Below are 60,948 nucleotides of genomic sequence, written 5' to 3'. Positions count from 1 at the left end.
TCCCAGGAGGCAACGCAAGGAGGAGAAGAGAGAAGACCCCTGCTGAAGAGGAAGTGACAGATTAGGACAATCTGCCTAGCAACAGCCATTTCTGGTAAGTATAATTTTTTTCATAATTTTTTGTAGCCTTTTTGGCATTTTTTTTAGGGTGGTCCTCCGCTGTAAAGGGAGCTTCCAGATTTGGATAAGCCCCCTGCCTGCAGACCCCGACAACCAATGTCTAGTGTTGTCGGAAAGAGGATCTTGTCCACAAGGCGCTTTGGGGATGACTCCAAAGTACCCTCCCCATGTTAAGGGCAAGTGGCCTGGTATGGTTCAGGAGGGGGCGAGCATGCTCGCTCGCTCACTCGCTCATTCCCCCCCTTCCTGTCCTGCCAGGTTGCTCGCTCGGATTAGGTTTTGGTCCCCAAAGCACCCTGCCCATGTTGAGAGCATGTGGCCTGGTATGGCTCAGGAGGGGGGCGCTCGCTTGCCCCCCCCCCCATCCTGTCCTCCAGGCTACATGCTCGGATAAGGGTCTGGTATGGATTTTGGGGGGAACCCATGGCAATTTAAAAAAAAAGAATTGGTGTGGAGTTCCCCTTAAAATCTATACCAGACCCAAAGGGTCTGGTATGGACTGGTGGGAGGAACCCATGCCATTTTTTCCATGATGTTTCATCTATAATGCCAGGACCCGGCAATACATTACAGCTACGAGTAAGTTTAACATTTTTTCCTTTAGAAATTTTGTTTTGTTGGGGCACTGTTGTACACATTACACAAATGTACCACTTTGCAGGCAGACTAAAGGGACCCCCCAGGCGTGATATTTAAAGGAATATTTCATTTTTATTGTTTCACTGTAGGCATTATTAAAATCACTGCTCCTGAAAAAAACTGTCGTATTAAAAACTTTTTTTTTTTGCATTCATACATGTCCCCTAGGACAGTATCTGGGTCCCCATACACATTTTATGACAATACTGTATATTGCATAAATGAGCACTTTTGATTTTTCATGTTTGTGTCCCATAGACTTTAATAGGGTTTGCAAGTTCGCTCAAATGTTTTGTCTGTTCGCATGTTCTGGTGCGAACCGAACCGGGGGGTGTTCGGCCCATCCCTACTGTTGCACTCTAATACCAAAAGTGTTGGGACGCCTGCCTTTACACGCACATGAACTTTAATGATATCCCAGTCTTAGTCTGTAGGGTTCAATATTGAGTTGGCCCACCCTTTGCAGCTATAACAGCTTCAACTCTTCTGGGAAGGCTGTCCACAAGGTTTAGGAGTGTGTCTATGGGAATGTTTGACCATTCTTCTAGAAACGCATTTGTGTGGTCAGGCACTGATCTTGGAGAGAAGGCTTGGCAGTCTGCGCTCTAATTCATCTTAAAGGGGATGTGCCATGAAAAAAAATATTAAAAGCCAGCAGCTACAAATACTGCAGCTGCTGACTTTTAATATTAGGACACTTACCTGTCCTGGAGTCCAGTGCCGTCCGCAGCAGAGGACGAGCGATCGCTCGTCACTCTGCTGCTCCCCCCGCCATCCTCAGTGAGGAAACCAGGAAGTGAAGCGCTCCGGCTTCACTACCCAGTTTCCTACGGCGCATGTGCGAGTTGCGCTGCGCCGCCGATTGGCTCCCGCTGTGCTCTGGGAGCCGAGTGTTCCCAGAGCACAACGGGGGGAGGACAGCAGGTGACGTCATGCCCACAGTTTTCCCGAAACTGTGGCCGGAAGTGGGTGCAAATACCTGTCTTTAGACTGGTATCTGCACCCCCCTGAAAGGTGTCAAATGTGACACCGGAGGGGGGGAGGGTTCCGATCAGCGTGAGTTCCACTTTAGGGTGGAGCTCCGCTTTAAAGGTGGTCTACCAGGTTGAGGTGCAGGCCAGTAAACTTCCCCCACCCCAAACTTGCTCATTCATGTCTTGATGGACCTTGCTTTGTGAACTGGTCCAAATCATTTGGTGGAGAATGGATTATGGTATGGGATTGTTTTTCAGTTGTTGGGCATGGCTCCTAAGTTCCAGTGAAGGGACCCTTAAGGTGTCAGCATACCAAGACATTTTGGGCAATTCCATGCTCCCAACTGTGTTGGAATAGTTTGGGGTCGGCTCAACATGACTGTGCACCAGTGCACAAAGCAAGGTCCCTTTTTTTTGGGGGGGGGGGGGGGTTACTGGCACTATAAGTAGCAACTAGCAAGTATAATGTAAAAATCACATGCAAATTTACTTTCAAATGAATGTCATATTTTAATAATAACTAAAATGTGCACCTACAAAAATACACAATGTTTCTGTTTCTTTTTTTTTTTCTTTTGTTTATGTGTACTATTTGTATTTATTTTTTTTATCTGCAAATAGCTTGTTATTGTGATTGAATCAGAAGATGAGTATTTATTTTTATTTTTATATAAAACTTCAGTGCTGTAAAGGTTTAGTAAAGCGCATTGTTTTGTAAGAGGTGACCTAGGAGATCTCTGCTTCTCTTCCAAGCTGTGGGGGGTAGGAGATCTCTGCTTCTCTTCCAAGCTGTGGGGGGTAGTTAATGTTTCAATATTCCAGTGGGAATAGAAGGTGGGATGCATAGTAAACATACATTTTATGATGCACTTTGGAGGACTCCTGTGAAAGAGCTGTGTTTATTTTAACCACAGTATGATACGTGAACTGACTGTGTTTAAGGTACTGTATATTTATATCTGTTTTATTTGGAGGAAGAGATTTAAATGTAGGATGCATTATACAATGTTTTTTTTTTTTTAATCTAATCTTAACAATACATGCAGGTAAATAGTAGATATTAGTTATGTTAGATAGCTGTATTATGTGTTTATTGCCAGATAAATGTCAGGCGTGGTATCAACTTTGTAAGAATAAGGAAACCAGTCCTAAAACAAAAATATTTTTCGAGGACGGCTATCACTTGTCAACATCTCAATATGCTACTTGCCTGGCAACCACTGATCTTAGAACTTTGAGTCACTCGTCTGGAACAGGTCAATGATTCAAATGATCATGTTAGCATGATGACAGCCAGGCAAATAGCATTTGTAGAAAGAGAGGTCAGATGTATTTCTTCAGTACAAGCTTTTCTTTTTAATCTACTTTTCAACTGGCAATTTTTCGTACACATGGTACAATCGGATTTTTTTTTATAGAAATTACTTTAAACCCCCAAATAATTACACTTTTTTTCTGAAAGCATAGACCCCAGGCTTTTGGTAAAATGTAAAAGATTAGGCATGTGCAATTTTTTAAGTTACGAATACGTTTTCCGTAAATTTTTGTTATTTTAGTTGATTCGTTAACATACGAATGAACGAACAGTTTAGCGCAATTAATAACGAATAACGATATTTTCAAAATAACGAATATGAAAAACAACGAAGATACGAAAGAAGAAAGAAACAAAAACATAGAAACAACGAAAATACCGAACCCAAAAAAAATAATAATTACGAAAAACAAAATGAACGAAAATGCAAACTTACTAATATTCGAAGACCGAAAAGAAAACAACCAAAATGTCGAACAAAGAATAAAAAACGAAAATCAAAACTAACGAAAAATAAATTACGAATCTACGGAAAACAGAAATGAAAACAACGAAAATACGAAATAATGTAAATTAGCTTTCGTTAGTACTGAAATATTTCTGGACATTGACCAATAGCCACTGAGCGCTGTCCCTTTCCTCTGAAGAGGTTTGTTCCTTCCCCCAATGAGCTTCTTTCTCATTACCTCCTGGCTCCTTGTGTCTTTTTCTGTGTTAGACTGCAGTGCATCTAATTTCTAGATTTGTTTTTGTAATATCTGACATATTTTAGTTTTCTTCTACGTCAGACTTCATTCTAGACAGGGTGTGTGTACTTACTAAGACAGTCATGTCAATCACAGTAAAGTACGAATTACAAAATTACGACGAGTAGTGTGTCGAATAAACGTAAAATGTATTCTAACAGAATTACGAATGCAATAAAATCTACAAAAGTACGTTTTTACAATCAAAGGAAATTAGACACGAAAATACGAATGATCATAAAGCAACGAAAATATATTTCTTACGAAAATACGAACGCAGCATGATGGAAAATATAATGTAAATACAAATAGCAAAACAACGAAAATTAAACTAACGTAAAAACGAAGGAACGAATAAAATCATTTTTAAAATACGAACACGGCAGAATACAAAATATAACGAAAATACTAATCTCGATTCAACGAAAAATAAACTAACAGAAAAAAACGGAAACGGAAAAAAAGAGTGTTACGAAAATACTAAAGAGTACGAATCCGATAACTAACGTCTTACGAAATTACGACTCGTTATGAATCACGATAAACGATCAGAAACGAAACAGAAAAAAATAAATTTTTTTGCTGTGCACATGTCTATAAAAGATATAACTGCATTGCTAAGTAGATACCAAATATATCAAGCCTTGAAATTGCATGCGCCCATAAACTAGCAAAAAAAAAATCTCCTAAGAAGATGCTGTAAATGCTTTTACAGGTTATTAGTTTAGAGTTAACCACAAATTATGGCCCCAGAATTATCATGTTTATAGTTCACATGCGTGGTGTAATATATTTTTACATAAGTGTGCTTACCCTATGCTCTGTGTTGGCATTGGGGTATGTATGGGATTGATAGGGGTGCTTTTAATTATTTTTATTTATTTTATTATAATTTACACTCACCAGCCGCTTTATTAGGTACACTTTGCTAGTACCTGATTGGACCAACCTTTCCCTTCAGAACTGCCTTAATTATTCATGGCATAGATTCAACAAGATGTTGGAAACTTTCCTCAGAGATTTTAGTCCATAGTGACATGATAGCAATACGCACACATCCACACCACATCCCAAAGGTTCTCTATTGGATTGAGATCTGGTGACTGTGGAGACCATTGGAGTACAGGGAACTAATTTCCATTGCCAGTGGTGAGATGATTTGAGCTTTGTGACATGGTACAATATCCTCCTGGAAGTAGCCATCAGAAGATGGGTACCCTGTAGTCATAAAGGAATGTACATGGTTAGCAACAATACTTAGGTAGGCCGTGGCATTTAACCGATGCTCATTTGGTACTAGGGGGCCCAAAGTGTACCAAGAAAATATCCCCCACACCATTACACCAACACCAGCCTGAACCACTGATACAAGGCAGGATGGATCCATGCTCTGTTTGTTTTCCCCCAAATTTTAACCCTACCATCTGAATGTTGCAGCTGAAATGGAGACTCATCAGACCAGGCAACGTTTTTCTAATCTTCTATTTTCCACTTTTGAGCCTGTGTGAATTGTAGCCTCAGTTTCCTGTTCTTGGCTAGCAGGAGTGGCACCCGGTGTGGTCTTCTGCTGCTGTAGCCGATCTGCTTCAAGGTTTGATGTGTTGTGCGTTTAGAGATTGTATTCTGCATACCTTGGTTCCAATGAGTGATTATTTGAGTTACTTGCCTTTCTATTGTCTGGAACCATTCTCCTCTGACCTCTGACATTAACAAGGCATTTTTCGTCCACACAACAGCTGGTCACTGAATATTTTTTTCTCTTTTTCGGACCATTCCATTTAAATCCTAGAGATGACCATGCGTGACAATCCCAGTAGATCAGCAGTTTTTTTAAATACTCAGACCAGCCCACCTGGCACCAACAACTATGCCACGTTCAAAGTCACATAAATCCCCTTTCATCCCCATTCTGATGCTAGGTTTGAACTTTAGCAAGTCGTCTTCACCACATCTAGATACCTACGTGAGTTTAGTTTCTGCCATGCTCATTAGCAATTTGTGTTACCAAGCAATTGAACGGGTTTACATAATAAATTAGCCGGTGAATGTATTTTTAAAATACTTTTTATTTTTTATTTGTTGCTATCACCTGGGAACTAAAAGCCTCCTGTGTGAAAACATAAACAGGTAACATGTCCTCTTTATGGAGACACCAGGGTCTTTTAGATCGCCTATGTCTCCCCTGCCCTATTACTAATGAAGCACAGACGTGTGTGCACAGGGTGTGAGCTTGCTTTGACCCCTTGAATACCTGGACATTTATAAACTATTAACTATAAACTTTTTTAAATGAACCCTTGTCAGAAAACTCATATTGTACTGTGAATTCCATGTCACAGGCACACCAAATAGACACTCCCAGACCAGGCCTTGTCTGGCACTTTTTGTTTGCAAAAAAATTACTTAGAACCCCCCAAACATTATATATATTTTTAAAGCACAGACCCTACAAAATAAAATGACAGTTACAATTTTTTATGCCACACAGTATTTGCGCAATGGCGTCCCTGGCTGGGGCAAAGGGGGCCCTCACCCCCCCAACATTATGCTATGCCCTACCATGTGCCCCCCCCATAATTGTTTTTATTTTTTTGCATTTTTTTGTATTTTGCTTGGGCCGCCGCTGGAGTAACACAGTCTCTCCTGAGAGGGAGAGCATCCCCAGTCAGCTCCTGCGGGGGATTTCTTCCCCCTCCCTGACACTGCATAATGCGAGCGCTCACACAACCACAGCCGCCTGATCTGCTCCTTCCCCTGCATCCTCATTGGCACGAAGAAGAGCGAGTTGCAGGAAGGACTTCGCGATCACTGTGGGGGAGGGGGGCCCAAGCCTTCATCTCAGTTACTGAAAAAACAGACAGATTTCTCCCATCCTTAGGACAGGAGAACCAGCCTGTAAATTTCGAGAGTGTTGACTGCAAGCTGAGCCGAGTGTCAGTCTATGACACTCTTTCACAGCCCAGCGAGTCCAGTCCCCCCTCACTCTCCTCACATACAAGCAGGGAGGAATACAGCTCCTCCTCTTCCTTCCAGTCCCGCCCCCACACTATCCCGGCGTGCTGTATCTGAAGAAAGAGGATGTGTGGGCGGGAAATATGAAAATCAGCAGCATTTCTGGCTGTGTGTGAATGATGCCTGAGATTCTAGCCTGGACCGTGGGTAAGTGTGTGCACTGCAGACTGCAGTACACTGTAATCACTGAACTGCATTATCTCCATCCCTTCTCTCCCCCATCTGTCTCCCCCCCTCTCCTGTTCTTTCAAGACATTCACAATTTACTTTCACTTTCAGTTAGGCAGGTAATATACGGTGCAAATTTCTTCCCTGCATCCACAGCAGTGGAGCCTTCTCTGACATGCTAATCGTGATGCAATCCAGGTGATGCTCCTAGTCAAATCCTAGTGTTAAATATCAGTGATTTTATTGATTAAAGCCCACACTTTACAGGCATAGAGCCCACATGGCTGCTGAACATACGGTTGATTATATATATGTGGTTGTACTCTTTATGCTAATAAATACTGTGTTTATTAGATCTGACTGGGAGCATCACCTGGATCACATCTCGATCAGCATGTCAACAGAGAAGGTTATACAGCATTACTGCTGCTAGGTGACCAGCTGGGGGCTCGGTTCTCTATAACCAAGTGCCAGCCTTCCCCTGCATACACCCATAATGTCACCAGCACTAGGTCCCAATAGACTGCCGCCGCTGCCAAGGAGACAGATGCCAGACCAGCGATGTCAATAGCAGGGACAGGACAGCTGGGGAACCCCACAGTGGCAGAACACCAGGGCCCGGTGGCAAGACAACCTTTGGCAACCCTGATAGTTCTCCCACTGCTTTGGACCCTTATATTTTGTTGGTGTGCTGGTGACATATATCTCTTGTTTTCTGCCACCCTGGGGGGCCCCAGTATAGTAGGAAGGGAGCTCACTGCAGAACATGTGAAAGGGCCCATTGTGGGATCGCAGTAAAAAGCCCCAGGATATATATATATATATATATATATATATATATATATATATATATAAAATTGCATTTTATAGTTGGCCCCCCTACTTTTGTCCCTGTCCCCCTATGTGCCCCCCCTAAATATGAAAGCTGGAGACGCCACTGTTTGCGCACCAGTTTTTCAAACACAATTTTTGTTGGGGAAAAAAACCTTTTGAGGCAAAAGAAAACCCACAACGAGTAAATAGATACCAAACATGGATGTCTCTAAACAATCTTATTTACACAATACATAAGCCAGCTTGCATCTTTTGGAAGGAACAGATCTGCAGATGTTGTGTTTACATTTGTAGCACTGCAGATGAACCTGACTACAGAATTCCAGGATTATGTTCACTTTAAATTGTTAATTTGGAAGTTAACAAATTATTTCCATGCCAGAATGGTCTGGCTGCTGGAGCTTTTATCATTGAATAAGGATTCTTCTGATTGGCCGAGCTTGAGATTGCGATGTCATGCTTCTGCCTCTCCACCTTTTCACATTTTTGTGAAGAGAAAAAAGGCAGTTTAAAGTGTTACTAAACTCAGAACCTGCATTCACGATATTTGGTCTCCCACAGTACACAGAACATGGAAATGCAATTATTTTAATAAATATAAACGGCTAAATACTTTTTCTCATCAGCAGTTTGAGTAGTCTTGTGACTTCTAGCAGTGTCCAGCCAAGCACTCGTTAAAGCTTGTAGGAGTAGTATTCTGACTGACCTATGAGACTGCAAGACTCCTGACTCTTTGTCTGGACAGTGCTGATTGGCCCTGTGCTGATCACATGCACTCTCCCAATAAATAAAAACCCTTTAGCAATACACACCAAACTGAGCATGTGCAGCCTGACTCCAAAGACTCTGTGTTATCAGGAAATGATCAGGTCAGTGGAAGGAGAGGGGGATCTGTGCATACAGGATTAAACAGCCTTTTTACACAATGCTGAGGATTAACCCCTTAGGTTCCAAAGTGAGTATAACAAGCATGCTTTACTGCATATACCATGGGTGCTCAACCTGTGGCTCTCCAGCTGTTGCAAAACTACAATTCACATAATGCCTCAGCCTTTGGGAGACATGCTTGTACCTGTCAGCGGCTTGCAATGCCTCATGGGAATTGTAGTTCCGCAACAGCTGGAGAGCCACAGGTTGAGCACCCATGGCATATACAGACTGATTTTTACTGTTGTGGATTTAGTAACACTTAAACAATCATGTTTGAATGTTTCTCTTTTCTTTTTAATGTGTTCAATTTCATCACATATCGAAACTTTTATTTTAGAAACTGGCTGCCAGTAATACTGCATAATGGCACTATCGGATCTTCATCTACCTGCAATCAATAAGACTGGAAACAGCACAGACAAAACTATGACCCTCCCAGGTCTTGTTGATTTTTTCAACGTAAAGAATAGTAACATTCACAAGAACAAAATGCAAGGCCACAATATACAAAACAGCCAATTTAGAAATCTGCCAACAACATCAAGGTACTGTACAACCTCATAGCATGTGATTAAGAAATAACAATCCTAGGTCATCTTTCACTTAAATGTATGTTTTATGCTGTTGGGAATTTAGCAGGGTGAGAAATATTTCCGAATACTGTAAGTGACTTGGATGAGCCATCTACAGCATTACAGAACATGTCCAGTTAACTGTGATTAACTACTACTAGTATTTCTAAAGACATATAAAAAAAATGGGTATCCCAAATCAGTATACACTAAGGAATGGCTTCTCTATAATACTGGACATAGAGTAATAACTATGTTGCAGTATTCTTTTATAGAAAAAAAAAATCATGTTATGCTGCTTCTTACCTGAGTTATATAGTATAGCAGGACACTAATAACATACAATACCGATTGCTTAGTTAATCATTTTGCCAGAATATTGGGTACTGGGGCTCTCAGGTGCCAATAGGGATTTTCATTTTATTTCAGATTGAAAAAAATAAGCAAAAAATCTAAACGAATCTACCACATCCAAAGCTAATATTTTGGAACAAATACCTGTTAAGGTGTGTATATGAAAAAAAAATTCTCACTTAAATATTCCCACTGTGAAATTGTGCGAATGGGGCGAATATCAAATATTATTAGTAGACTTGTGCATAGCGGTAAATTTCGTACTGTTTTGTTTTCATTTGTAAAATACATAATTTAGTTCTGTTTCGTTACTTTTTTTTTTTTTTGTAAAAGTTTTTATTAAAGGAAAACAGTTACAGAAATAAGAACATGCACACATGGAATAGTGCAGACGCAGCCGCCAACAAGATAGTAACAATATGCCAATCGTATTATACTGAAAAGTTGGAAAGAGGACAAAAAAATATTAGGCGGGATGAAGGAGGAGGAAGAGAAGGAGGAGGAGGAGGATAAAAAGTGTTCCTTTCATTTTTTTTTTCTTTTGAGCAGTGTATATGAAATTGAAATGTGTGTAATAACTAGTCATTAAGTGGCATATTCCCTGATAGGAGTAATTTATTTTGGACTCCTAAATTGCATATGTAACGGAACGTCCCACACTCCGCTTGAGTGCTTCCGTCATATACTGCTTCCTATCAGTCTGGATATAGATATCAGATATTCCTGCTGCTCTCAACACACAACGAGACAAGACTTGTTTGTGTGCTAAACATGGAGGGCCAGATTCATAAAGACTTACGACGGGCGTGTCAGTAGATATGCCGTCGTAAGTCCGAATCCGCGCCGTCGCAACTTTAAGCGTATGCTCAAACTGAGATATGCTTAAATGTGGCTAAGAACGGCCGGCGTAAGTCTCCTACGCTGTCTTATCTTAACTGCATATTTATGCTGGCCGCTAGGGGCGTGTACGCTGATTTACGCCTAGAATATGTAAATCAGCTAGATACGCCTATTCACGAACCTACGCCCGGCTGTCGCAGTAAAGATACGCCGTTTACTTAAGGCGTTTTCAGGCGTAAAGATAAACCACCAAAAACATGGCGCAGCCAATGTTAAGTATGGACGTCGGAACCGCGTCAAATTTTTCACGTTTTACGTCGTTTGCGTAAGTCGTCCGTGAATGGGGCTGGTCGTAAGTTACGTTCACGTCGAAACCAATGAGTCTTTGCGGCGTAATTTGGAGCATGCGCACTGATATACGTCCACGGATGGCGCATGCGCCGTTCGTTAGAAACGTCAAATACGTGGGGTCAATAGTATTTTGCATAGAACACGCCCCCAACCAGCCTTTTTTGAATTAGGCAGGCTTACGCCGGCCCAGTTACACTACGCCGTAAGTTAGAGCGCAACTTCTTTGTGAATACAGGACCTGCTGCTCTAACTTACGGCGGCGTAGTGTATCTGAGATACGCTACGCCCGCCGAAATCTATGTGAATCTAGCCCGGAGTGTTTAATAGAACCAAGAATGCAACCTTCTATACAGTTTAAAGAGGAGGTAACCAGAACATAAATTAACATGAGCCAATTAACTAATCATTTATCCAGACTAGGCGACTCCGAGATATGACCTCTCAAGGTAGACGTCCCGTCTCTTCGCTCACCTGCTATACAATACACATTATCATAAGTGTAAACACAGGACATCTTCACACAATAGCATGGTCAATTAGCACAGAGAACAGACAGATGGCTAGAGTATATTTATATACAGTATCTCACGAAAGTGAGTTCACCCCTCACATTTTTGTAAATATTTTATTTTATCTTTTCATGTGACAACACTAAAGAAATTACATTTTGCTACAATGTAAAGTAGTGAGTGTACAGGTTGTATAACAGTGTACATTTTCTGTTCCCTCAAAATAACTCAACACACAGCCATTAATGTCTAAACCGTTGGCAACAAAAGTGAGTACACCCCTAAGTGAAATTGGGTAAAAAGTGTCAATATTTTGTGTGGCCATCATTATTTTCCAGCACTGCCTTAACCCTCTTGGGCATAGAGTTCACCAGAGCATCACAGGTTGCCACTGGAGTCCTCTTCCACTCCTCCATGACGACATCACAAAGCTGTCGAGGATGCCCCACAGATGCTCAATAGGGTTTAGGTCTGGAGACATGCTTGGTCAGTTCATCACCTTTAGCCCAGGTTCACACTGGGCTGTGGGAATGAAGCCATGCGAGTTCAGCTGAACTTGCACAATTTCACTCCTGCTTGCCAGTCCCGATTTCACCCGTGATTACAGAGACATCTGCACAGATGTCAATGTAAATCGCAGGTCGAAATCACAAAAAAGTAGTACAGAAACTACTTTTTGAAATCGATGCAGCGCCGCAGATGCAGCGTCACATCAGTGCGGTGTCAAAATGCACTTGTGTGAACCAGGGCTCACATATTGGCATTCATGGTTCCCTCAATGAACTGTAGCTCCCCAGTGTCGGCAGCACTCATGCAGCCCCAGACCATGACACTCCCAGACTATATATATATTTTTTTGCCTTCCTCTGGTCAACTGTTGGTAGAGGATTGTGTATATGAAGGTCTCTCTCTCATAAAGTGTTGGGTTAAAGAAGCCCATTATTTTTTCCAGTGCAGCACACCAAAACATACAGTAGTGCATTTACCTGTGTTGTGTACTGTGATTCATGTGTGTCACAGGTAGGTTTCCGCAGTGCATTAGGGTGCCGTTGAAAATAATGGCACTGCAATGCGCTATTGAATGCATGATGTTTTGCGGTACTGCACATTTCTACAACACTTATGTGTAAATGGGTTCTAAAAAAAATAATCTGAAAATAAACCCTAGACACAAGTCCTTTTGCTACAAAATGTTAATGAAATCCAACAAGAGGTGAGCATCATCTCAGGTTCAGGCAGCACCAGGGGCGGACTGACAACTCATGGGGCCCCCGGGCAATAGAAGATAATGGGGCCCCTGGGCTTACAGATGGCCACCATGCCAGGAGGCAGTGCAGAGGCGGGGCAGCTAAAATCTCGGGATTTTCATATCAAAAGCATGTCGGTTTCGGACATATCAGGGACAGATGTAAAAAAAACACATATTTTTACATACTGTCCCTGGTTTTACTGAGCCTGGCAACCCTGATGGGGCCCCCTAGTGGCATGGGGCCCTTGGGCAGTGCACGAGTGACTCATTGGTCAGTCCGCCCCTGGGCAGCACATACAGTGATGGTCACAAGTAAAAACAAAGCAAAACGTGTATGTGTGAAATCGAGCTATGGCTAATATAATAAAGACAAATATGGAAATAATATAAAATGCCCAAGGAGCAAACATTGAAAAGGCTCTTGCATACAGATTCTATTATGCAACTATGTCAGTTCCATATGTAAAATACTTTACAGTAGCTAAAAAAAAACCTTTTGTTTTCCCTTTAGGAGAACAAATGTAAGTTATGGTGCAACAGAAGACAAGTGTCCCAAATATACAGAAGTTTCACAGTGCTGCCCAAGAACATGGAGAGAGCAACAAACTGTTTTCCTGCCTCCAACAACAGCGAGAGCATTGGTAAATAAAGTTCAAACTGTGATTTTGTCTTCCATGTATTATGTTAGTATTAACAGTACATCAAAATCGACCTGTATAATTGTCAAATACAAAGGCAACTTCTATCAGAGAAAATATTTCTCTTTAAAATCAGATTTAGGACAGAATTAGCATTTTCTTCTATGATATCTTTAGCAGCAGCGACACCTTTTTCTGTGTTTATTGTATTGGGAAAAGCTCTGTTTAATGGACCAATACAAATATTTTATGAAAGACCCCAATGAACCTTATTTAATGCATGTCTGAAAGAGGAAATATTTGTGTAGCCAACTGCACCCAAAAAGAGTATGCCTTTGATATTCCTGCCGAAGGCTATACAGTGAAAACAAGAAGTCTACATACTGTAGTTGCTAAGTGCAACACAGACAATCCTTCATTCTGCCGCATTCTTACGTGGGTCTAATAACTTTTGTGTTTCAGTTTCCAACTACCCATGTTAAGGAAAAGAGATTTGATGAACAAAGTTATAAAAGCTTACATAGTGCTCGTAGCTCAAGAAGTGTCCTGGAATCTGAATTCCACAAGAAATGGGTCAAAGGATTCAAAGAACAATGTAATAAACGGTCACTTTATTATTCTTCTGAGAAGAACAGGTAATTGTTTTCAATAACAAAAAGGAATATATAAACAAATATTTCTCCCTATTGCTACAGTAATCAGTATAGTAGTACTTATAAAATATATATTTTTTAGAAAGAATCAACATTGATTGATTTAATATTAAAGGTGTTCTATGGTAACACGTTCCTTGTATAACATCAGACTTGTAATAACAATACAACTAATCACTATTTTTGGCAATCCAGTATAAGCTTACTTGAAAAAATCTCTTTTCATGTTGCAAGTTTTGACTGCCTGCTGGCCATTTCTTCAACTTCCTGGACTCCCTGCAAGCTTTGCAACATTATCTATGCTGTTTACTTTCCATTTCTAAGGACTACATATCCCATGGTACCTTGCTGCCTGCAAGAAGTTATTCATGTACTGACTCCACCTCCTGAAACTCCTACTCTTAGCACCTCTGTACTTTAGAAGGCAGGTGATGTGAAATGTGTGCCACAGCAGTGCTTGTTCACAAGGCATAGTGACACAGCACTTCACCGATCGTGGTAAAGAGCTGATGATGTAGGCTTTTTACCATGTGATCAGTTGTGCCCATTAGTGCTGCATATCAGTGCCCATTAGTGCTGCATATCAGTGCCCATTAGTGCTGCCTTGTCAGTGCAGCCTCATTAGTGCAGCCATATCAGTGCCCATCATAACAGCCTATCAGTGCCCAGCAGTGCAGCCTATCAGTGTTCATCAGTGCAGTCTATCAGTGGCAGTGCCCATCAGTACAGCCTCATTAGCGCACATTAGTGGAGAAGAAAAAATAATTATTTGCATAATTTTACAACAGAAACAAAGAAAACATTTAACAAAAAAAAATCAGTCTTTTATAGTTTGTTTGGAAAAAAAAAACATTAGTGATTACCTGCTGACCTGCACCTGCTGCTCTGCATCTGCTGACCTGCATCCACTGCCTTGCATCTGCAGCATACCTGCATCTGCTGACCTGCAGAATATGCTCCAGCTGTCTTATATTCATAATATTTCCATTGGCTTTCATAGCCCAGCTGGGAAAACTCATCGAATTCTTAACCACTTAAGGACCGCTGCACGACTATTTACGTTGGCAGAATGGCACGGCTGGGCACATAGACGTACAGGTACATCCCCTTTAAGATGCCCATGCCTTGTCCTCTGTGACCGCGCCCGCGGGAACCACAGACCTGATCGCCACCGGTCGGGTCACAGAGAGGAAGAACGGGGAGAGGTGAGTGTAAACGAACCTTCCCCGTTCTTCCTAGTGTGGCTGTCAGTGATCGCCTGTTCCCTGTGTTAGGGAACGATGATCAGTGACGTCACACGCACAGCCACGCCCCCCCCACAGTAAGAACACTCCCTTAGAACACACTTAACCCCTACAGCTCCCCCTCCTGGTTAACCCCTTCACTGCCAGTGTCATTTTCACAGTAATCAGTGCATTTTTCCAGCACTTTTCGCTGTGAAAAAGACAATGGTCCCAAAAATGTGTCAAAAGTGTCCGATGTGTCCACCATAATGTCGCAGTCACTAAAAAAATCGCTGATCGCCGCCATTAGTAGTAAAAATGTTTTTAATAAAAATGCCATAAAACTATCCCCTATTTTGTAAACGCTATACATTTTTCACAAACCAATCAATAAACGCTTATTGCGATTTCTTTTACCAAAAATATGTAGAAGAATACGTATCGGCCTAAACTGAGGGAAAAAAATTATATATTTTTTGGGGATATTTATTATAGCAAAAAGTAAAAAAAAAAATATATATATTTTTTTAAATTGATGCTCTATTTTTATTTATAGCGCAAAAAATAAAAACCGCAGAGGTAATCAAGTACCACCAAAAGAAAGCACTATTTGTGGGAAAAAAGGACGCCAATTTTGTTTGGGAGCCACGTCGCGTGACTGCGTAATTGTCAGTTGAAGCGACGCAGTGCTGAATCGCAAAAAGGGGCCAGGTCCTTTACCTGCATATTGCTCCGGGTCTTAAGTGGTTAAAGGAGCCATGTACCCAATATAACAAACATTATACCTGCAACATACACTACAGCAGCTTTAGAGATGGCCGAAGTCCCATGAAGTGTTGTGTGCCCCCCTTTAAAATTAAGTTTAAAAAAATGGGGGATGATTCAAGGATTCAGTGTGTCGAAGATTGAAATGGTATAAAATTATACCATGGATGTACCTACATACAATGCAGATGAGTCGCAATGTTAATACTTGGTAAAACTACCTATAGACAAAAAAAATGAAAAATACAAATTAATTTTATGGAAACGACCTTCTGTATATGTACAGTATATTGTCATAATAACCAATCTGCACAATGGCAATTTTCTGGCTATTTCTTTCTTAGAGAATCTATTTTGCTGCATTTCTGTTTAATGTTTATGTTAATGTTAACGAGGAAACATATAAGGTTTTTCTTTCTTTCTTTCTTTTTTTTTTAAACACGCTGGTGTGTTACCAGTGATACTTATTCTACAATCGAACTTGAAAGTTACAGCTGCATTACTGTAGATATCTTTCATGTGTGGAAGCTTCATTCGTGCCATGGCAACCTTATATTTTATCCTTTACAGGAACACCACAATTGATTTGAGAATAACTGGCATTTGCTGCCCCACATCATGGACAGTTCCACAGCAGATACATGGAAAAAAAAGAAACAGAGAGAGGCTGAATTTTCAACTTCATACAGGTATTAAAACAGGGTTTCTAGAAAAAATAAGAAATATTTTTAAAATAAATTTAAACCCCTTGAAGCTTTTTCTGCTATGAAGCCAGTGAAGCTGTCATCGGCTTTTAGTGGGCTGTACAAAGAATTGTATAGAACATGCACTTTATATAGAGGATGTAAGAAGTTTATTTCTTAGCAATGTCCTGGGTTTGCCACATTTTATTCAAAAATGAAAAAATAAATAAAGCTTCAGCTGAAGTTGGGCTTAAAGCAGAACTTTATTCAAAACAGCATCATAACAAAAGGTGGGTGAAGGGACAGTGCTTTCCAGTGCTACAGCCTTCAGCAAAGTCCTTTAATGCTTCGTACACATTAATGTTTCGTTTGGGAAAACTGCCACGACAGCTTTTGACCGGGAAAACTGGCCGTGTGTATGCTCCATGACAGTTTTCCCGACAGGAAAATCGCTGGGAATCCCCGCGGGAAAAATTAGAACATGTTTTCTTTTTTCCTGCCGGGATTCCTGGCGTTCTTTTTCCCGGCAGTTTTCTTATAGGAAACACTGTGGCGGAGCATACTCATGGCCGGGATTCCTGGCCAAAGCTCTCATGGCAGTTTTCCTGCCAGGAAAACCGGCCGTGTGTAGGGGGAAAAAGCTGCCGAGCAGGTTCTCGGCTTTCCCCTCGATTTTCCCGACGGACTTTTTACCGGTGGGAAAACCGAACGTGTGTACAGGGCATCACACTTTCCAGAGAGTGGAAAGCCTGCAGCCTCTGAGGTGTGGTTCCTTCTCTGATCATTAACAGGACACAGCAATGATATAGGGACTAGTGGGAGAGACCACAGCAGCAGGGGTGATAGAATTTGACACTTCCAAAAGTGTCAAATGTTGAAGACATGCATGTTGTTTATATTACTTTTAACATGGTTTCTGAAAGATCAATGTATGTTTTTTGTAAACAATTGAGAAAAGCGATTTTTTTCAAGACACAAACTCCCGTAATGTTATAGTTATTGTCTTATTTCACTGGCTGCCATGGTGTGGTGGAAGTAACCTTGTGTTAAGAGGGTTTTTTAATGTCAATAAGGTTAACACATATTTTTTTCCGGGTAGGAAGGGAAGAAGAAGAAGCAGCATTAAGGTAAAAAGGCTGCTGAATGTAGGGTTATACTGCTTGAAGTTGCAAGTTACCTTGAGACGTTCTGGTTTAGAGCAGACATGAGAACATATCCCAATGTTCATATCACTTCAATTGATACTTTAAGAGAATCCGATTTATTTGGAGACTTTTATATACAATAGGTGGACAAAATAATGAAAACATAAAAAGGAGTTTAACTTTGAAGTAACTAAATTACAATTACAAGCAGGGACGCTTCAGCTACAGATGATATGTGTCAATTAGAACTCTTATATTTGATCCTTCAAAGCAGCATGAGGCACATAATAGAACATTAAAGAGGCAAAATAGTCCAAATTGCAGGTACATCATTAAAAATAATAATTTATATAATGTACAATATTAAGTGAAACAGTCAATAATAATGCCATGGCAGACATAGAGAATTTGTTTCAGCAAAAAGAAACAATAGTTGCAAGTCAAAGCTTACTGATATGAACAGACTGATTTTTACCTGATTAGTTGTTAAATGAAGAAAAAAATCCAACATCCAAGGTTACTGCGGTACTAAATCAAAACGTGTGACTTTGATTTTATGGTGGAGCTTCCATTTGGAAAGTGCTTTTATGCAAGACCAAAGGCACAAAATCTGGTGTAAGTGACACAAAACGTGCTTCTGAGCAATGTAATTAAGTAGTATGATCTGATACATTATCTTTTACCCTATTTAATACATCTGAATGAATTTTAATATGGAGAAAAGGATGCCTTCAAGCTCCAACTTTGTTCCCAGCTAACAGACAGTCAACTCATATAAGCCAAGAAATATGTTTTTTTTTCTGAACAACATAACTCAAATTGTTTAAACACTGTGATGTTAACTCATGATTTATGATGAATCCATATTTAAGGAGGAAAATGGCCTCATCTAAATTGTTAAAAACAATTTAGAATGGTCTCATGAACCCCAGGATGAAGTAAAACTTTCAAAAAATTTTTCTTTTTAATTCTCTTTATTGATTTTGAATACATTTACAAAAACATCATGAACCATCATGAACCGCAATGATTTCAACCTCAAATTCACAATGAATTATAGTAGCTCTAGAATTGCCTTTCTTGATGTTACCTTGATGAAAGGTCCTGATGGGACCATGTCAACGGGGCTTCACAGAAAACCCACAGCGGGTAACACCATTTTACACGCCACCAGTGCCCACCCTTCTCCATTAATAAAATCAATACCTTATAGCCAATACCTGCGCCTTAAGCGAAATTGTTCGACGCAAGAAGATTTCCTTCTAGAGGCGGCAGGATTAAGAGATAGGCTATTACTCAGAGGTTATTCTAAGAAAAACTTAAAAAGATCTTTTCAACGTGCCAATGGGCATCTACGGCCACTCCTTTTGACTAACAAAGAAAAGAAGTCCTCTGATAACAACGAGGGTGTTAGGATAATTACCAAATACCACACCCAACATGAAGTAACTAGAAATATTTTGAAACGGTTTTGGCATTTGCTTTTGATCGATCCCCAATTGGGACCGTTCGTATCAAAGGAACCGTCGATTACGTATCGCCGAGCCCAATCACTTAGGGACCATCTCGTAACAAGCGAGTATAAAGGTACCTTTAGATGTGATCCATGTAAGAGGAAAGGCACCTTCACTTGTGGAGGGTGCTCTATTTGCCGTTATATCAATTCCGATCGGCAAATTGTTTTACCTAATGGTCAGCACCATAAACCCAGACACTATGCCAATTGTAAAACCCTTGGTGTAGTGTATTTGCTAACTTGCCATTGCAAGAGGTTTTATGTGGGCAAGACCAAACTACCCTTCCACAAACGGGCATCCCGTCATCTGCATGCCATGCGTACGGCCAATCCTGATCTACCCCTCGGGCGTCATATTTTGACTGAACACGATGGACACTTTCTTGGGGTCAAATTTTTGATCCTTGACAGAGTCCATCCTAACCCCAGAGGGGGTGATTGGAACAAAATTCTGTTACAACTCGAAACCCGTTGGATTGCGGAGCTAGAGGCCAACCACCCTCCGGGTCTAAATGAACAGATTAGCTTTAGACCCTTCTTGGAGGGCTTTTCATCTGGGGGGTGTGAGAAAGATTGATATGAGATTAAATTGTTTGGTGTTTTTGCTTCTTTGTATTTTGTATTTTGCATTCCATGTTTCTCGTTTTTTTTGCTTTCATCTTTGTGCTCATATTGATGATTTATATAATTACTATCATGTCCTTGTATCCCCTGCGCATTCCCATTTTTGGGGATTTCACTCAGGCCCAGAATTGATGTCCGAGCGGTGTTTGTCTCGCTATATATAGCTGGGCGCACGTAAGCCGTCCCCCTTTTATGGGACGGCTTTCTCAGACCTGGTCCCCCCGCACCTTTCAGGTGTCGTTTGACCAAGGGTCTATACCTGCGCCCATAACAGGGACTTGGAAATTACAGGGGTTATTATCTATTCCCCCTTGAGTTTCCTATATGTCCCTGGATCTCTCTCCCCTTTGTCCTTGTCCACATACTTACTAACTAAATATATTTAATTATTTGCTGTGTGTCTTTGGCCTATTGCATTTAGAACTATGCCGTTTGTACATTCAAATGGTTTTTTTCTAAAGTTTCATTTTCTATCATATACTCTGTGCTTGGTATAATTTCTTTCCCCAGCAGTTTTTGTAACCCACAATTACTTTCTAGTAAAACGTTTTCTGCAGACATTTTTTTGTAATCTTCATTTTTGTACTGCCCTCTTTCTTTTTTTGCAATAGCTTATTCCCATCCAGCAATTGTTCTGTTTTTATTTTTGTGTCGGGTTGTCACTTGGCAGTTTTCTCCTGCCTTCCCTCGATACTGCGACGTATCACACGCCGTGACTCCGCCCCTCTGGGCGGCGCTGTTATGGTTTTGTTCCTATGATCGGCGTCTCCTTGCCCCGCTCAGCCACGCCCCCTTCTTTTCCTCGATGCTGCGACGTATTATGTGTCGTGACTCCGCCCTTTTGGGCGGCGCTGTGTTGCCAGTGTCTCTTCGTCCCGCCTGGCCACGCCCCTTTGTCATGACGCAATTGCGTCTGTCTATCACCATCCCCTCATTATAGCTGGCCTATCATGTCCCGCCTGATCCCTCGGACCACGCCCACTATACTAACGTCCGCCTTGCTGCTTCCCTATAAAAACGTTCAGCCGCCCAGTAATGTCAGACACTGCTGGACGGCAGTGGTACGAGCGGCACGTCCTTGGGCTATATTGAGTGTCCATCTCATGTAAGCAATCCTTTACTCTAGACCTCTCCATTCATTTTTGCCTTTAATCCTCACTTGTGTTTTGGTTTCCTATTTTAATGCCTGTTCCTATCTGCCATCCATTGTATTTACAGGCTGGAGCTTTGCTTAGCTCTCTACTGACACCTTTGGCCAAATATAATATTGACACACTTCTGCAAACCTCAGGTATGCAGTTATTTATATATATTTTAGATATTTCTTTTTGTAAATGGTTTAGTATTTAACTATATTCATACTCATCCTGTCCCTTATTTATAGACAGGTTTTGTATATTATTACATGTCACTTTGAGACTATAAGGGCTTGAGATCTTGCTATATGCGATTCTGCACCGCCGGCTTCCTTCCTCCTATTTTCCATCCAGAGGAATCTTCTGCGTCCTAACAGTGGTGTCCTTTTCTGGGATGCGCAGGGTTGATTAAACGCTGTGAGTGGTATGTGTTTTTATCTGCACCTTTTGATGTATTTATTGCCATTTTTCATTTTTGTAATATTTGTAACATATGTATTTTTTCTGTTTTTTAGAAAAGTGGTTCCTATATATGTTGACTACACACATTTCGGCCCCTGATGAAGGGTAATCCGAAACGCGTAGGGCCGTGTACGTCTTCATGGATGTTACTTTTCAATGACACCCATCCATGTACTGTTTTTAAACAATTTATATGTATAATTTTCATTTTGTATAATTTCTATTTTGTATATTAAAATACTTCATTTTTTGACTACTATGACTACTACATATTTTTGTTGCCTTTAAAGCCCCATTTAGGGGGTCTCTCCACATTTTCCTGTTTACCAGGGGTGTTGGCAACTTCTGGAAATCACACTGAGATGTTCCATTTATGCTTTTGTATATAGGGTAGCAAATACCCATGAAGGTGGCTTACTCCCATCTTCTATCCCCCGTCTCTTACATCTCTGCTTGATTTCCATCTATTTTGTTTTTTACTCCTTTGGAATAATATTGTAATTTCTTTGTTTTTTGGAATACAATAACTTTGTTGTCATTTTCGTTATATAATTTATTACTAATTTTTGCTTTTGGTATCTGGCGATTTTGATACTAGGTGCAGCTTTTGACCCATAGTACTCATCATGTTTCAGGGCAGTGAGTGGGAAGAACTTATGAAAGGTTACTCCACTAACCATCACAAGGGAGAAGCCATACAGTCTGAGCTCTCCTCTTTGTGTAACCAACTTGGTAGATTAGTGGAGAAAAAGGCGGCTCTTTTTTGGCACGTTGATAGCTTTGAGAAGTATCTGCGAGAGGACATTAACCCTTACGGGCTCCGTATCCAGATCTTCCCACTGTTAGACAACGTGGACTCTGACTTTCGCAAAAAATGGGAACATAACCTTCAGACATGTTCTGCAAATATGATGAAATTACTTATAGATGAATATAAGATTAGACTTGGGAAGGTTGAAAGAGACATTGATGATATTTATACCAAGCTCCAACCATTTTTGGCTCTCCCCGCTTTTAAAGATCATGAAACCAAAATTAAGGGACGTCTAGATGTAATTACTGCCGAAACCCTATATAAGAAAGATAACAAATTTTGGAGGGACAAACGATCCTTCCAAGAGGGTAAAGCCTATAAATGGCAAACAGGCTATTCTATTCAGCAAAACTCCTCTAGGGGAAGTTCTACTTTCATCCCCAAAAAGGGTCAAAAAACTTCATCCAATGCCTCCAACAATGTCCCTCCAGCAAATTCTTCAAGAAACAGGAGCACGAAACCCAAACGAGCTCTATCTGACAAGGATGATAATACCACTAAAAAACGGCTAGTCCAAGAGTCAGGACCCACAAAAGCTCCTATTATTAGTGAGAAATCCAACAAACAAAGTAATTGTCAAGCCCAGACCACCGGCTTGTTTCCGGTGTTCTCGGCTTCACAACAATTGAATACACAATTAACTCTTGAAGGACTAAGACCAACAATTACTGAAACCACTGATATGGGTTTTTTTTCCCCAAGTCCTTCCAACATCACAAGGCACGTAGAATCACCATGCGATCCTTCCGATCACCCTGTGTCTAACACAGGCATGGATATTATCAATCTTTCAAACTACCACCTTTCCAATGATGAGAGGACCTTATTGATGAGAGGTCTAACTTTTTGCCCTCAGGCACCCTTAGATACCTTTGAGCTTACAAAGGATATTCATCTGTTTGCTAGAAAATTGCTTCTAAAGAGCCTATACTCCAAACCAAAAAAAGAAATCTCCTATGCTAGCATTCAACAACATAAAGATGATCTTGATCTACTCTTATCGCTATGTGATGAGGTGGACCTGGTAGATTCAAGTGGCCTATCGGACCTCGAAGATCTGATGTCCGAATTTACTTCAACTATATCCTCTGAACCACCACGTAACATATTAAAAAACAAATCTGATAAGTTCCCCCCCCTACAAATGAATTCCAATCTAGCTGCCTTTGTGACCCTTACTACGGCTGAGATTAAGAAACTACATAAGTTTCGGAATGCTGGACTTATGACTTACCAACCTAATGAGGCACTTGAGAAACTAAAAGAATGTCACCAGCTTACTATTAAGCCTGCTGACAAAGGAGGGAACATTGTGATTCAAACCAATGATCAGTACAAGAGTATGTGTCTAAAGATCCTTTCCAACAAGGACTGGTACACTCCCATCCCAAAATCTACTATCATCAAATACGAAACCGAGTTTTATGCTCTGGTGGATGGGGCGTTCTCCCAAGGCGCAATTAACCAAGACACGTGGGAATTTATACGCATTAAATACCCTAAAATACCTACTTTTTACTGTCTACCTAAGGTCCATAAGGACATTGTCAACCCACCAGGGCGACCCATTGTATCTGGCAATGGTGCGCTAACTGAGAATCTCAGTATGTGGGTTGACTCCCACCTCAAACCTTTTGTACTGCACCTCCCATCTTATATAAAGGATACCATCCACCTCTTACAAAAAATCCAGCATTTCAAAGTATCTCCAGGAGCACTACTGGTAGCGATCGATGTGGAGGCTCTTTATAGCTCAATCCCACATTCTTTGGGATTATCTGCTATGAAGAACATTCTCCTCCCCATTTTTCGGGGAGATCGTAGGCTTGGGGAATTTCTCATTATGTCACTTGAATTTATACTTTATCACGGCGTTTTTTCTTTTGATGGCTCCCACTTCCTCCAGGTGCAGGGGGTTGCGATGGGGACTTCTTGTGCCCCATCGTATGCCAACCTGTACCTGGGGGAGTGGGAGAAGCTATTTTTGACCAGCACCCCTGTACAACCCTTCATTCATCTTGTATCGGGATGGTACCGATACATAGATGATGTTCTTATGATCTGGGAGGGTTCCATTCCAGAGCTTGAGCTGTTCATGACCATCATGAACCGCAATGATTTCAACCTCAAATTCACAATGAATTATAGTAGCTCTAGAATTGCCTTTCTTGATGTTACCTTGATGAAAGGTCCTGATGGGACCATGTCAACGGGGCTTCACAGAAAACCCACAGCGGGTAACACCATTTTACACGCCACCAGTGCCCACCCTTCTCCATTAATAAAATCAATACCTTATAGCCAATACCTGCGCCTTAAGCGAAATTGTTCGACGCAAGAAGATTTCCTTCTAGAGGCGGCAGGATTAAGAGATAGGCTATTACTCAGAGGTTATTCTAAGACAAACTTAAAAAGATCTTTTCAACGTGCCAATGGGCATCTACGGCCACTCCTTTTGACTAACAAAGAAAAGAAGTCCTCTGATAACAACGAGGGTGTTAGGATAATTACCAAATACCACACCCAACATGAAGTAACTAGAAATATTTTGAAACGGTTTTGGCATTTGCTTTTGATCGATCCCCAATTGGGACCGTTCGTATCAAAGGAACCGTCGATTACGTATCGCCGAGCCCAATCACTTAGGGACCATCTCGTAACAAGCGAGTATAAAGGTACCTTTAGATGTGATCCATGTAAGAGGAAAGGCACCTTCACTTGTGGAGGGTGCTCTATTTGCCGTTATATCAATTCCGATCGGCAAATTGTTTTACCTAATGGTCAGCACCATAAACCCAGACACTATGCCAATTGTAAAACCCTTGGTGTAGTGTATTTGCTAACTTGCCATTGCAAGAGGTTTTATGTGGGCAAGACCAAACTACCCTTCCACAAACGGGCATCCCGTCATCTGCATGCCATGCGTACGGCCAATCCTGATCTACCCCTCGGGCGTCATATTTTGACTGAACACGATGGACACTTTCTTGGGGTCAAATTTTTGATCCTTGACAGAGTCCATCCTAACCCCAGAGGGGGTGATTGGAACAAAATTCTGTTACAACTCGAAACCCGTTGGATTGCGGAGCTAGAGGCCAACCACCCTCCGGGTCTAAATGAACAGATTAGCTTTAGACCCTTCTTGGAGGGCTTTTCATCTGGGGGGTGTGAGAAAGATTGATATGAGATTAAATTGTTTGGTGTTTTTGCTTCTTTGTATTTTGTATTTTGCATTCCATGTTTCTCGTTTTTTTTGCTTTCATCTTTGTGCTCATATTGATGATTTATATAATTACTATCATGTCCTTGTATCCCCTGCGCATTCCCATTTTTGGGGATTTCACTCAGGCCCAGAATTGATGTCCGAGCGGTGTTTGTCTCGCTATATATAGCTGGGCGCACGTAAGCCGTCCCCCTTTTATGGGACGGCTTTCTCAGACCTGGTCCCCCCGCACCTTTCAGGTGTCGTTTGACCAAGGGTCTATACCTGCGCCCATAACAGGGACTTGGAAATTACAGGGGTTATTATCTATTCCCCCTTGAGTTTCCTATATGTCCCTGGATCTCTCTCCCCTTTGTCCTTGTCCACATACTTACTAACTAAATATATTTAATTATTTGCTGTGTGTCTTTGGCCTATTGCATTTAGAACTATGCCGTTTGTACATTCAAATGGTTTTTTTCTAAAGTTTCATTTTCTATCATATACTCTGTGCTTGGTATAATTTCTTTCCCCAGCAGTTTTTGTAACCCACAATTACTTTCTAGTAAAACGTTTTCTGCAGACATTTTTTTGTAATCTTCATTTTTGTACTGCCCTCTTTCTTTTTTTGCAATAGCTTATTCCCATCCAGCAATTGTTCTGTTTTTATTTTTGTGTCGGGTTGTCACTTGGCAGTTTTCTCCTGCCTTCCCTCGATACTGCGACGTATCACACGCCGTGACTCCGCCCCTCTGGGCGGCGCTGTTATGGTTTTGTTCCTATGATCGGCGTCTCCTTGCCCCGCTCGGCCACGCCCCCTTCTTTTCCTCGATGCTGCGACGTATTATGTGTCGTGACTCCGCCCTTTTGGGCGGCGCTGTGTTGCCAGTGTCTCTTCGTCCCGCCTGGCCACGCCCCTTTGTCATGACGCAATTGCGTCTGTCTATCACCATCCCCTCATTATAGCTGGCCTATCATGTCCCGCCTGATCCCTCGGACCACGCCCACTATACTAACGTCCGCCTTGCTGCTTCCCTATAAAAACGTTCAGCCGCCCAGTAATGTCAGACACTGCTGGACGGCAGTGGTACGAGCGGCACGTCCTTGGGCTATATTGAGTGTCCATCTCATGTAAGCAATCCTTTACTCTAGACCTCTCCATTCATTTTTGCCTTTAATCCTCACTTGTGTTTTGGTTTCCTATTTTAATGCCTGTTCCTATCTGCCATCCATTGTATTTACAGGCTGGAGCTTTGCTTAGCTCTCTACTGACACCTTTGGCCAAATATAATATTGACACACTTCTGCAAACCTCAGGTATGCAGTTATTTATATATATTTTAGATATTTCTTTTTGTAAATGGTTTAGTATTTAACTATATTCATACTCATCCTGTCCCTTATTTATAGACAGGTTTTGTATATTATTACATGTCACTTTGAGACTATAAGGGCTTGAGATCTTGCTATATGCGATTCTGCACCGCCGGCTTCCTTCCTCCTATTTTCCATCCAGAGGAATCTTCTGCGTCCTAACAGTGGTGTCCTTTTCTGGGATGCGCAGGGTTGATTAAACGCTGTGAGTGGTATGTGTTTTTATCTGCACCTTTTGATGTATTTATTGCCATTTTTCATTTTTGTAATATTTGTAACATATGTATTTTTTCTGTTTTTTAGAAAAGTGGTTCCTATATATGTTGACTACACACATTTCGGCCCCTGATGAAGGGTAATCCGAAACGCGTAGGGCCGTGTACGTCTTCATGGATGTTACTTTTCAATGACACCCATCCATGTACTGTTTTTAAACAATTTATATGTATAATTTTCATTTTGTATAATTTCTATTTTGTATATTAAAATACTTCATTTTTTGACTACTATGACTACTACATATTTTTGTTGCCTTTAAAGCCCCATTTAGGGGGTCTCTCCACATTTTCCTGTTTACCAGGGGTGTTGGCAACTTCTGGAAATCACACTGAGATGTTCCATTTATGCTTTTGTATATAGGGTAGCAAATACCCATGAAGGTGGCTTACTCCCATCTTCTATCCCCCGTCTCTTACATCTCTGCTTGATTTCCATCTATTTTGTTTTTTACTCCTTTGGAATAATATTGTAATTTCTTTGTTTTTTGGAATACAATAACTTTGTTGTCATTTTCGTTATATAATTTATTACTAATTTTTGCTTTTGGTATCTGGCGATTTTGATACTAGGTGCAGCTTTTGACCCATAGTACTCATCATGTTTCAGGGCAGTGAGTGGGAAGAACTTATGAAAGGTTACTCCACTAACCATCACAAGGGAGAAGCCATACAGTCTGAGCTCTCCTCTTTGTGTAACCAACTTGGTAGATTAGTGGAGAAAAAGGCGGCTCTTTTTTGGCACGTTGATAGCTTTGAGAAGTATCTGCGAGAGGACATTAACCCTTACGGGCTCCGTATCCAGATCTTCCCACTGTTAGACAACGTGGACTCTGACTTTCGCAAAAAATGGGAACATAACCTTCAGACATGTTCTGCAAATATGATGAAATTACTTATAGATGAATATAAGATTAGACTTGGGAAGGTTGAAAGAGACATTGATGATATTTATACCAAGCTCCAACCATTTTTGGCTCTCCCCGCTTTTAAAGATCATGAAACCAAAATTAAGGGACGTCTAGATGTAATTACTGCCGAAACCCTATATAAGAAAGATAACAAATTTTGGAGGGACAAACGATCCTTCCAAGAGGGTAAAGCCTATAAATGGCAAACAGGCTATTCTATTCAGCAAAACTCCTCTAGGGGAAGTTCTACTTTCATCCCCAAAAAGGGTCAAAAAACTTCATCCAATGCCTCCAACAATGTCCCTCCAGCAAATTCTTCAAGAAACAGGAGCACGAAACCCAAACGAGCTCTATCTGACAAGGATGATAATACCACTAAAAAACGGCTAGTCCAAGAGTCAGGACCCACAAAAGCTCCTATTATTAGTGAGAAATCCAACAAACAAAGTAATTGTCAAGCCCAGACCACCGGCTTGTTTCCGGTGTTCTCGGCTTCACAACAATTGAATACACAATTAACTCTTGAAGGACTAAGACCAACAATTACTGAAACCACTGATATGGGTTTTTTTCCCCAAGTCCTTCCAACATCACAAGGCACGTAGAATCACCATGCGATCCTTCCGATCACCCTGTGTCTAACACAGGCATGGATATTATCAATCTTTCAAACTACCACCTTTCCAATGATGAGAGGACCTTATTGATGAGAGGTCTAACTTTTTGCCCTCAGGCACCCTTAGATACCTTTGAGCTTACAAAGGATATTCATCTGTTTGCTAGAAAATTGCTTCTAAAGAGCCTATACTCCAAACCAAAAAAAGAAATCTCCTATGCTAGCATTCAACAACATAAAGATGATCTTGATCTACTCTTATCGCTATGTGATGAGGTGGACCTGGTAGATTCAAGTGGCCTATCGGACCTCGAAGATCTGATGTCCGAATTTACTTCAACTATATCCTCTGAACCACCACGTAACATATTAAAAAACAAATCTGATAAGTTCCCCCCCCTACAAATGAATTCCAATCTAGCTGCCTTTGTGACCCTTACTACGGCTGAGATTAAGAAACTACATAAGTTTCGGAATGCTGGACTTATGACTTACCAACCTAATGAGGCACTTGAGAAACTAAAAGAATGTCACCAGCTTACTATTAAGCCTGCTGACAAAGGAGGGAACATTGTGATTCAAACCAATGATCAGTACAAGAGTATGTGTCTAAAGATCCTTTCCAACAAGGACTGGTACACTCCCATCCCAAAATCTACTATCATCAAATACGAAACCGAGTTTTATGCTCTGGTGGATGGGGCGTTCTCCCAAGGCGCAATTAACCAAGACACGTGGGAATTTATACGCATTAAATACCCTAAAATACCTACTTTTTACTGTCTACCTAAGGTCCATAAGGACATTGTCAACCCACCAGGGCGACCCATTGTATCTGGCAATGGTGCGCTAACTGAGAATCTCAGTATGTGGGTTGACTCCCACCTCAAACCTTTTGTACTGCACCTCCCATCTTATATAAAGGATACCATCCACCTCTTACAAAAAATCCAGCATTTCAAAGTATCTCCAGGAGCACTACTGGTAGCGATCGATGTGGAGGCTCTTTATAGCTCAATCCCACATTCTTTGGGATTATCTGCTATGAAGAACATTCTCCTCCCCATTTTTCGGGGAGATCGTAGGCTTGGGGAATTTCTCATTATGTCACTTGAATTTATACTTTATCACGGCGTTTTTTCTTTTGATGGCTCCCACTTCCTCCAGGTGCAGGGGGTTGCGATGGGGACTTCTTGTGCCCCATCGTATGCCAACCTGTACCTGGGGGAGTGGGAGAAGCTATTTTTGACCAGCACCCCTGTACAACCCTTCATTCATCTTGTATCGGGATGGTACCGATACATAGATGATGTTCTTATGATCTGGGAGGGTTCCATTCCAGAGCTTGAGCTGTTCATGACCATCATGAACCGCAATGATTTCAACCTCAAATTCACAATGAATTATAGTAGCTCTAGAATTGCCTTTCTTGATGTTACCTTGATGAAAGGTCCTGATGGGACCATGTCAACGGGGCTTCACAGAAAACCCACAGCGGGTAACACCATTTTACACGCCACCAGTGCCCACCCTTCTCCATTAATAAAATCAATACCTTATAGCCAATACCTGCGCCTTAAGCGAAATTGTTCGACGCAAGAAGATTTCCTTCTAGAGGCGGCAGGATTAAGAGATAGGCTATTACTCAGAGGTTATTCTAAGAAAAACTTAAAAAGATCTTTTCAACGTGCCAATGGGCATCTACGGCCACTCCTTTTGACTAACAAAGAAAAGAAGTCCTCTGATAACAACGAGGGTGTTAGGATAATTACCAAATACCACACCCAACATGAAGTAACTAGAAATATTTTGAAACGGTTTTGGCATTTGCTTTTGATCGATCCCCAATTGGGACCGTTCGTATCAAAGGAACCGTCGATTACGTATCGCCGAGCCCAATCACTTAGGGACCATCTCGTAACAAGCGAGTATAAAGGTACCTTTAGATGTGATCCATGTAAGAGGAAAGGCACCTTCACTTGTGGAGGGTGCTCTATTTGCCGTTATATCAATTCCGATCGGCAAATTGTTTTACCTAATGGTCAGCACCATAAACCCAGACACTATGCCAATTGTAAAACCCTTGGTGTAGTGTATTTGCTAACTTGCCATTGCAAGAGGTTTTATGTGGGCAAGACCAAACTACCCTTCCACAAACGGGCATCCCGTCATCTGCATGCCATGCGTACGGCCAATCCTGATCTACCCCTCGGGCGTCATATTTTGACTGAACACGATGGACACTTTCTTGGGGTCAAATTTTTGATCCTTGACAGAGTCCATCCTAACCCCAGAGGGGATGATTGGAACAAAATTCTGTTACAACTCGAAACCCGTTGGATTGCGGAGCTAGAGGCCAACCACCCTCCGGGTCTAAATGAACAGATTAGCTTTAGACCCTTCTTGGAGGGCTTTTCATCTGGGGGGTGTGAGAAAGATTGATATGAGATTAAATTGTTTGGTGTTTTTGCTTCTTTGTATTTTGTATTTTGCATTCCATGTTTCTCGTTTTTTTTGCTTTCATCTTTGTGCTCATATTGATGATTTATATAATTACTATCATGTCCTTGTATCCCCTGCGCATTCCCATTTTTGGGGATTTCACTCAGGCCCAGAATTGATGTCCGAGCGGTGTTTGTCTCGCTATATATAGCTGGGCGCACGTAAGCCGTCCCCCTTTTATGGGACGGCTTTCTCAGACCTGGTCCCCCCGCACCTTTCAGGTGTCGTTTGACCAAGGGTCTATACCTGCGCCCATAACAGGGACTTGGAAATTACAGGGGTTATTATCTATTCCCCCTTGAGTTTCCTATATGTCCCTGGATCTCTCTCCCCTTTGTCCTTGTCCACATACTTACTAACTAAATATATTTAATTATTTGCTGTGTGTCTTTGGCCTATTGCATTTAGAACTATGCCGTTTGTACATTCAAATGGTTTTTTTTCTAAAGTTTCATTTTCTATCATATACTCTGTGCTTGGTATAATTTCTTTCCCCAGCAGTTTTTGTAACCCACAATTACTTTCTAGTAAAACGTTTTCTGCAGACATTTTTTTGTAATCTTCATTTTTGTACTGCCCTCTTTCTTTTTTTGCAATAGCTTATTCCCATCCAGCAATTGTTCTGTTTTTATTTTTGTGTCGGGTTGTCACTTGGCAGTTTTCTCCTGCCTTCCCTCGATACTGCGACGTATCACACGCCGTGACTCCGCCCCTCTGGGCGGCGCTGTTATGGTTTTGTTCCTATGATCGGCGTCTCCTTGCCCCGCTCGGCCACGCCCCCTTCTTTTCCTCGATGCTGCGACGTATTATGTGTCGTGACTCCGCCCTTTTGGGCGGCGCTGTGTTGCCAGTGTCTCTTCGTCCCGCCTGGCCACGCCCCTTTGTCATGACGCAATTGCGTCTGTCTATCACCATCCCCTCATTATAGCTGGCCTATCATGTCCCGCCTGATCCCTCGGACCACGCCCACTATACTAACGTCCGCCTTGCTGCTTCCCTATAAAAACGTTCAGCCGCCCAGTAATGTCAGACACTGCTGGACGGCAGTGGTACGAGCGGCACGTCCTTGGGCTATATTGAGTGTCCATCTCATGTAAGCAATCCTTTACTCTAGACCTCTCCATTCATTTTTGCCTTTAATCCTCACTTGTGTTTTGGTTTCCTATTTTAATGCCTGTTCCTATCTGCCATCCATTGTATTTACAGGCTGGAGCTTTGCTTAGCTCTCTACTGACACCTTTGGCCAAATATAATATTGACACACTTCTGCAAACCTCAGGTATGCAGTTATTTATATATATTTTAGATATTTCTTTTTGTAAATGGTTTAGTATTTAACTATATTCATACTCATCCTGTCCCTTATTTATAGACAGGTTTTGTATATTATTACATGTCACTTTGAGACTATAAGGGCTTGAGATCTTGCTATATGCGATTCTGCACCGCCGGCTTCCTTCCTCCTATTTTCCATCCAGAGGAATCTTCTGCGTCCTAACAGTGGTGTCCTTTTCTGGGATGCGCAGGGTTGATTAAACGCTGTGAGTGGTATGTGTTTTTATCTGCACCTTTTGATGTATTTATTGCCATTTTTCATTTTTGTAATATTTGTAACATATGTATTTTTTCTGTTTTTTAGAAAAGTGGTTCCTATATATGTTGACTACACACATTTCGGCCCCTGATGAAGGGTAATCCGAAACGCGTAGGGCCGTGTACGTCTTCATGGATGTTACTTTTCAATGACACCCATCCATGTACTGTTTTTAAACAATTTATATGTATAATTTTCATTTTGTATAATTTCTATTTTGTATATTAAAATACTTCATTTTTTGACTACTATGACTACTACATATTTTTGTTGCCTTTAAAGCCCCATTTAGGGGGTCTCTCCACATTTTCCTGTTTACCAGGGGTGTTGGCAACTTCTGGAAATCACACTGAGATGTTCCATTTATGCATTTACAAAAACAGAACCTTGGGGCATTCCCCGACTCAAAAAAGTACCAAGTAAATCGGTACCTAACAGTTTATCTGCATAAACAGTGCTGTAAGCAACAATAAAACAAACCTAAAAACAAAGATCAAAAACAAGGTTTAAACAATAAAACATCACTGCTCAGCCAATCCATTCGGAGAAATTATGAAAGGAGAATGTGCTACTCGTCTTCGATAGAGATGAGGTTTTCCAATAGGGAGCTCCGGCACTAGGCCTAGAATACTAAGGGTCAATTATTCGAGCATCAGGAGGGTCTTAGCAGGTGTTAGCACGGAAGGAGTAGTTAACGTGTATCAGATAAACCGTCTATTCTTGAGCAGCATTAGTGGAGGCAAAGTCAAGCCATAGTTTCCATACTTTGAAACTTTCACTTATTTGACTGCATTCTCTGTGCCACAAGTAGGTATGAGAGTCTAAGGAATGGGTTAAATTTTCGTCAGAGAATCCTCTAGAAAGTATATCACTGTGTGACATTCCTGGGTTATAGGGCTTGGATTCAGCTAATATATAATAAGCAACAAAGTGTCTTTATTTCAGTACTTTCCCTCACTGCTTGCTTTGATGATGTCTCAAAATTTTTGTATTTCGCCCTCACCTTCTCTCGCTTTCAGTGGTCACTAGAACAAATGGAGTGGTGAATCTCCCCAGTGTGGATACAGACAGCAATAAAGTAATTGAACGTCTAATCCTTTCCTACTCCCTCCAAAACTAAAAAAAAAAACCCTTACATACACTATAATACTCTTGTTATATTGTCCAACCCCTGTAGTTGTTCACAGTCCGAATAATAGACATGCATCGTGACTGGATCTTTGATTTTTTTTCTTAACTGTTCAGAGAATAATAGAAAGCATGCATACTGTGTTAAATCTCTTATATATTTGTATTACTTGATGCATGGTAGCAGATAATTAGTTTATAGATTTTTAGATAATGAGTTTCATGAGGCTCTTTTCAACACTCTAAGAATTAAGTTTGCTAAATGAAGCACTGCAGTAAAATATTTGTTCACCCATTCTGATTATTGTGAGAAGTGACTTTGTTTAAACACTTGGGTTGTTTTCCTGACTGATTAATGGTTTGCTGTATTTGTTGATAAAAATATCTACAGCTCTTAGACCCCCTAACGATACCCAATTATCACAATGAGGCATTAATTGTGTAATTCAATATTTATTTTCCATGTGAGAATTAAAACAGTTATGATAAATGGAATCACTGCAAAATGTATCTATAGACCGTTTGTGTCTCATTAAGATGTCTCCCCCCTACTGTATAAAAGTTTACCAAACAGAGGCTTCCTGAATTGTCAGATATGGATAATGCAACTTTCCATAATAACCTCTATTGTAAATTAAATGTGATTTAATGTGCCATGTGTATTACTGTCGTCAAATGTTTTACAACTAATACTATAATAAAGTCTCTGAACCCCAAAACAAAGGAATTAAATGGGGGTAGATACAATAGAATAATACAGTCCCAAGTATTGATTAAGGGATCAAGGCGGACCCCACGAGCAGGATAAACAAACACCACCGTGAGAATGACTTCTTGTGAGGAAACCACCACCTAATGAAAAGCCGCTTACCACAACCAAGAGGTTAATATGCCTATAGAAAACTCCATCCACGGGCTGGGGCACCGAGCCAAGAGGGATTCCAGGGACAAATATGCAGGGTGTGATCACTTTCTCATAGATAAACAGGTCATCAATTCGTGGATGAGAAAGAAAACAGACCAATAGTGTAAGTCTGTATACAATTTATTTAAAAATAAGGACGAAAACGTACTTACAACAAGTAACGTGGTTAAAACATATATAAGTTGCCGGCCGGCACTGTAGGAGCCCTTCTTCCAAACGTTCAACGCTGTGACGTCAGTGTGCGCCGTTCCAGACGCGTTTCGTCATCAAACAGACGTTATCAATGGGGATGGGCGATACACTGATTCACCGCAATATAACAGACCCTCATTCTGACGTGCAATGAAGTGGCTAACTGAAAACGCCATTTTTATTATGGGAAACAACAGCGTGTCAGAATATGAGAAATGCCAGAACTACTCGCATCCAGATACAAACATAAACAACAAGGATTTGAAACCTAATTGGATGCAAAAAAAATAATATAAACAAAGAAAACCCCTTAACAAGGCATATTTATCAGCCCAGGGTATTTTAATTGAAAAAGTGCATGAGAAAAATGTGATATACGACCAAAAATAAATAAATATGAATTCCGAAGCTGAAAAAACTCAGCCCAGTAACTCAAATTGACAACCCACGACCTCTAGTGGAGATAAGTGATAATTAAGTAATTATATATGCGGGGGCCAGATTCAGATACAAGATACGACGGCGTATCTCCTGATACGCCGTCGTATCTCTGAGTACGGGAGGTCGTATCTATGCGCCTGATTCAGAGAATCAGTTACGCATAGATATCCCTAAGATCCGACAGGTGTAAGTGTCTTACACCATCGTATCTTAGGCTGCATTTTCTGGCTGGCCGCTAGGTGGCGCTTCCGTATGTTTACGCAAGGAATATGCAAATCAGTATTTACACCGATTCAGAAACGAACGACCGCCCGGCGCTTTTTTTTTACGTCGTTTGCGTTAGGCTTGTTCCGGCGTAAAGTTACCCCTGCTATATGAGGGGTATGTGCGTATCCTATGTTAAGTATGGCCGTCGTTCCCGCGTCTAATTTTGAAAAATATACGTTGTTTGCGTAAGTCGTTCGTGAATAGGGCTGGACGTCATTTACGTTCACGTCGATTCCAATACGTCCTTGCGGCGTACTTTGGCGCAATGCACACTGGGATATTTTACGGACGGCGCATGCGCCGTTCAAATTTTTTTTTAAAAACGCGGGGTCAAGTCAAATTTAAATACAACATGCCCCCAACATCCCCATTTGAATTACGCGGCCTTACACCGCAACACATACGTTACGCCGCCGTAAATAGGGGCGCAAGTTCTTTCTGAATACAGAACTTGCGCCCAAAGTTACAGCGGAGTAACGTATCGGAGATACGTTACGCAGGAAGAAATATACGCTCAGGTATCTGAATCCGGCCCACTGAAGTGTTTAGTACACAAATGGTAAGAACCAAAGACGGTGAAGGGGTTTTAAACAAGCAAAAACCCCTACTGCTAATGTCCAAACATTATCAGTCCAAAACAATTACGTGAAAAAAATATATTTATATAAATTACCGTAATTGATTGGATTGTGAACCGAATATATAATAATCAATCAATGTTATAAATTTCAAATGGCTATATTTCAAGAACTTGCGTGATAAGAAAGTAAGCCAATATAAAGCCAACTCTCTACTGTGCATACATTAACATGCTGACAAAATAGCAAACTCTCTGAATATTCAGTGAATATGTGATAAAAAACTTTATAGACAAAATAATTATATCTATCCAAAACAGTTTTATAAAGATATGAAAAAAGAATACATATAAAAAATAAATAAAAATAAAAATAAAAATAAAAATAGAAATAGAAATATCTTTTTGAAGATAAAAATATTCTCTACATTTGATCAAAAAGAGAAAAAAGCCCAAATGAAAAAACCCATCCTTGCATGACACAACCAGTATACAAAGGAAACAAATATACAGAAAATTCAAGCATTATTAATAAATTCATTTACATCGTTGTCAATGTTGAGGCCATATGGGGTATAAGTCTTGAGACGGTGTATCCACGCCATCTCAAGCTTAGAAATCTCCCTAACCAGAGAGCTCCCCCTCCAATGGGGCCTAAACTTATCTATTCCAAGAAACAAAGTATTGGACGGATCCCGGTTGTGCACTGTAAGATAATGTTTGGATACTGAGTGGTTTTTAAACCCTGTGATGATGTTCGTGATGTGCTAATTTAAACAAACTTGAAGGGGGCGTTTAGTACGGCCCACATTTGCAGGCCACAAGGGCACTGCAGCATATAGACCACCCCCTCCGTGGCACAAGTGATAAAGGGTTTATTACAGTGCTCATTCTGAGTGACTGTAGATCTAAGCAACGTGGTTCTTCTACCAGTGCAAGAATTGAGGGAACAAACCCTACAGCGTCCGCACTGGTAGTAACCAGTCAATTGGTCAAAAAATCCCCTAGTGGTCACCGGAGGGTTTAGAACATTGGGTGCTATGCGATCCCGTAGGGATGTTACCCCCTTGAATATAACCCTTGGCCTTTCGGGTAGGATGTTTTTCAAAACTATATCGTTTGCTGCGATATGCCAATGCTTATTGATCAATTGTTTAATACCCTTATGTTGAATTGAATAGGGTGTAATGAATGGAACACCTAAGGGGAATTGATTACGATCCTCCAAACTCCTTTCAGCCAGAAGATCCTTTCTCGCAGTAACCCTAACGGACTCCAAAGTTTCCCTTAGAAACCCACTTTCCTAACCCCTTTCCTTAAATCGGTTTGTCAGTACTTCAGATTGCTCCAAAAATTCACGAGGGTCGGAACAATTCCTCCGAAGCCTCAAATATTGACTTTTAGGAACCACTTTAAAGAGCTATGATGACAACTGCTCACTGGGATAAACGAGTTCCTATTCGTAGTCTTAAAAAAGGTGGAGGTAGAGAAGTGGCCCTCTTTAATTTGAATTTTAAGATCCAAATAATGGATCTCAGACTGACTGGCTTCAAATTTTAGTTGTATACCTCTCTGGTTGGTATTTAAATTAATAATAAATTCCTCCAGATCAACCAAGTAGCCATCCCATAGGAGGAGGATGTCATCTATATACCTTGCCCAAAGGGCTACTTCCGGTATATTTTTTGAATAGATGACATCCTCCTCCCACTTAGCCATAAACAGGTTGGCTAAGCTAGGGGCATACTTAGCCCCCATAGCCACACCCGTTTCCTGTTTATAAAAGCGACCCTCAAACCAAAAATAATTTAAGGCTGCTGCAAAACCCAAGCAAAATCATAATGAATTCAACCTGTTTGGCGTGGAGACCTGAAACTTGTGCCAAGTAATGTTGAACGGCCTCAAGACCAAGGGAGTGGGGGATGATAAGGATGTGAAATCAATTGTCACCATCCAAATACCCTCTTTAGGGGAAATCTCTGACAGCAAATTGATGATATGTCTAGAATCCTTGACAAAGGATGACATCTTGCGTACAAGAGGTTGCAGAAATTTTTTTACATATCTGCCCACCCGGGACGTGATTGAATCAATCCCACTCACAATGGGACGTCCCGGAGGCAGACAGGATCCTTGTGCAATTTTGGCAAATAATAAATAGTGGGCGTACGAGGAGCTCTTGGTATCAAGTATAGTCTCTCTTTGGGGGTAAGGATCCCCTCATAGAAACCCCTGCCCACAAGGGCCTCAAGTTGTCTGGTAATTTTAGCTTTGGGATCAGATGGTAATATTGTGTAGGTGCTAGTATCCCCCACAATCTTATGCATGTCTTTAAGGTAGTCAGCCCTATCCAAAACCATGATACCCCCCCCCCACACTTGTCAGCTGGTCTGATTACCAGCTCCTTATTGGTACAAAGGGAATCTAAACCCTCTTGTAGACTTTTATTCAAACAAGCCTTTTTTACCTCCATTTGATCTAAATCCCTCAACAACACATCTCGGAACACCCTAAGAGAGGGTGCCAAAGTACCAAGAGGATTGAAGAGGGAGGCGTTAGATAATCCAGAATGAGTGAACTCACTAACATTAGCTTGATTGGTGGGAAAAATCCCAGCCATATATCTTTTGATGTTTAGTTTCCTAATAAACTTATGGATATCCATGTATGTATTTATGGAATTTATCCAAACATTTAGGGGGCGCAAATTTAAGGCCTTGGACCAGTAACTGCTGTTCAGATTTGCTAAAAACGTGAGAACTTAAATAAAAAATACCTTGTCCAACTACTATATTTTTGGTTGCTTTAACTGCTCTGGCCCTCCTCCCCCCTCGGGTTCCTCTTCTCTTTCTCCCTGTCTTTTTTGGTCTTGCGTGGGCTTGTGAAAACCGCAACTCGAATGTGCATTGGATACAGAGGGAAACTGGTTATTGGATGGTCTATCATAACTAGATTGTGAATAATAGGCACCAGCACCACCCTGTGGGGGAGGCTGAGAATATTGAAAGTCCTCCAAATCAGTCTCTACCTCTCAGGGGAAAAAAGAAATTCTGTGTCGGGATTGGGCCATTGTTATCTTGGAAGGTAAACCTTCTTCCCATTGACAACTGTCTGGCAGAGGGCAGCAGATTTTGGTTGGTTTTGCGCAAAATTTATAGCATCTACCAAAAAGGGGATAGTTTTATTGCATTTTTATTAATATATTTTTTTCTAGTAATGGCGGCGATCAGCAATTTTTATTGTGACTGTGACATTATGGTGGACACATCGGACACTTTTGACACTATTTTGGGACCATTGTCATTTATACAGTGATCAGTGCTATAAAAATCCACTGGTTACTGTAAAAATGACACTGGCAGTGAATGGGTTAACCAGGAGGGTGCACTGTAGGGGTTAAGTGTTCTCAAAGGGAGCGATTTCTACTGTGGGGGGCGTGGCTGGGCATGTGACATCACTGATCGTCGTTCCCTATGAACCCATTTGAGTACAATTGCACATGATGACTTAAAAGTTTTAAGTCATCATCATGTGCGATTGTGCGTGTGTGCCAGGCATCAAATATATTGCTCAATATGGATTAAATAAATTATAAATATGCATAGCCATAGATATCATTAATAAAGTGTTTATGAAGTGATTTGTGCAACAGCTTTACTTTGCTTAAACGTTACTTTATTACAGTTTATTTATGATATGGCTATGCATATTTATTTATTCCACTGAGCATTATATTTTGCTACTTGCTTCTGGTTGGCAGTTGGCACACATGAACATGATCACGAGGATCAATAAGTAGTACCTGGCTGCTATCCTTGGTGCTGCTGTTAGAGGTTCCCCATCGGGCCACCATACATTCCTTCTCCCGTTCTCTCTTCTCCTCCTCACCTCACATCACGTTTCCCCTCTAGGGAAAAGATGATGCTGCGCAGAGGAGTATAGGCATACGCCACTGCTTGGGAATACATCATGGGCCACAGAGCTTCCCACCCCTCTTCAGAGTTAAACGTGGAACACTTATTGCTTTGCTACAAAACTGAGGTACTCTCCATATGGGAGGGGTTATATAGGGGAGGAACTCAATTTTAATTGGGTTTGCTAGTGTCCAATCTCTTGTGGTGACTACATAACGCATTAAGTAATTAAGACTCTGTGTCCCGTGATGTATTCCCAAGAAAAGGATTTTACAGGTAAGCTGTAATCCTATTTTTTTTAAAGGTGGTCAACATGTGCAACCTATATTATCTGCGTTTAACCAGTTTAGTCCAACCCCCCCCCCCCCCCCAAAAACAAGGCTGAATGGAAGTCTATTGAGGGTGCAGCACAGCAACAGAAAGATACAGTAGCATATCAACCTATCCAATTTCGTAACAGTATCATAAAAAATAATAGACATGTAGCACTCACCCCCGAAGGAGCCGCTGGTTGATTTTGGAATCGGCCTACTAAGTTACCCTGGCGGTGTCTAGGGGTGCAGTTGTGAGAACAGCGGCAGTGAGCCAATGTCCAGACATCCAATAAAGAGTTTTCAATGCTTTATTGTCCAGGCCAAACACAGCCAACATCAACATAATTCGGAAAGGTCAAGGTTGATGAAGGAAAGAAAGAGAACCTTGCTGTATCAGGCCTGGATATTGGATGGAGCAGTCAGTACTGCTCTGTGTAGTACCAATTTCTGTAACTCGTCACCACTCTGCTTGGAGTGGGTAAAGGGCCCCCGTACAGACCCCTATGATAGGCCTGGCAGCCGAAGTGTCACTCTGAATTAGCTGGGAGGAACAGGCCCGACTCTAGGGCCTCTGCCACAGGCCAATTTCAATAAAGGACTTAGGTGTATAAAGAGAGCAAATCCTCCCAGTGGACTTTCCTATATAGGGCCCCGGATGACAGCAATCATACCTTTAAGTGGTCCGGACACCCTATTTTTCTCAACAGGTCCTGGAACCCAGTGAAGCACTGGGGTCCCCTTTTTCCTCAGGATGAGGTTCGGTGAGGTCTGCAGCTTTGGCCAGGTGGGCCGCGCCGGCGGGGTCCATGGATGCGCGTACCCTGAAGGTGGGCACCGCACCTGGAACAGGGACCCCGCGAAGATTTTTTAACATATGACCCCTGTCACAGATATACTCTCCCCCAGCATGCCCCGCGAGGGAAAAACTCCTCCAATTGGCTGCTGGGCAAAACTCGCTCTGCCAGAACCCCTCTAGCGCCAACTGCCGGCCAGGGGTGGTAACACACCCCTGGACCACAGACTGACCCAGTGGACGTTTCTGGAATGACAGAAGTCACTAAATTTGGACAAACACCGAATGGGAGCAAAGTAACTCTCCCATTCCCACTAACTTTAGCGTAGTGCCCATGCTGAAAGCAAGGGGACGCTACAGACAATTACTGAGGCTTTTTCTACATAGAGAGGTCCAGGTTGTATATGAGGTTAAAATGACAACCAAGTTACAAATGATGAAAATGTAGCACAATACCATAACCAGGGGTGGACTGACCATTGAGTCACTCGGGCACTTCCTGAGGGTCCCATGCCACTAGGGGGCCCCATCAGGGTTGCCAGGCTCAGTAAAACCAGGGACAGTATGTAAAAAATGTTTTTTTTTAGATCTGTCCCTGATATGTCCAAAACCGACATGCTTTTGATGTGAAAATTCCGAGATTTTAGCTGCCCCGCCTCTGCACTGCCTCCTGGCGTGGTGGCCATCTGTAAGCCCAGGGGCCCCATAATCTTCTATTGCCCGGGGGCCCCATTAGTTGTCAGTCCGCCCCTGACCATAACTATATTACTTAAATGTAATAACCCTATTTTGTATATTTTAACCTAACAGGTAAGAAGATTTGAGAAAGAACGAAAGAGAAGAAAGTGAAGAAAAAGACTGAATAAAATGATTCAGCTGGATTTCCTCAGCCTCATAATGAAATCAAGGAAAATACATATATGTAACGCATAATGCCCAAACTGTCTTCGGTAGATTGCTGTTATTGTACCTTAGAGAATATTTTGGATAGCAAGAGGAGTAAAATGTAGCAGAGAGGTCCTATGTGTTGATGATAAATGAATGCAATTGCAAGTGTTGCTGAAATAAATCAAGTGTTAATAAACAATTTAGAGTTTGATGGAGTTAACTGCCTTCAAAGACTGCCCCAGTGGTAAAAAGATTAATATTTTCTAATGGGGAATAACTAGATGGGCTACACTTAGCTGGTGCCTAAGGAAATATTTCTAGAGTCTGGAATCATAGATAACAGTGTTATACTAAAGTGTATTTCCACATTTGCAGCCGAATTGGGATAAAACCTACTTGGTATTTCTCATTCACATAGCAGAAATTCAAAACATATACCGTATTTAAAAAATGCTGCTTACAACTTATTTGCTCTTTTCAGAGGTTCAGAACATCTATTTTCATCATCTTCTCAAAGACTGTTCATTATAATTTTGGACTTATATCATTATTTGCACAAGTCTGTGCTTCTGGATATATCCAGGTGCATAGAGGTTTCACTTTTGCACCATTTAGAGGCTCACCCTTTTGGTATATATATAAAGTCGGGTATCACTTTCATATACCCCAGTTCAGTCACTCATTGTGTTTGTGCACATACGTTTGGTATTACACCTTTGTTGTGATTTTAGTCACATATTTGAAGCGCTTATCATTCTTTTTTTTTTACTTTACCTTTTGTGTTATGTGAACACTTTTAGATATAGCTGCCTCAGATACACTTTATTTACTTTATTACCATAACTGTATACTCACAGTAGCCCATCGGAATTTTTTTACACATTATTCACTGTTTACAACTTATTTGCTCTTTTCAAAAAAACTCCAAACAAAACTTTTGCTATGCAATGTTAAAGAGAGGGCATGGGAGTTATGTTTACTATAATTTACCCAGTGTGTACTTTGCTGGCAAATTGCAGTATCAGTTGAACACCAAGCCCAACAAGGTGAAATGCATTCGAGGTAAAGGTACATAAGGCAGAAACTCATATATAGTATGGTGAAATAATCTTTGGAGAAAATTATGTTGATGGTGTGTGGCCGTTGTTTAACTCATGGTGCTTGCGAGGGTTGATAACAGACTTCATAGACCATCATCCGATGTGTTCACAGGGGGGGGGGGGGGGGGTAGAGCTTAAAAGAAGTGAGATTCTTCAGGGCTCCTAATAGATTTAAAAAATGTCTCTCCTAACAAAGGCTCAAGAAGCTTGTTTTCTGCATTGTATGTTAATCAGGTGGAACTCAGTGTGTCCCCAGTGTTTTTCTGGGGACAGACACGCTTTGATATTGTTCAGAGTAATTTTGTTTGGGTACAACGTTGCATGACCATGCAATTGTCAGCAAAAGCGATGCAATGTCGTATCGCACAAAAAAACCTGGTCATTAAGGGGGTAAATCCTTCCGGTCGTTAAGTGACTTTGAATGTGGCATGGTTGTTGTTGCCAGGTGGGCTGGTCTGAGTATTTCAAAAACAGCTGATCTACTGGGATTTTTCATGCACAACCATCTCTAGGGTTTACAGAGAATGGTCCAAAAAAGAGAAAATATCCAGTGAGCGGAAGAAAATACCTTGTTGATGTCAGAAGTCAGAGGAGAATGGGCAGACTGGTTTGAGATGATAGAAAGGCAACAGATACTCAAATAACCAATCGTTATGTTAAGCAGAATACCATCTCTGAACGCACAATAATCAAACCTTGAAGCAGATGGGCTACAGCAGCTGAAAACCACACTGGGTGCCACTCCTGTCAGCTAAGAACAGGAAACTGAGGCTACAATTTGCACAGGCTCACCAAAATTGTACAATAGAAGATAGGAAAAACTTTGCCTGGTCCGAGTCTCGTTTTTAGCTGCGAGATTCAGATGGTAGGGTCAGAATTTGGCATATACAACATGAAAGCATAGATCCATCCTGCCATGCATTATTGTTTCAGGCTGGTGGTGTAATGGTGTGGGGGATATTTTCTTGGCACACTTTGGTACCAATTGAGCACCGTTTAAATGCCACGGTCTACCTCAGTATTGTTACTGACCATGTCCATCCCTTTATGACTACAATGTGCCCATCTTCTGATGGCTCCTTCCAGCAGGATAATGCACCATGTCACAAAGCTCAAATCATCTCAAACTGGTTTCTTGAACATGACAATGAGTTTACTGCACTCAATGACCTCCACAGTCACGAGATCCCAATCCAATAGAGAACCTTTGGGATGTGATTGAATGGGAGATTTGCATCATGGACGTGCAGCTAAAATATCTGCAGCAACCGCATGATGCCATCATGTCAATATGGACCAAAATCTCTAAGGAATGTTTCCAACACTTTGCTGAATCTATGCCAATAAGAATTAAGGCAGTTCTGAACAGTGCCGACCCTTGCCTTCCTGGGGCCCTAAGCAAAATTCTGCTAAGGGGCCCTCTACCTGACTCGTGAATAATGGGCGTAGTTTAAACATAATATTGGGCGTGGCTTAAAGGGGCGTGACTCGAATGGGTGTGGTTAGAGTCTGAAATGAACAAGGGATGGAGGGAGAAATAAAGGAAGAAAGAGGGAGAGGAAGTAAAAAAAGAGGGATGGAGGGACAGCAGGCCCAGATCCTACACCGCAATAGAAATGTGTGTATTCCAGAAAGTTTAACAATCAGCAGATAAAGATACTCCAAACACCTGGTGTTGGCGCCTCAATCATTCAGGCACCATGGTTGTTATGGTGTCAGGATGACTGAAGTGCGTTATTTCTATTATTACATTGTAATATAAAATGGAATTATTCAACTCACCATAATGCAGAATCAGTGGGAGCTCTGATGTCAATTTCCCCAGCCAGTGGAGTGCTTCCTTACATCTCAGGAGTCCCCAGCGAAGTGCCTCCTTACATCTCAGGTGTCCCCAGACAGCGGAGTGCCTCCTTACATCTCAGGAGTCTCCAGCGGAGTGCCTCCTTACATCTCAGGTGTCCCCAGCCAGCGGAGTGCCTCCTTACATCTCAAGTGTCCCCAGCTAGCGGAGTGCCTCCTTACATCTCAGGACTCCCCAGCGGAGTGCTTCCTTACATCTCAGGTCTCCCCAGCCAGCAAAGTGCCTCCTTACATCTCAGAAGTCCCCAGCGGAGTGCTTCCTTACATCTCAGGTGTCCCCAGCTAGCTGAGTGCTTCCTTAAATCTCAGGTGTCCCCAGCCAGCGGAGTGCTTCCTTACATCTCAGGTGTCCCCAGCCAGTGGAGTGCTTCCTTACATCTCAGGAGTCCCCAGCGGAGTGCTTCCTTACATCTCAGGTGTCCCCAGTGGAGTGCTTCCTTACATCTCAGGTGTCCCCAGCGGAGTGCTTCCTTACATCTCAGGTTTCACTGTCCCCAGCCAGCGGAGTACTTCCTTATATCTCAGGTGTCACTGTCCCCAGCCAGCGGAGTGCTTCCTTACATCTCAGGTGTCCCCAGCCAGCGGAGTGCTTCCTTACATCTCAGGTGTCCCCAGCCAGTGGAGTGCTTCCTTACATCTCAGGTGTCCCCAGCCAGCGGAGTGCTTCCTTAAGTCTCAGGAGTCCCCAGCAGAGTGCATCCTTAGATCTCAGGTGTCCCCAGCGGAGTGCTTCCTTACATCTCAGGTGTCCCCAGCCAGCGGAGTGCTTCCTTACATCTCAGGTGTCCCCAGCGGAGTGCTTCCTTACATCTCAGGTGTCACTGTCCCCAGCCAGCGGAGTGCTTCCTTACATCTCAGGTGTCCCCAGCGGAGTGCTTCCTTACATCTCAGGTGTCACTGTCCCCAGCCAGCGGAGTGCTTCCTTACATCTCAGGTGTCCCCAGCGCAGTGCTTCCTTACATCTCATGTGTCCCCAGCCAGCGGAGTGCTTCCTTAAATCTCAGGAGTCCCCAGCAGAGTGCTTCCTTACATCTCAGGAGTCCCCAGCGGAGTGCTTCCTTACATCTCAGGAGTCCCCAGCGGAGTGCTTCCTTACATCTCAGGTGTCCCCAGCGGAGTGCTTCCTTACATCTCAGGTGTCACCAGACAGTGGAGTGCCTCTTTACATCTCAGTCCCCTCCTTGGGGCCCTTCTATAGCTCAGCAGCGGTGTCATAACTGAAGCAGCGCCACCAAAACTGAAGGCCGAGGCGGGAGGCGAGGGGGAACAAATTAGAGGCGGAGCAGGCCAGCTACAATATAGAAATTGAGCTGCGGCACCGCCCACCCACCACCCCTTTCCACAACAGGTCACAGATGACAGACAGACCAGGGGGCAGGGCTGGGCGGTGCCGCAGCTCTATTTTGGCAGGGCCCCCTTCTCGTTCTGGTCTTCAGGAAAATGGCGGCCGGCAGAGACATTATATCTGCCGATGGTATCAAGACTAAAGGTAGCTTGCATAAACTTGCTGCATATGCGGATGATCTAATCTTCTTTTTATTAAGTCTCTGTATTTCTTCTGTCTCTCTTCACAGAACTTAATAAATATAGCCAGCTGTCCAACTACAACATAAATTACAGCAAGTCTGAGGCAATGGGAATAAAATTACCAGCCCAAACTCAAAAGTCGAGCATTCAACTTTAGGTGGACAGACTTCCATATCTGCTATTTGGGAACAAAAACTCCTTGCAAACTCTATAGGGTTATTAGAATAAAGTAGATCTCCAACGTTGGGATAGGGAAACTTTTACTTGGTTTGGTCGCTCGAATATTCTAAAAATGAATGCAATGCAGAGACTAATATATCTCTTTTAGACACTGCCAATTAGGCTCCCGTGGAACTTTTTGACAGAGTTACGGGCGAGGTTTACCAGGTTCAAGTGGGCGGGCAGACAACCGAGACTTCATAGAGCTATTCTGTCCCTTCCAAAAGTTTGGGTGGGGGGTATGGTTTTTCCAGATGTGATAAGATACTATGAGGCCTATCACCTGACAAAAATAATGGAGTGGAGTGTAACGACTGAACCTAAATTGTGGGTTGACCTCGAACAAGCAGCCGTGGAATCAGTGTTAGCAGGTGTACCCTGGTCCCCCATGCAAACTTGTCCTGTGACGATCACTCTGCACAATTGGATTGATGCTACAGGTAGTTAAACGTTTATTTAACTGAAATGTACAGAAACCTGGTGGCCAACTACAAGAAAGATCTGACCTCTGTGATTGCCAACGAGAGTTTTGCCACCAAGTACTAATTCATGTTTTTTGAAGGGGCCAAATAATTATTTCACTCATTAAAATGCAAATCAATTTATAACTTTTTTGAAATGCATTTTTCTGGATTATTTTGTTGTTATTCTGTCTCTGACTGTTAAAATAAACCTACCATTAAAATTACAGACTGATCATTTCTTTGTCAGTACAAAATCAACAGGGGATCAAATATTTTTTTCCCTCACTGTAGGTTGAATACAGGCGGTCCTCGAATTTCTTACAAATGACTCCTACTTACAATCGGAGGGAGACAACAGGAAGAGAGAAGAAATCTACCCCCAGGAAGGGAATCTCATTCCTGTAATGACGCGTACACACGACTGTTTTTCAGGTTCTAAAAAATTAAATTTTTAAGGGTCTAGAAAAAAACTACGTTTTTTTCAACCCGACCATTAAAACGGCCCTGCCTACACACGATCGTAAAAAAAAAATGCTCTAGCAATTCGCGGTGATGTACAACACGTACGACGGCACTATAAAGGGATAAGTTCCACTCGGATGGCGCCACCCTTTGGGCTATTTTAGCTGATTTTGTGTTAGTAAAAGACGATTCACGCTTTTCTGTCTGTTACAGCGTGATGAATGTGCTTACTCCATTACAAACGGTAGTTTTACCAGGACGAACAGGACGAGCGCTCCCGTCTCATAACTTGCTTCTGAGCATGCACATTTTTTTCACGTCGTTAAAGCCCACACACAACCATTTTTTACAACCTTAAAAACCACAACGTTAAAAACGTCGTGAAAAAATAGAGCATGTTCGAAAAAAAAATTGCCCCTTTTTTAGAAAAATGCTCTGAAGCCCACATACGATCGTTTTTAATGACATAAAAAAACACGTAATTTTTTAGAACCCGAAAAACGGTTGTGTGTACGCGGCATAAGATTTATCATGGGAAAAGGGTGTCTCCACTGAAGCTTTATCACCAATCCTTGCTTCCACAACAATTCAAAATGTTCAAAATCTGTGAAGAGGGGTGAGATCTGGGAAGAGTCAGGTGGTTTACAGATGAAGGGGTGGGGGGCGCCTGATTTTAGTCTTGCCTAGGGCAGCACAAAATCAAAATACACCACTGTATACTGTGGGCCAGATCCACGTAGCACGGCGATTCTTTAAGCCCGGCGTAGTGTATCTCAGATACACTACGCCGCCGTAACTTACAGCGTATTTCCTGTATCCACAAAGAATTTGCACCGTAAGTTACGGCGGCGTAGTGTATCTGTATCGGCGTAAGGGCGCGCAATTCAAATGGATGAGATGGGGGCGTGTTTTATGTCAATACGTCTTGACCCGACGTAAATGACGTTTTTTCTGTCCGTGGGGGTATCCCAGTGCGCATGCTCCAAACTAACCCCCAGCAAGCCAATGCTTTCGATGTGAACGTCATTCTACGCAAAGCCCTATTCGCGAACATTTTACGCAAACGACGTACACAACGGAAAATTCAGCGCTGGCCCGACGTCCATACTTAACATTGGCTATGCTTAATATAGCAGGGGTAACGTTACGCCGAAAAAAGCCTTACGGAAACAACGTAAAAAAATGCGCTGGCCGGACGTTTGTGGATTCGCGTATCTAGCTAATTTGCATACTCGACGCGGAAACTTACAGCGTATTTCCTGTATCCACAAAGAATTTGCGCCGTAAGTTACGGCGGCGTAGTGTATCTGTATCGGCGTAAGGGCGCGCAATTCAAATGGATGAGATGGGGGCGTGTTTTATGTTAATACGTCTTGACCCAACGTAAATGACGTTTTTTCTGAACGGCGCATGCGCCGTCCGTGGGGGTATCCCAGTGCGCATGCTCCAAACTAACCCCCAGCAAGCCAATGCTTTCGATGTGAACGTCATTCTACGCAAAGCCCTATTCGCGAACATTTTACGCAAACGACGTACACAACGGAAAATTCAACGCTGTCCCGACGTCCATACTTAACATTGGCTATGCTTAATATAGCAGGGGTAACGTTACGCCGAAAAAAGCCTTACGGAAACAATGTAAAAAAATGCGCTGGCCGGACGTTTGTGGATTTGCGTATCTAGCTAATTTGCATACTCTACGCGGAAATCGATGGAAGCGCCACCTAGCGGCCAGTGTAAATATACACCTTAGATCCGACGGCGTACTAAGACGTACACCAGTCGGATCTAGCCCAGCTTCAGGCGTATCTTGTTTTGTGGATACAAAACAAAGATACGCCGGAGCAAACTAGAAGTTACGAGGCGTATCAATAGATACACCAGCGTAACTGCTTTGTGGATCTGGCCCTGTATGTCTATCACAGTACTAACACTATCATTCCCTGTGCATACACTGAGCCTCACAGTGTGTACCCTAGAACTATCCTGTCCCTTTATCATGTACACACCAACTATCTTCAACATTCTGGTCACAATAGCTAATCCTTTTTATTGAGAAAGATAGAACACATGGCAACATTTATTCCATATATATTCCGATTTATTTTTCAAGCTACCAACTTCTGTTTTACACCCTGCTTCCATTTTCTAATACACACATAGTGCTTTTGCTATAAAATAGCCATCATAAATCCTTACACTTAAAAGCTCTCTAACATTTAGGATTATACAGTAATAAGGATCTACCTCAAGGATGAATGATAGTGCCAACTTAAAGCAAATGATTGCCTTGGAGAGCACTTTCTGCTGTCAGGTGACTGATGATAAAGTACCAATTCATACCGGTAAAGAGCTCTTATAGGTCACTCAATTCTCATTACAGTACTAGTCTTGACGTGTGGTGTAAAAGAGCAGAAAATACCATCCAATAACAGTGTATAAAAGAGGAAGACATTATACAGATATGTTAATTTGCAAAATGAAGATGCTAATTACATTTTGCACACATTCCCATGTAGGCTCTGCATATAAATGGAATGTTCTATATTTGGTTTTTCTTTTAATCCACTTTATTTTTATCTTTTCTAATTTCATACATAAATATGCCTATTCGGCATCCATTACAGTTTTTTTTTTTATATTCCTATGAAATTCCAGTGTACGTCACTATATTTCTATATCCCCCCCCCCCCCCCTTTCCACCCTGTCCTCTGCACTCTACATAGATAATCTATCCAGCACCAGTTTTGGTGGTGCGACCCTCACGTCTCTCAACCAGGAATACCAAATCTCCTCAAATTTGCCCTCTGCTTTCCTACGTTTGTAGGCCAGATGTTCTCTACCCAACAGGGAGTTGACATATGCAATCCATTGTTTCCCTGTGGGGACCCCAGGGGCCATCCAATAACGTGCTATGAGTTTTCTTGCCAAATACAGCAGTCTTGTTATCATATAATATTTTCCTTTTGTGTACTCTCCCGGGTCAATGGCCCCTAGCAGATATACTAGGGGATCCAATGGAACTGGTACCTGTGCCACTCTAGTAATACATTGTGATACTTCCTCCCAGTACCTATAAAGCTTTGGGCATCTCCAAATCAAATGTATGAAGTCCCCCTGCTGGGCCTTACATTTTGGGCACATAGGAGTATCCCTTCTTCCCCATCTATGTAGTTGTGGTACAGTTCTATAAGCCCTGTGTAGTATAAAAGACGGATACCACCGGGACAGATTCAAGCGCCCTCTCCCACTGGTCTTCGTCTAACTAACCGATGTTTTCCCCCCATCTCCTGCGGCTTCCAAGGGAGGCATGATTCTGAATTGTTGCTAATAATCCCTCATATATTTTTGTTATCAGTCCTCCCCGAGCTTCTGCTTGCAGAACCACCGTCATCAAAGGTGATGGTGATGTTACCACCAGTGATCGTGTTTGTTGTTGTTTCTGTAAGGCATGTCGAAGCTGGAGATACTGATAAAAGCCCCGTGGGGCTAATTGGTATTCCCTGCACAGCTGCTCATACGTTTTCAGTACTTCACCCTCATATAGCTGTGAAAAGAACCAGATTCCCCTCTTTTTCCAAGAATTAAAGCCTTCCAAATCCTGTAGCTCTACATATCTAGGATTGTTCCATATTGGAGTAAATGGTAACACCCCCTCTGTCCCCAAGATCTTCCGTAGCTCCCCCCATACCTTTCTGATGAGAGTTCCTGTGGGTGTTGATTGTGGCATACTGGGCAAGCCCATCTCAAGATGGGAGGCTGCCTTTAATGTGGGGTCAATACCGGTCACCATATTTCTATTGGGGTCTTCTCCTTCTTCCCATTCCCATCCCGCCAGCTGTTGTATCTGTTGTATCTGAGAGGCTAAGAAGTACGTTTTGGGGTGAGGTACCGCCAAACCCCCCCTATCCTTTCCATATTGTAAAGTAGTTAAACTAATCCTTGCTACCTTTTTTTTCCATATAAGCTCCCGCATCTGGGTATCAATTCTTTTAAACCATTTGTTCGATATCCACATCGGTGAGTTATGGAAGATATGTAGGAATTGTGGACCCCATACCATTTTAATTAGATTGGCTCTCCCTACCACTGATAGGGGGAGTTTGCACCAGCTGTCACATTTTTCTCTTTGTTTTGCCAGAAGTGGACCCAAGTTCAGCTGAAGATATTCAGCCGCGTTCGGGGACACCACCACCCCCAGATAACAAAACCTACTTGATATAGTAATCTGCTCTGCTCCTACTGGTAGCTGCTCCCTCAATGGATCTATAGGCATTAATATTGATTTAGACCAGTATATTGAACCCAGAAAAGCTTCCAAATTCTCCTATTATCCCCATTGCTGTTCGCAGCGACGCTGCCGTATCGCCTAAATATATAAGTATATCGTCTGCATATAAGGAGATTTTTTCTTCCCTCTGGCCTCTGCAAAACCCAACCACCTCCGATTTAGTTCTCAGCAATATCGCCATCGGCTCGACTGCCAGGGCGGACAACAGTGGGGACAACGGGCATCCCTGTCGGGTGCCTCTGTGTAGCTCAAATGGGAGGGAGAGGTTATTATTAACTCGGAGTCTTGCTCTTGGTTTTGAGTAAAGCACCTTTACCCATGTTATGAACCTGTCTCCTAATCCAAACCTAGTTAATATTTCAAAGAGGTAGGGCCACTCCACACTATCGAACGCTTTATTAGCATCCAGTGACAGAATAGCCCTACCCCCCATGTTATCCACCGGCACCTGTAAGTTCATATATAGTCTTCTTATATTATTGGCAGTTGACCGGTTAGGTATAAAACCAGACTGATCTTGATGTACCAGCCTGTCTATGACCTGCGATAACCTTTTGGCCAGGATTTTAGCTAGAAGTTTGATATCCGTGTTTAGTAAAGAGATTGGGTTGTATGAATCTGGGGACAACTTATCTTTTCCTGGTTTAGGGAGTAGTATTATTATAGCCTCCTGCATACTGTCTGGTAGAGTTCCCTTTTCCACTGCCTCAGATAATGCTTCCAGCAAGGGCTGCAATATAACCTCTCCATATTGAGAGTATACCTCCGCTGGTAGTCCATCTGGACCTGGAGATTTATGTTGTGCAGCTCCTTCCAGAGCTTCTTTCAGTTCTGCCAGAGTGATAGGGAGATTTAACATCTCCCTATCCTCCTCAGCCAGTTGGGGGATGGGGCAGCCCTGAAGAAAAGAGAGCATCTCCGAGCCTACCGTCTTAGTTCTGGAGGAATATAGCTCCCTATAAAATTCATAGAAATCATCTAAGATGTCAGAACTAAGAGTGTGCGTCTCCCCGGACTCCACTCTTATAGCCAAAATGTTCGAGGAAACCCTTTGCTCCCTGGCTACCAGTGCTAGAATGTGTCCCGTGTTTTCCCCTTCCTCAAAATGACTCTGTTGGTGAAAATATCTCCTCTTCTCAGCTGCCGTCAACAGTACCGAGTTGTACAAAGATTGCGCCTCTACCCAGGAATCCTGATTACTCTGAGAGGGGTCTACTACCAGCGCTTGTTCTCTGATTTTCATTTCATCCCGGACTTTATCCTCCCATTCCCTGGAGCGGGTCTTGATGCCCGATATTTCCCTAATCAGGCACCCCCTCAAAAATGCTTTTAATGTATCCCATACCACCCCTGCACTGGCCGTACCCCTGTTAAGTTGCCAATACTCCTGTAGCAGGCCTACCGTCCCATCTGGGGATGGGAGTAAGGTCAGCCAAAACGGGTTCACTTTCCACAGTGGGCGACCTGTTGCAACCGTGGCATCCAGTCTAACCCAGAATGGAGAGTGATCCGACAATAATCTTGGCTCATAGGCCGAATCCCTTACCCTTTGCATTAATGTTTCATTTCCCAGACCCAGATCTATTCGAGAGAGTCCACCATGCGAGGCCGAGTGACACGAATAACATCTCTCCTCACCATGTCTCTCTCTCCACACATCACGGAAGTCCTACTTCTGAAAGCAACAGAGCAAACGTAGTTTTTCCAACCATCTGTCCTGTCGCCTTAGGTATCAAAGACATTCTGTCCAATCCTCGATCCAGAATATTATTGAAATCCCCCAGCGCCAGCACAGGGGTATCTGGGTATAAAGCCATGAATTGTGCCAACCTTCTTAGGGGTACCGCAGAAAATGGGGGGGGGGGAATATAGATTGCAGCAATAATACATGTTAACTTATTCAATTTGCATAGCAGGAAAACATATCTGCCTTCTTCGTCCACCTGTTGTTGAATACATTCAAACAAAACATTCGCAGACACCATTACGCTGACCCCCCTCGAGTAGGATGAGTATGTGGAATGGTATTGCCTCGAATATTTGCGTGAACTCAGCCGGTGGATAGAGTCAGGCCGCAGATGCGTTTCCTGTAGGCATATTATCTGAGGCTGCAGCCTATCAAAATATCTAAACATTGCGTTCCTTTTATCTCTATTCCCTAGACCCCTGATATTCCATGTCATAAGTAATACTCCCTTCTTTGTTACCTTATTCATTGAGACTTTAAAAAAAAATATACAAAAAATTACCAAAACCACAAAGGAAGAAAAGCTTAAAAAATTTCCCTCTGCTATGGTATATGAAAACAATAAATCTGACAGTAGTCGTGTTTCTCTATTAATACTCTTATACCGTCTAGTGCATACATAATTCATATCTCGCCACCTTACTGTTTGTGACTGTGCTTGTAGATTAGTAATTAGTGATTTGTCTTTACCCCCCCTCCCTAGGTACAACCCCCAGGGTTGTACCTATGGCCTCACTACCGCTCCTACTCCTACACTCTTCACTCACATACCTCCCTACATCACCCTCACTCATACCCATTCGCTCCTTCCTTCTACCATACATCTTTACTCCTTTTATACCTTTCCTCCCACTCCCCCCCCCCCCATTTTGACTTTAGTGCTTCCGTGCCTCTTCCTTGTTTTATTCGGTTAATTTAAAGTGTATACCCAGTGTTTTACTTCTAGTTATATCCTTCTACCCCTAAGCTCCCAGTGCACTTTACATTAGCAGCAGTTTTCTTAGACCCTCCATACTCTCATCCTACTGCTGTATTATACAAATCTATGCATTCTATGCATTTTGTGCATTTTTCATTGTAGCTAAAAAAAATAAAAGAAAACCATACTCTTGTGCTACTACTAAATTGTGCAAATTTGTGCAGTTCATGCAGAAAAAACAAAAAAACAAAAAAACAAAAAATTCTCAATGCCAGACCTGTTCTACCCCTATCTTATGTCCCAAAGAAAAAAGATGGTTTTAAAGGTCTTATTTGTTTTTACAAAGTCAGAAATATTTTCGAAATGACTAGGCTAGATTGTGCAGATATTTTGATAAATACAATATTTTACAGAGTAGAAGGAAGTGGCTGCGACGGGTATCTTTCAGCAGGTGCAATCATCCTAGTGACAAAGATTGTTCTCTTTTCACTGTGTTAATTAAAACATTATTTTTCACTATGCATGATGAAAAAAATGACACAACTACATATTTTGGTTGTTAGAACGGGCATCTGTCACTAAAATCAGGCAAATAAAAACATGCCAATTATGGCTATGTATAGTATAATCTAGGTACCAAAGTGATGCAATTTTGAAAATGGCAGCCCCCCCCACACACACATAGTGCACATGAAAAGGCCTCTAACAGTCAGCTTTGTTCCACGCCTGATGATATACTAATATAGATATTTATAAAGTCATATCTAAAACCCCTGGCAAAAAGTAATTGGAAAATATTCATTGAATTGTTTAAATGTGCAAATAAAAAAAAATAAAAAATCAAACACATGCCTAAAACTATTTCCATTTAAAGGGTTTGTAAAGGAATTTTTTTTTTATCTTAATAGCTTCCTTTACCTTAATGCAGTGCTGTTTTCATGTCCTCATTGTTCGTTTTTGCTCTCAAGTTGCTGTAATTCTTCTCTGATCTCCACACTTCCTGGTTGTCTGTTTCCTGATAACCACAGTACTGGGAGCTTTCTCTCTGTGGTCACTAATCAAGGAAGTGTGATTACTGTGTGTCTAAAACCCCACAGCACCAATCAGTTTTGTTTTCCAAACCATCACTGCCCTGTATTGGCTCTGTGGCTCTGTACATCACAGAAGCAGGAAACAACATGCAAAAACGAAATTAGAAACTGCAGGTACATTATATGATTGATTTTTATCTATGTTTAATATTTTTTAAAAGGAATCAGTTAACTATTATGTCTCTATACCCTGTAAACAGTCATTTCAGCAAAAAATAATTTTTCCTTTACAACTAGGGAATAAAATGGCGGTCATTGCAACTTTTTATCTTGCACGGTATTTGCACAATAATTTTTCAAATGCCTTTTTTTGGAAAAAAAATGGTTTCATGAATTAAAAAATAACAAAACAGTAAAGTTAGCCCAATATTTTAGTAAAATATGAAAGATGATGTTAAGCCGAGTAAATAGATACCTAACATGTCATACTTTAAAATTGCGCACACTCATGGAATGGCGCCAAACTTCGTTACTTAAAAATCTCCATAGGCGACGCTTAATTTTTTTTTACAGGTTACCAGTTTAGAGTTACAGAGGAGATCTGGTGCTAGAATTGTAGCCCACGCTCTAAAGCATGTGGCGACACCTCACATGTGTGGTTTGAACGACGTTTATATACGTGGGCGGGACTTACGTGTGCGTTCGCTTGCGAGCTACCGGGGACAGGGGCGTTTTAATTTTTTTTGTTATTATTTATTTTTTATTTTACGTATTAATTTATTTTTTACACTTTTTTTTTCCGATCGTTTTTATTCCTATTACAAGGAATGTAAACATCCCTTGTAATAGGAATAGTGTGTGACAGGTCCTCTTTAAGGAGAGATCCGGGGTCAATAAGAACCCACATCTCTCCTCCAGACTGGAAAGAATGCGATTGTGAAAAAAAATTCAGAGATCTCATTCTTACTAGCCGCAATTGCGGTTTGTTTACTTACGGGTACCCGGGCGTGATGTCATCACATGGAGCCCGGGCCTCCGACGGTCATAGAGATGACTGGTGACCATCTGGTCACCAGTCATCTCTATGCTTCACATCCGGCGGACGGCGATCATCTCTCCGGGCCCCCGATGGCACGGGGGAGCCCGGAGAAGCACCGGATAGTGGCGGGAGGGGATGTCCCCTCCCGCCGCCTATAAGAATGATCAAGCGGCGGAACCGCCGCTATGATCATTCTTATTGTTTGTAGGATCGCTGCTGGAACAAAATTATATCTGAATGATGCCTCTAGGTGCAGACATCATTCAGATATCACCACACAAAGTACAGGACGTCATATGACGTCCGCCCGGGATAAGAGATCCCCTTTGTGGACGTCATATGACGGCGTGCGGTATTGAAGTGGTTAAGAAACAGTTAAAAAAAGTAAAAATTAAATAAAACTGTAGTCAGTTGCAACTGTTTTTGCAGATCAAGCAGAGGGACAAATATGGAATCACTCAATTCTGAAATATTATGGAATTACCATCTACTTTGCAGTTCTAAAAAAAACATCTGTTTCTGTATTACATCCTGAAAAATTATGTCATCATCACCAAACATACTTTCAATTGATGGAATAAGAAAAGTGTCCAAAATCTCAATATAAACTTTTATTGAAGATTTAGGCTTCATTTCCATGGACGTTTTTACAGCCACTTTTTTTAGCCTTTTTTACAGCTTAAAAACGCCTGTCCATGTTTAAAAAAAAAAACGCTGCGGTAGCGTTTTGAGCGGTTTTGCGCGTTTTTGAGCGTTTTTTAATGTCTGGCGTTTTTATAGCTCTAAGGCTGGAGCTTCAGAACGCACTGGTCCTGTTTTTTTTTTGCAGCTTAAAAACGGCTCAGCCATCTACAGCTCAAAAACGTCATGGTGGGCATGAGGCCATAGACTAACATGGAGAGCTGTTTTTAAGCTGCAAAAAACGCTCAGAAAAGTGGCTGTAAAAACGTCCAAAAACGTCCATGGAAATGAAGCCTTAAAGCTGATGTCCGCTGAAAAAAAAATATTCAAAGTCAGCAGCTACAAATATTGCAGCTGCTGACTTTTAATATTGGCACACTTACCTGTCCTGGAGTCCAGCGCTGTCTGCAGCAGAGGACGAGCGATTGCTTGTCACTCTGCTGCCCCTCCGCCATCCTCGGTGAGGGAACCAGGAAGTGAAGCACTCCGGCTTCACTGCCCGGTTCCCTACGACGCATGCGCGAGTTGCGCTGCGACTGCTGACTGGCTCCTGCTGTTTTTCATTACCTACTCAGTGCGTTTTTCGCTTTATATTTTAACCACTAAGGACTGGTGGAGTACTGTCAGTGTTGGAAACCAACCATACAAACTCTTTGAAATATGGCTCCTGCTGTGCTCTGGGAGCCGAGTGTTCCCAGAACACAACGGGGGGGGGGGGGGGGGAGGTGACATCCTGCCCGCAGACTGTGAGGCCGGAAGTGGGTGCAAATACCTGTCTTTAGACAGGTATCTGCACCCCCTCCCCCCTTAAAGGTGTCAAATGTGACACCGGAGGGGGGGTTTCCGATCAGCGGGAGTTCCACTTTAGGGTGGAGCTCCTCTTTAATGAGTGTCATCTTCCCCATACCTTTACCTGACATGCAACCCCATATCATCAATTATTGTGGAAATTTGTATGATGTCTTCATACATTTCATTGAAACGGCACAAAACAAAAGTTCGAGCATCATCATCCTTTCCAATGCAGCTGCAACAGTTGCAACTGACTACAGTTTTCTTTTATAACTCTTTCTTAAAGCCAGAAGGTTGGAATGTTAAATGAAAATAGTTTTAAGTCATGTTTGTTATTAGTTTTATTTGTACACAATTAACCGCTTGCCAACCGCCGCACGCACTTTTGCGTCGACAGAATGGCATGGCTACGCAAAAGGGGCGTATATATACACGTCCCCTTTAATTTGCAAGCCGCGTGGTCACGCTCGCGACCCTGTTGCAAGCTCTATGACCGGGTCTGCGGGACCCGCAGACTTGATGTTCGCCGGTGTCCCACGATCGCGTCACAGAGCTGAAGAACGGGGAGATGTCAGATCGTCACCAGTCATCTCTATAATCGTCGGAGGCCCGGGAGCAATGTTATGATGTCACTCCCGGGTACCGGAATGTAAACACAGCCGCAATCGCGGCTGAAAGCATAAGATCTGTGAATTTTTTTTCACGATCTAATGCTTTCCAGCCTGGAGGAGAGATGTGGAGTCTTTTTGACCCCGCATCTCTCCATAAAGAGTACCTGTCACGAACCATTCCTATTACAAGGGATGTTTTTTGGTAAAAAAATTAAGCAACGCCTATGGAGATTTTTAAGTACTGAAGTTTTGCGCCATTCCACGAGTGTGCGCAATTTTAAAGCGTGACATGTTAGGTATATATTTACTCGGCCTAACTTCATCTTACACATTATACAAAAAAATTGGGCTAACTTTACTGTTTTGTTATTTTTTAATTCATGAAACCGTTTTTTTCGCAAAATAAAGGCGTTTGAAATTTTTTTGCGCAAATACCGTGCAAGATAAAAAGTTGCAATGACCGCCATTTTATTCCCTAGGGTGTCTGCTAATAAAAACATGTATATAGTGTTTGGGGGTTCTGAGTAATTTTCTAGCAAAAAAAATATGATTTTTGCATGTAGGAGAGAAGTGCCAAAATAGGCCTGGTATGGAAGTGGTTAAAAAAAAAGTTATTTTTTTGTGACTACAGGGGGGGGGGGGGGGGTCTTCGCCCGGGCGCCCCCTATGGACGGGCCGCCACTGCCCTACTTGCCTTTTATTTAGAGCCAGGTTTGAGTGAACTTTAATAAGTTCCTTTGGACAAAGCTAGTCCAAACAAACCATTTACTAACTCTAAATACCTATTTTCAGGCTGCTCCAGTCCAGTCACACAATCTCCTCTTTGACAGCCAGCACTGGCTGCGGAAAAGAGAACGCTTCGACAATGGCTAGTAATGCCTGGGAGTGGTGAAGTCCCCCTTAGACCCCTTTCACAGGTGCGACTTCAAATTCAAGCGACTTTGCCGCGATATTGCAGCCGCGATTTTGATAAGACAGTCGTACGACTTGAAAGGAACAGGGATCCGACTTTGATCCCCAACAATACCAGGCACTGTATGGTATGAATCTTTAGGGGGAACTCCACGCCAAATAAAAAAAAAAGGCATAGGTTCCCCCTCCAAGAGCATACCAGGCCCTACGGGTAGGTAGGTGGGTCCCTGAATATTCTCTTCTGTCTTGACCTGTTTTTGACCTTTCCCCCTCAGAGGAGATGGACGTGGTGTGCGTGGAACTCTCCAAACGCCAAAGGACTTAATGTTCTTGAAAAGCGGAGGATGCTTCTGATTGATTTGAAGTGCTCTCATACTGATGTGGCATTTGTGCAAGAAACTAATTTTAAGGCGAGTGGACTTCTTTTCCTTCAGAACAGATTTTTTCCTTGTGTATATCATGCCTCTAACGAAGAAGAAAAATCCAAAGGTGTTTCCATTCTGATCCCTGGTCGCATTCCTTGGTCTCTCATGGACAGATGCTCTGATACAAATGGCCATTATCTTTTTCTTAAAGGCCAAATTGGCGGCATTAAGGTGACGTTAGCTACTATATACAGTATGCACCAAATCTTCATCAAGAGTCTTTTCTTTGTAAAGTTCTTTTGAAGCTGGTGGAGTTTGCGGATGGTAAATTAATACTCTGTGGGCATTTTAATGTTCCTTTAGATCCTACGGTAGACACCTCCTCTGGCACTTCCTCTGTTCCCCTCAGCCCCAGGAAAATGTTTTGCAGACGTTACATGATCTGCAGCTGGTTGACGCTTGGAGTATTTTGCGCGTGGGGGAGAGAGACTACACATTTCTTACTATTCCCCATCAACTATATTTTCGTATAGACCTTTTTTTGGTCTCCCATCAACTACTCTCCTCAGTTTTAGATGTCTCTATAGGACATATAACCTGGTCTGATCATGCTCCGGTTATGCTCCGTCTTTCCCTGTCTAGCTCGACTTACCTCCCGGACTGGCATTGGCGCTTGAATGAAAGCCTATTACAGACTCCTGAGGTTCTGGATGATGTGGTTAAAGAACTCACAGCGTATTTTC

General features: G+C 42.0%; 1 protein-coding gene across 1 annotated transcript; it reads left to right on the top strand.

Annotated features, from left to right (window-relative positions):
* The first annotated feature begins 2,529 nt into the window (after positions 1–2,529).
* LOC120931999 lies at positions 2,530–42,528 on the top strand. The gene is made up of 6 exons (XM_040344046.1): positions 2,530–2,675; positions 9,076–9,283; positions 13,125–13,254; positions 13,714–13,886; positions 16,463–16,581; positions 42,108–42,528. Exons 2-6 carry the CDS (start codon positions 9,102–9,104, stop codon positions 42,119–42,121), a joined length of 618 nt encoding a protein of 205 aa, XP_040199980.1. The 5' UTR covers positions 2,530–2,675; positions 9,076–9,101; the 3' UTR covers positions 42,122–42,528.
* The last annotated feature ends 18,420 nt before the right edge of the window (positions 42,529–60,948 follow it).

Source organism: Rana temporaria, chromosome 3 (assembly GCF_905171775.1).
Source record: "Rana temporaria chromosome 3, aRanTem1.1, whole genome shotgun sequence".
NCBI lineage: Eukaryota > Metazoa > Chordata > Amphibia > Anura > Ranidae > Rana > Rana temporaria.
The sequence above is the reverse complement of the archived record's forward strand: the minus strand, read 5'-3'. Positions and strand labels throughout refer to the sequence as shown.

Excerpts from the sequence above, each read along its gene's own strand:
- LOC120931999 (XM_040344046.1), top strand. The coding sequence starts at position 9,102 with ATGGCACTATCGGATCTTCATCTACCTGCAATCAATAAGACTGGAAAC. Across the intron at positions 9,284-13,124 it reads AATCTGCCAACAACATCAAG|GAGAACAAATGTAAGTTATG; the intron begins GTACTGTACAAC and ends TTTTCCCTTTAG. Across the intron at positions 13,255-13,713 it reads CAACAACAGCGAGAGCATTG|TTTCCAACTACCCATGTTAA; the intron begins GTAAATAAAGTT and ends TTTGTGTTTCAG.